Consider the following 72,089-nt stretch of genomic DNA (forward strand, 5'->3'; position numbering starts at 1 on the left):
GCCATATGCTAGATCAACTACCATTGGTGTAACATTGGGATCTCCATTATGATGAGCTTCTTTAACCAATGATGCAACACCATCCCATGTTAACAAGTAATCATTTTCTTAAGATTGTTGAATCCATACTATCATCCAATCAAGATTGTTTGCAATATACAAATGTAGATCATCCCAATCATGACTAACTATAAAGAAAAAAACTAGACCAATTAGAAACAACTTATATGTTAGGAATAAGGTGTCTCAACCTTGGATAATTCCTATTCTTATTATTTATTTTATAAATGTATTTTTTGAAAATAATTTAATTAAGTGTGAGTGTACATCTCTAGTTGGCATGTTGAAGTGTCACTCCACTTGCATGTGTTAGAATCTTGAATAGTGTGTAAGGTGATCATGACTAAAATGGTTATGACAAATTCCTATGACACATACGAGCTATCTTTGAAAGATATGATGATGGGTGAAGATGTGAAGACATGTGGAAATTGATCATTGAGTACTATACAGTCGAGTCTTCATCTAGTGCATGGGGTTTAGGGCATTGGCCAATTTTTTTTATGGGTTCCTACTTTTCTTGAGAATGATAAAACCCTAATATGGTTCTTCTTTGAAAGTTACCCTAAAATAGAAAGTACATGATATAAGAAACTTTAGAGTTGCAAATAGGAGAGGGTGAAAGTGTATTGTTGGTAGTGTTTTGTTACAACTAGATTTGTCTTCTATGTCCTAAAAGAACTTGCATTGCAAGTGTGTTGTAATATTTGTTTGTGTTTTCTTTCTATATTTTTTTTTTTTTTTTTTGTATTCATGGTTGACTATAATATTGTTGTTTACATAATATCAAATCTGAAATTGTAAGGATTTAAATAGAATTTGCACAATACTTTTTTTAAGGGATTAGAGTAGGAAGTTTTTTTCGCACCTAAGTTTCCTTACAAGTAGTATCAGATCTTGATCAACTTTTGATCCAAGTTTTTGGGTAGGGTTTTTTGAGCTAATCTCAAGTTGAGTGGGAGTTTTTTGTACAGAGTATTCTAAATCTTATTTGCAAATTGAGATGGCTAGTTCATCATAGGGAAAAATGGAGATAGAGAAATTTAATGGTAGTAATTTTGAGTTGTGGAAACTCAAGATGGAAGACTTGCTTGAAGATCATGATCTATGGGAGGTGGCTTCGCTTGATGTGAGACTCACAACAATATCTCAAGTGGATTGGGATCTTAAGGATAAAAAAGCTAAGGGTCTCATTAGACTCTATCTAGCCAATTTAGTTCTCCTGAATGTTCTTGATGAGAAGACTACAAATAGTTTATGGACATGGTTTGGGTTTTTGTATCAGGCAAAACCTCTGGTGAACAAGTTGTTGTTGAGGAAGAATTTGAATTCTCTAAGAATGGAGGAAGGAGGATCTATTATAGTTCATCTAAATGCTTTTAATTTAGTGATTGCATAGTTGACATCATCTAGTGTCAAGATAGAGGAGGAGGATCGATGTATGACCTTGTTATAATCCTTTTCAGATTCATGGGATCATATTTTGATGGCTCTTGGAAGTAATTTAGTCACTTTCAAAATGGATGATGTGGTGTCTTTATTGTTACCCAAGGAGACAAGAAGAAAGTCTTTAGAATTGGCTAAGGAAGCTCTTGCTGTTTGTAGTAGATCCAACGATAGAGGGAAGAAAAATGACAAGTCTGGAAAGGGTAGATCCAAATCCCATGGAAAATCAAAGACTCCTGGAAAGTCCAAGGCAAAATGCTGAAACTGTGATAAGACTAGGCACTTTCATAAAGACTATAAAGAGCCAAAGAAGAAGAAGAAGGCCTCAGATTTAGGTTTAGAAAAATCTCAAGAAGATGGCAATGCTTTCATTGTAGCTTTGGCAGTGCATGCATCTGATGATGTGTGGTTGATAGAATTAGGTGCTTCTTTCCACATGACCTCTCATCGAAGCTAGTTCTCAAAGTATGAAGTTTTTTATGGTGGAAAGGTGTACTTGGGTGATGATTATCACCTAAAGATAGTTGGAGAAGGACAAGTCACTATTCAATTCCCTGATGGATGAGTAAAGGGGATCAATAGGGTAATGCACATCCCTAGTTTGGCATGAAACCTATTATCTATAAGTATGCTAAATGATGTAGGTGTGCTAGTTGTTTTTTTTAAAGATGGATGTAAGATGATGAGAGGAGCTATGGTGCTTACTAAGGGTGCTAGGAGAGGTACTTTGTTTCAACTTGATGCATGCATTTCTAAGTGCAATAGTTCATCTATTTCAAAGAACAGAGTAGCTATCACTTCATACCACCATCTGAATGAGTAGTAAAAAAAACTATAGTTATTGGTTCTGATGGTAGTGCAACATGTCTACCTAAGGGTGCAAACACATTGGAAGGAAAGCTTCCTGCAAAAAAGACAATGTTGTGGCATATGAGATTTGGTCACATTGGTGAGGAGGGTCTCAAAACCCTGAAAAGAAAGAACCATGTTGAGGGGTTAAATGATTGTAATCTTGAGTTTGACTTCTATGAACATTGTGTCAATGGCAAACAAAATCATGTTCAGTTTTACTCCAATTCTCACAAATATTTTGATGTTTTGGATCTTATCCATTTTGATATATTTGGTCCTATAAAATTTCCTTCAATCTCCAAGTCTTTATTTTTTGTATCTTTCATAGATGATTACAATAGAAGGACATGGATTTATTTCCTAAAAAGTAAGACACAAGTCTTTAGTTTGTTCAAGGAATTTAAAGCTTTTGTAGAGAATCAGACTAGTAAGAAGATTAAGTGTGTGAGAAGTAACAATGGTGGTGAGTTTTTCTTAGAAAAGTCTAAACAATTCTATAAAGAATGATGTATCAAGAGGCAGAAGACAACTCCTTATAGCCCACAACAAAATGGAGTTGTAGAAAGAATGAATAGGACACTGATGGAGAAGGCTAGGAGTATGCTTAGTGGAGCTGGTCTTGAACAAAGGTTTTGGGCTAAAGCTATGGCCACTACTTGCTATTTGGTTAACAGATCTCCTACATCAGTCCTTGTTGATAAGACACACATGGAGGTATGGTCTGGTAAGAAGCCTTCAATTAGACATCTTCATATTTTTGGTTGTGAAGCCTATGCACATGTTCCAAAGGAGAAAAGATCTAAGTTGGAAACAAAGCTATCAAATGTATTTTCATCAGATACAGTGTTGGTGTGAAAGGATACAAGCTTCTCCTATTGTACTAGAACTAGGTGAAAAAGAAAATAAAGAAGACATTGTTTAGTTTCCTCCTACCCCTGAGAAGACTGAACAAAAAGACCATGTTGGGTCTAATGATGAGGAGAGCTCTAGTAGCTTTGATAATTCAAAAGAAGAGGAAGAAAAACCTCACCCTCAACCCTTGAGGAGATCTATGAGAGTAAGAAAGCAACTAGAAAGGCTCATTTATTCTATGTTAGATTCTAGTTGTGCCTTCACTTTGATTACTAACACTAATGAGCCTAGATCTGTGAAAGAGGCTTTGGGTATGGAAGATGTAGGTTCTTGGATTGAGGCCATGGATGATGAGATGGTTTCATTGGATTAAGAAAAAAACTTGGGACCTTGTACCTTTTCCTAAAGGATGGAAACCTATTGGTAGCAAATGGGTGTTCAAGAAGAAAATTTATGTAGATGGTAGTGTTGAAAGGTACAAAGCTAGATTGGTTGTGAAGGGGTACTCATAGGTAGAGGGAATAGATTATGGTGAAATATTTTCTCCTGTTGCAAAGTTGACATACATTAGATTTTTTCTATCTCTTGCTGCATCATATGATTTAGAGATAGAACAGATGGATGTGAAGACAACTTTCCTTCATGGTGATTTGGAGGAAGAGATTTATATGGCACAACCTGAGCACTACATTGTTAAAGGTAAAGAATCTTTGGTTTGCAAATTAAAGAAGTCTCTATATGGTTTTAAATAATCTCCTAGCATGTGGTACCCCAAGTTTGATGCCCTTTTATTTTCAATTGGATTTGTAAGATTGAAATTAGATCATTGTGTTTATTTTAGAGTTGAAAATGATCACCTTCTTATTGTTGCATTATATGTTGATGATATGCTGCTATTTGAGAAGGGTAAGGGTATGATTTCTAATTTTAAATCTTAGTTGTCAGCATAGTTTGAGATGAAAGATCTTGGGGCAATAAGGTACATCTTGGGTATGGAAATTAGTAGAGATAGGTCTAACAGAAAAATTTAGTTCAGTTAGAGTAAGTATGTTAATTCTGTGTTGGATAGGTTCAACATGAAAGATTGTAGACCATTGTGTGTTTCTGTTTCTATGGGAACAAAGTTATCTGTAGATGATTGCCCAAAATCTCCTATTGAGGTGGAGGACATGAGTAGAGTACCTTATGCTACTGTAGTTGGTAGTCTTATGTATGCTATGGTCTATACTAGAAGAGACATTGCCCAAGTAGTGGGAGTTATCAGCCAATTTATGGCTAATCTTGGATGGGTACATTGGGATGCAATTAAGTGAGTATTTAGATATTTGAGGGGCACATCAGATTACTCCATTTGTTATCATGGTAACTCTTTTAGAGCTCCACATTTAGTTTGTATTCATGGGTTTGTGGATTCAGACTAGGCAAGTGATATTGATAGTAGATGATCCACCAATGCTTATGTGTTCACTATGTTTGGTGGTGCCATTAGTTGGATGAGTAAGCAACAACATGTGGTTGCTTTGTCCACTATAGAAGCTATGTACATGGCTTCTACTCATGCTTGTAAGGAATCTATTTGGCTTAGGAGATTGTGTTCTAATATTGGTATTGATGCAGGACATATTACTATTTGGTGTGATAGTTAGAGTGTTATTTTCCTTACAAAGAATCAAACTTTCCATGCCAAAATGAAGCACATTGATGTGTAGTTTCACTTTGTGAGAGATATGGTGGAAGATGGAAAGGTAAATTTGGAGCAGATAGATGTTATAAAGAATGTTGTAGATGCATTGACAAAATCAGTGGGCACAGAGAAGTTCAGATGGTGTTCGGAGTCTATGGGCCTTTTAGCCTATAGCGGTTAGTTCCTGTTGTATTCCTATTGCTCTTACAAGGTGTTCAACAAGTGGGTGAATGTTAGGAATAAGGTGTCTCAACCTTGGATAATTCCTTTTTTGTAAATGTACTTTTTACAAATAATGTAATTAAGTTTGAGTGTACATGTCTAGTTGGCATGTTGATGTATCACTCCACTTGCATGTGTCGGCATCTTGAATAGTGTGTAAGGAGATCATGAATGAAATGGTTATGAAAAATTCCTATGATGTGTAAGAGCTATCTTTAGAAGATATAATGATGGGTGAAGATGTGAAGACATGTAGAAATTGATCATTGAGTATTGTACAGTTGAGTCTTCATCTAGCATGTAGGGTTTGGGGCATCAGCCAATTTTTTTTGGGTTCCTACTTTTCTAGAGAATGATAAAACCTTAATATAGTTCTTCTTTGGAAGTTACCCTAAAATGGAAAGCACGTGATATAAGAGAATTTAGGGTTACAGATAGGAGAGGGTGAAATTTTATTGTTGGTAGTGTTTTGTTGCAACTGGATTTGTCTTCTATGTCTTGAAAGAGCTTGCATGGCAAGTGTGTTGTAACCTTTGTGTTGAAGATAATACATTGTGCAGGTTTTGGAGGGGTAGGGTTGTTTTACTGAAAGATTTTTCCCCACTAGCATATCTTTGTGTTTGTGTTTTCTTTCTCTATCTATTTTTTTGTATTCATGGTTGACTGCAATATTGTTGTTTCCATAATATTGAATATGAAATTGTAAGGATTTAAATAGAATTTGCACAACACTTTCCTTAAGGGATTAGTGTATGAAGTTGTTTCTGGACCTAAGTTTCCTTACATTATATTGATGATGGATAAGAATTAATTAACTACAAAAAAATAACTTATAATTACATCTCATGACTCTTCTCAATCTACCTTTTCCTATCAGCTACTCCCCTTCAAATTTGTAAATAAATTTGGGATCCCAAATGCAATCTACATGAATATTTGCTACAAAATTTGGAAGATATTCACTATTGTACACCATGGTCTGGTATACCATATATCCCTCTAACATAGAACCCTTAGGATGTACTCTTTTCTTAACCAAGCTCTTCATAAATTTCAAGTGCCTCTCAACCATCCACATTGACCTAGTTTGTATAGATCCACATAATTCAATCTCTCAACTTGATGTATGAGGTAGTGTTCTTGAGCATTGAAAAAGGTTGAAGGTAGACACTTTTTCATTTCACACATAAGCTATGGAATTTTTCTCTTCCATCATTTTATATCTTTTTTATCAATTTCTTTAGATGATAACCACCTAAAAGAGATTCAACATGGAAGAACATATAAACAATATTTTAGATAAAATTATACAATAGCTTACATAAAAAGTAAAGCAATTCATAAATATAATATATGTGCAACAAATCTAAGAAAAAACACTTCTAACCTCATTTATTTTTCAAGATCATATATAACTTGTTTAATACTATTGTCAAACTGGCATGAGAGGGATAGAGGTAGGATGTTCTGTAATCATTAAAAAATAATCATTTCAATGTATTATTAAATAATGCAATAGGTAGTACATTCAATTTTTGAAGGTTCTATATAATGAGTTACCTTGAGAAGGTAATCTAATCATGTGTTTTTAACCTTGGCCCAAAATCACCTTTCTTTGATACAAGAGTGCTTATATTTGTAGCAAATCCTCTAAGAAAATTTGTTTTTTGTATGACTTCTTTTAATGCATCACTTTTTTGCTTCATTAATAACCAAGGAAGGCCACTCACATTTATGTGGTCTCCATTGCTATTTGATTCAATGAAATCTTTTAGTACATGATTGGATTCATGAATGTCAGTACAAATTTTGACAATTTTTTTCTCTATCATGCCTTCCATCAAATATTTTCCATAGTATCTCTATTACATTTTTTTCACTATGCATAACATCAAACAAATGCATGATTGGGAGATCCTTGTAGTATGGTAACCTACTAAATTGAGTAGAATAACTTTTAATTCCTCTAGGAAGTTGGCCATTGATGCCTTGATGACCTTCATGAGAATTAATTACATCATTACTAAATATAAGACAATATCAAAATATAGATTTCAAACTTTGGACCACAAACTAGATATTACCTTGATGATTTAGTCAATTGTATTCCAATTTCCATAGATGATGTGTCATTCTTCATGGCCTTCATGTTGTTTCTTTTCTCTCATTAATTTTTTTTTCCAGTAATTTGATACTTATGATAATGGTGGAGAAAGTGCCTAAACTCATTGAACACCTACTTTCCTAAACTTCTTGAATGATAAGATTTCATCTTTGGACCGCAAACTAGACATACAATTTTTTTCTTTGTCTAAAGACCTAAAAGATCATGTACAATTATCATGTGCAACTTAAGCATACAACAATTAATATGTAAGCACTAAACATAATGCAAAAATGAGTTAACTAGGGGCATCATGCATTGTCCCTACAAGCATTGCATGGAATTGATATTATCTTTGTCCTATTGGTCTAGAGATGTCATACATAGTGACATCATTCTATAACTTCAACAACTCATCAATTAGGGGCTCAATATACAGTTTCATATCTTTAACTTGATACTTACTTAGTAATTAAATGAATAGAAACATTACATAATTATTATGACCATTTTCATGCATTTTGTATAAATTAATTTAGATAACTATTAAATGAAAAAAATACTTGGCACAATCATTAACAACATTATGTGCTCCCTCTTTATGGACATCTGAGGAATGTTATTATTAATAACAAAAATAGCCCACACTAAGTAAATAAATCTCGTCTACGAATGGATTGACATTTTCTACTGCCAATGGAAGCCTGGGATTACGAGGTTCTTCTTTAAAGTGTGGTCATGTTTCTTCTATCTCTTTAAATGCAAAACCATCTGTAGGCATTCGCATGTAATGTCATCTTGACTTCTATTCTATGCATGGTAATCCATAAATTGTGCCAAGCTAGTGCACTTGAATAATCATTGAAGATGTGGAATAATGTAAATGTACTGAAGAACCTTGTGAGATACCATTTTTGTTATTTTATTTTACCAATATCTACTAATATGAAAATCAGAGAATTCTGTTGCAAATTTATGTTGTTTATGATATAGAATGTGATCATTGAGACATGCATGTATTGTCTAATACTTCATTCCAATTTGATTCATAATGGTAGATAATTCTCAATATGAACAAGGTAGAATGTTTGATGGTGGTAGAAAAAACTCACCTATCAACCTACAACAAAAAATATGCATTGTTAATATAATGAATAATAATGGTATGCTAATATTGAAGATGATAACAATGGCATACCTTAGCATACATGATATTGCTACATTGGATAAACCATTCATAACCTTCAAGTTCACCAACAATACTATAGTAGAGGGAAGAGTTGTTTGGTAGCCTTTATATAGGGGCTCGTGTGCCTTCTCAAGTATAGGTATATCAAGACCATCTTCATCATCATTATCAAGTGTGCTAGTACCATCATCATGAGCATCTTGATCACCTGCACCAATACCATCTTCTTCAATCATGTCCTCTGGAAAATTATCATCTTTTTCCATGGGAGTGTTATCCTCAGCTTAGATATTCACACCTCCATGTTCCTCTAGTTGGAAATCCACATTCAGTAATGGATCAAAATTGTGGCCCCCTTCAACATGACCATGTTGCCTACAATGACTCTAGGTTGTTGTGATTAGAATTCTTTGATTCTTTAAGCCCTTACACTTTTACAAGGACAATTACATTTATCAACTTTTCTTTGGAACTGAGACCACGATGTAACCATTGTCTCATTATTTTTGTTGGGTTCATATTGTCAGGCATGGTCTTTCTTCATAGAAAAATATATCTGCAAAAATATTGGACATGTTGTACTTAATGTTTATATTTGCACATATGGTTTTAAAAGAAAAATTTGGAATAACTAATGTGTATATCTGCAAAAATATTGGACATATTGTACTTAATTTTTATATCTGAACATATGGTTTTGAAAGAAAAATTTGGTATAACTAATGTGTATATCTACAAAAATATTGGGCATGTTGTACTTAATGTTTATATCTGCACATATGGTTTTGAAAGAAAAATTTGCTATAACTAATGTGTATATTTGCAAAAATATTGGACATGTTGTACTTAATTTTTATATCTACATATATAGTTTTGAAAGAAAAATTTGGTGTAACTAATGTGTATATCTACAAAAATATTGGACAGGTTGTACTTAATGTTTATATCTACACATATAGTTTTGAAATAAAAAATTGGTGTAACTAATGTGTATATCTAGAAAAATATTGGACATGTACTTAAATGTTTATATCTACACATATAGTTTTGAAAGAAAAATTTGATCACCTAGCTCAAATTCACCCATATTATAATATCAACAACTTTCATTGAGCTTTTCCATTACTCCTTGTTTGTCATTAGTTGGGGTCATATAATAGGGAAAGTTTGTATTCAATGTAGAGTATGCACATATCAGAGTTGTGACTATTTATTTTAGTAGCTTAGTATGATTAATTCATTCTAGCACTTGTTTGGCATCCCCTTCGCCATTTTTATTGATTTAAAAAACATTAAGGATTTGATTGAAGAGAAGATTGAGAAGAAGCTCAAAAAGTGGAATAAGTGTTACCTTTCCTTGGCTAGAAGAAATGACGTCTGCCAAAAGATATTTTCCTCTTACAATATCTATTCTACTTCTTCCTTGATGCTCAAGCATTACTAGTTTAATGTTATACAAAAGAAGATTAGAGATTTATGATCTGATACATGGTGTGAAATGGGATTGGTGTACCACAAGAAGAAGGAAAGGGGAATTGGGCTTGAAGGATCTTAGAACATGGGTTGGCACTTGCTGCTAAATAGATTTTCAAGGCACTACAAGTAATGGAACCTTGAAAAGTCTTGGTTAGATACAAAATTAGTAGGGCAGTCCCAAGTAGAGGTTCCTCATGGAAGGATTTGCACTTTTGTGACCTCATTAGTGGATCCTTTTCCATGATTTTTTTCTGGATCTAATGTTATAAATCTAGGATGGGAGGATGTTAGACAAGATATTACAGAGAATGGGAATATATATGAAAGTAATAAAATATGTGGGGGAAGTTCTAGATGATGAAACTTGGTGCATAGAAACATATCACTAGCTTTACTACAAGGGTGCTTAGCAAGAGCATTGTCTAGAAAGGGAATTCAAATCTTGCTATGAAAAACTATTAATCTGGGAAGAAGAATGTCAAAAATCTAATGTTCCACAAGGACAATGGATAATGTACTCAGTGATTAGGGAGGCATACAATTCTTTCTAGCCCTTCCCAAGTAATGTGAGATTGATAATAATAGGTATACATCCTTCAAGTGGCCTAATGGGTTACTGCTCCCCAATGTGAAGGATGAAAAAGTTTCCTTCCTGATTGATATAGATGACATTTTCAATCATGAGAATTCTTGCTAGAATGTGAACTATGATTCTTCATCTTAGCAAAAAACCTCTAATAAGATTTGGGCTAACTTGGTGGAACCCAAAAAAAAATGCTTCATTTGGTGTCCATGAATCATTTTCTCTTTGACTACCTATTTGCCAAGGAAGTTTGAGGCATTTTTGGTATCTATGTTAACAAAAATATTAGTGTTATTGAGATTTTCCTTTGATTTGTCGTGCCTTAGGAAGGACTACACTTTCTCTTGGTCTTTCTTTGTTGTTGAAATTTTATGGCTCATTTGGAAGTTTAGAAATGACTATGTTTTCAGTGGTAGGGATAGAGCTCTTACTAAGTCACTAAGGAGACTCATTTTCACAACGTTGATGTGTAGGTCATAGTTACTTTGAGTTTAGTCAAGAAAAAGTTTGAAAGGTTGTTACAGGATATAACATAGAAAATCATTATGTGGGAAATCTCCCATGGCTTCACATGGGCTAGAAGATTTGTGGGGAAGTCCCTATTTAAGATTGCACTAGAGAACACTATAGAAGAATTGAATGAGTAGCATGGGAGGGAGAAACAAGATGCTACTACAGCAATACCTATGGCTATAGTTTCCATTGTAACAATGCCAAACTAGTAGTTGAAGTGTTGATGCATCCATATAGAGACTACATACAATAAGACAGAGAACTATGCTAGAAGGAGGGTCCTCTTACCTGGATAGTGTCAGTGCAAAGGGTGTGACACATATGAGCTGTAGTCTTGGTCTTTTTTTGTGTGGCATATTGGAGGCATTTTATTGATATCAATGTACTACTATTGAAAAAAGTTAGATGTAAATGTTTATGTTGATGTTGTATATGATCATATAGTTGATGTATATGTTGATATAGTTGAGAAATACTTGATAACAATCTTGGCATTTTGTAATGGTTTACATATGATAAGTTAGAAAAAAATTGGAATTATGAACTATTAATTGACATTTAATATTTATCTTTATCACTAATATTTTGGCATTTAGCATTGATCAATGGTGAAAAATCATATAATCAAATGTATTTAGTTTTACAATTCTATATATTCCTTTAATTTTTTTAATTTTTTGTGTGTATCTACATAGACACACATTGAAACATACCATACCTAAGGGGAAAATAATTGACGTACAAGTGTACCTATACTCATATCTAGGACTAGAATGCAAAAGACCAAAATTACGCATTCATTCTTTTGTTACACAAATAGAGCTTCCATTAATCATTAAAGGTTCTAAAGCAGTTGGATTACTATTCCTACATGTTCAAGAGCCCATTCACTGCAGTTGTAATGTCCCTTATTGGTACATTACTCAATTTTCCCTAGAATTCCCAAATAAGGTATAGATGGTATTGGAAAATGTGATTGTCAACTTAATTCCCTCATTTAAAGCCTGCAACAATCTTAGTTTTGAAAGATAAATAAATACATAATTTAACAATGTTACAAATAGAATTTATCTAGTATTCACTATTTAGAGTTTATATAAGGGATTCCTTTAAAAATTTACCCAAACAACCCATCATCACTATGGAGCGCTAGTTGGGAGATCATATAAGGTCTCTTGAGTTGCTCTGCCTAGCCCAGGAGCATGGAAAGAGATTTGTCATCTAGCCTCCCAAATCCACTTGGGTTGTCTCTACTAGAATAGCTTCCTAGTTACTTGTATTTTGTGTATGCACCATATCTCCCCTCCATAATGGGATGGCATTTTGGTTGCAGATTTTGAAGGAATCATCACCATTATTGTACAAGCTTAATTCACCAGTAGTGATGCATATATTAGAAGTAACAAACAATCTGCATTTATCAAATGAATACTGTTAAAAAGTTAATGGATTATCCTTCATCTTAAAATATCAATTTATTATTATTATTACACACACACACACATATACATATATATACACATATACATATACATATATATACATACACACACATATATATATGTATATATATGTATGTATGTATGTATGTATGTATATATGTGTATATATATATATGTATGTATATATATATATATGTATATATATATATAAATATATGTATGTATATATATATATATGTATGTATATATATATATATATATGTATGTATATATATATATATATATATATATATATGTATGTATATATATATATATATATGTATGTATATATATATATGTATGTATATATATATATATATATATATATATATATATACATATATGTATGTATATATATATATATATATGTATGTATATATATATATATATATATGTATGTATATATATATATATATGTATGTATATATATATATATATATATATATATATATATATATATATATATATATATATATATATATATGCAAGTGTGTGTGTGTGTATGTATCAGTGATTGCTCTTTTTATTCACTGAACTTGTAAATTGTCTTTGATGTTGTAAGTATTTGAAGTTGATGATTCTTACCCTCACTTTAGACTTGACCTTACACATTTTATACATTCCTTGGAATGGGAGAGTCATATCTCTTCCCACAAGTATCCCTTAATAAACACACTCCTTGTACATTATTAATATTTTCTTAATTTCCTTTGATTCAATTGCACCTTTAGGAAATAATTACTAACACGTTATTGGCTATAGTGAAAAATAATCATTGTTTTCTTTACAAAGCATCAACTTTATTCTTATCATTTAATGATCCATTGGTTATCAATTGCCTCACCTTCTGAATGAAGACCATGCTACAAGATTACAAATTTCGTAGTTTTCTTATGTATGTTCACTACCAAAAAGGGAAATTTTCACTATCATATGGGAACAATATAGTTTACATTGTGGTTTATATGAGGATTCATTGATGTAGGCTAGACAATTTATTTTAGATTTTTGTTTATTGTGGCAATCTTTCTATGATCTTTGGAATGCCCTTACTTTGATTTCTTTTCTAGGAAAATCGTGATGTCTTTTTTCTTTTAGATTGTAGAACTTAGGAATAGCACCTCTATAGATTGTTGTGCACTAACAATTTTTTTAACATGGTTAGTGATGCTGGTGCGTCATGTTGAGAAGAGAAATTTCTTAGTCTTGAGAGTCCTATTTTTCTCAATAGATATTTATTTTTCCTCCAGAGTGCAATCCATTTTTTTCATTTCCAGAAATTACTCTTTTTGTAATGCTATGGGATGATTTCCTTTGTATACATGATTTTTCTATTTTACATATTGTCTCTATAGAAGACTATCATTTCTTCCTTAGCTAAAGGTGCACACTTGCAGAACTTGCTAGAAAATGCCAAAAGAGTTACTCTTCCACAAAGGTTGACTTTCATGTTTTTGTCTCTATTTTAATAATTTATATTTTTCTTCATGTAGGTCTTGAGGGGAAGTTTTCATGACCTATGATGAAATATAGAATAGGACAATGAAATTAATATTTTTAACCTTTCGAAAATGAATTACATACATTTTATTAGTTCCTTCCATAGGCAAGATACTATAGCATCCAAGTGGATGCAAATTTTCAAATAAGTTTAGAACAATCAGAATGTTTTATTAATGCATTCCAACCTATTTTCATAATGTTTTTCAATTCAGGTTATTATTTTAATTTATGAAAACGTGTTAAATTCAAATTTTCTATTGGCTATTGTTGTGAACAGTAGGGTTTCCAATTTTTTTCCAATTTGTGGCAGTGGTGGCTTATCGATCGAAATAGTGACTTCATTAATATTATTGTCCTATATTTGAAAAATATCTAACCAATTTTGACAACATTTGATCTAACATTATTTTTTAGTATTATCAATGACATTTTTTTCTTTGTATTCTTTATTGCTTGTCATTTTTTTCCATCAAATGTCTTATCAAAACCACTATTCTTAGCAAATTTCCAAACCTAAATGTTTAGCAAATCTACCATATTTTGATTTGGATTTATAGCGTGCACTATATACTTGTCAAATTGTCAGAGAGCATGTCAATTTTGGTAGAAAATGTGGTCATAATTCTTTAGTCTGTCTTTTACTTATTGTGTTAGGGAATGTTTTTTAGCTGTCTGTCGACTGCATTCAATTGGGTTGTTGAATTGTGGTCATCTAAAGTTCCTATTTATTAGTAATTTTTTATTTCGGAGACATTGGGAAAATTGGACAATCTTTTATATGTGCTTTTGAGAAGTAGTTTTGTTGCAGAGAACATGTATTTTTCTCCTTCTGTAATGTGTTTTGCCTAGGATTTTTTAAAGCATTTTGCATTCTCTTCAGAGATCTCAATATGTAATTTGAAAGATTTAGTATAATTTATTTGTTCTAAAAATGTTAATATACACATTCCTATAGTAGTAATCTCATATCTCCATATGGTTAGATCCTTTGGACTATTTGGTTTAAAAAACAATTAAACATGCTTTTTGGTTTCGTCTTGCTTAGCATTTGTGGAGATTTTCCTTTTCCAAGCTTCTACCCTTTTTCCAATAGTCTTGGTCATGCCAATTACTTCCTCTTGGCATCTCTCTACCTCACAGCAACTTTCCTAGATGTAGTGCCTGCCCTCGTTCACATCTTTTCTGGACATTGTTGTTGTTATTATTAGACTATGTTAGACTAGCTTATGTTGATGTATTAGTGGTATTGTTTTGAGACTATCAGACATTATGTTATGGATTCAGTTGGTATATGATGAGATCATTTAAACTTTACATTTCATGTATGCATGATGATCATTACATTGCTTTTAGTTATTGTTGATGATTAGTTAGATGGTTTATTATCTCATGTGTTTTATTATGGATACTTACCCCATACTTGCATGTGTATGGTGTGCGTGTTTGTTCATATTGTATGGAATTTCTGATATGGTTAAGGAAGGGAGTCATAGTCACTTGCTTAGTCGAGATCTACATGATGCACCACTTCCTGCCATTGTCTGTTTAGCTTAGCATTATATATTGCATGCACATGCATGGTTTTTTTGCAGGTTGCAGGTACCAGGTATCGACTTCCCTGACTTGCTAGGATGAGCGTACCCTGTTATACTATCTCAATGATAAGAGAAGGGAGATAAATTCTCAAGTCCAAATCCCAAACCCTTAAACCAATTGTCCTAGTGAGGTAAACCAATTGTCCTAGTGAGGTAGGACAAGTATCTGGATATTTTACCCACCAAATGTGTCAAATGACATATTTCGTGATTTTTAACCCTTTAGACTGATTTTGTGTGAATTGCTCTATGATGGATTTTCATATTTTATCTTGGAGGTCTATGGTGAATTTTCTATTAATTAAGTCTTAATAAATAGATTTAATTAATAAATTAATTATTTGAGAAAATTAATATAAAATATCATGATATTTGATGTTTTGATTATAATTAATTAAATGAGAATTAATTGAGGAAAAAGAATTAAATAAAAGAAAATTAGAAATTAAAAATTAATAATAATAATAAAATAATAATAAATAAATAATAATAATAAAAGTTATAAAAATTAAAATGAAAGTTATAAAGATTTAAATAGAAATTATATAAAAAAGTAAATTGGAGTTATAAGCTTGCCTAGGAGTAATGCACCTTTTCATTTCTCATATGTCAACAACACGGGGGTTAGTGCATCAATCAAGCACATGGTGTCTACAACCCTATGACTCATCTAGAAGGTTGGAAAAGACACATGCTTAGTTGGTGACACCTTCTAGCTGTTTCTAGAGACATTCTAGGTGTTTCCTGAGAGCTCTTTATATTCAGGCATTCCTAGAAGCTTAGATATAGCATTTGGAGCATTGGAGGATTCAAGAACTCTGAAGAAGGGAGGAGCTTGCTCTGCAGGTTTTCTAAGGAAGAGCGAATTAGCATCAGAATCTGGGTAGATTCTTGTGATTTTACTTATGCTATTTTCGCATCTTGCATTCCCTGTCTTCTTCGTCTTCCATATGTCTTCTGAGGATTTTCCTATTTTAATTGTATGCATTCTCAATATGGGTAGTTAAATTTATTTGAGAATCTTATATGCATAAATCAGAAAAGAACATGGGGCTAGGGTTTAAATTCATAGCCAAACCCATTAGATTAATCATTGGATAAATTTGAGATCAAAGGTTTATAGGAAAATTCTAAAAATTAGAATTTCTAAATAAACTATTTATATTTTCAAATCTGCACACACACACACACACACACACACACACATATATAATTATATACATATATATGTATACATGTTCATGTGTTGTGATATTGATAAACTCTGCGTGTATACATATATATATATATATATATATATACACACACACACCTTTATATATATATATACATACATATGTATATATACATACATACATATATATACATATGTATGTATATATATATATAAAGGTGTGTGTGTATATATATATATATATATATATATATTTAATAATCGAATATACTATCGCAATAGAGTTTTGTGTTAATAAAATGCCATATTGCATGAAAACATTTTTATGAAAAAATGTTATTAAAAAATTGTATTTATTAGTGCATAATGGGGATAGATTTCCGTGCACCCGCGCTTGTTCACAGTGAGGTACCTGCAGTCGCAGGAACTGCGATGTCAGTAGGTACCACATACCTGTTGCCGCTGCAAGCCCTACAACCGCAGGGTACCTGCATGCGTGTCGTGACTTATATATTTGTGTGTTGCAACATTTGTATAAAGAAACATTGCATCTGATTTTATAATATTATTTTTAAACATTTGTAAATAATGATATTTGTTGTTAGTTATATATATATATATATATATATGTATATATATATATATATATATATGTATATATATATGTATATATATATATATGTATATGTATATATATATATATGTATATGTATATATATATATATGTATATATATGTATATATATATATGTATATATATATATGTATATATATATATATAATTGTTATATATTTAATTATTAGTATATATATATGGATTAATGAAATTTTAAATATTTAAGATTTCAAATAAATAATATTTCTTAATTGGAATTTGATCTAATTAAGGTTAGACAAAAGTTATGATATTTAAGTCATTTAACATTTTAGTTCCATTCAAATAGTAAATGGAGAATAGCATGTGATTTCTAGAACACTTACAAAGATTGAGTTGTTAGAGTTAGAGGGAGAAACTTTTATCTATCAATACAATACATGGGTTAGGTAAAACGTGAAATTTCTCCACTTGATATTTAGATGGGAAAATGTAAACTGAGACCTCTACATTTAAATTCAAGTATGTAAATTTAGCAAAACCAAAACATGTGTTTGCATTGTGTAGTCTTTATGCTATTGTTTTGGGTTTTGGGTTGACTAGTGTTGACCAGTTATAGGACATCTACCAGAGGCTTGGGGGTTATGTGATTGTGATGTCATGATGATGTTTTAATCTCGATCTTTATAAACCCAACCATGGTTATGTGAAGGAATGTTCTATGTAATGTTTGTAATTGCTGATTGTTATAGTTGAGATTCTTATGTATATGAGACACTTGACTTAACCATATTTTTGGTTCATCGATCAGTTATCCTTGGTTATTTTTCTAGTCACCATGATGGGACAAAAATGTGGATTTATTCTTGATGATGTCATGTTGTGACATGTTTTGACTCAACCATTTTGGAGTCTTCAATCAGTATGATTGAGATATATTTTGGTTATTGAAAACCAATGGATACTTTTGATTATCAGTGATACTTCAATTGCCAATAGAGAGCTGTTGTGATCATGATTTTCTATGGATGCTTGCTCATGGAGATTTGATGCTTTTATACATATTTGATGATTTTATTATGGATTATCTTTTGTGATTTTGAGATTTATGATTCTATGAGCTTAGGGTAGGATATTTGCATGTAGTGTCGGGAAGTGGCTTGCAATGGGGGTCGGGGCCCTAAGAGGCTACTAGGGTAACTCATTGTAAGTTGGTTAATAAGTGAAAAGATTCACACCTAATACTAACTAAATGAACCTAAAAAGATAATTGTTTTGTTCTCGCCCATGCCTTGAGTTCTTGTATAGACTAGGATGGGAGTAGAGAGAATGCATGGTTGCGACCTTGCATTCCATAGTATGCCTTGTTAGTATGAGAGGACACTAGTGGTTGCATGAGGATCAGTATGGACCCAAGGAGTTTAGCTAACTACTAGGGTAACTTGTACATGATATATGCGATGACACTTTCCTGCTTGCATGGTAGGTTCCTACATGTCGTTGTGTGCCTCTGGGATTAGATGTCAATTTTGAGATGGAACCTTTGAGTTAGTATACTTTTAGGATTTCTGGACTTATGGAGATTTGTGCTATGTGTTTTGGATAGCCTATTTGGGACTTGAGATTATCTCCTTAGCACGGTGGGAGTGGACCACTTAGGTACCACGCGGTCGGGTGGTAGTGTTTTTTCCACTCTTATCATTTGAGATTTATTTAGACATCGTGGCTGATGCATCCTTCATGATGGTGGATATGTATCCTTTCATTGATGATTAGCATATGTTAGATGATGTTATCTTATGCTTATATTTGCATGTTAGATTACTTTCTGCATAGGATATAGTATATGAGTGACATTCCTACTATGTTATTACTGATGATCTCTTCAGTGATTTTGGAATGTTTCGCATGGAGGGATGGCAAGGATCCATGATGGTCTAATGATGCTATTAACGGTTGGGAGGAACCGTGCACTTAGTTTATTATGTTTGATGTTTATGATGGATGTTTATATCTTCTATGATGATGTATCATGTATACCATGTGATTATCTTTACTTTGATGTATCATGGATTAGAAGAGGATGATGCACCTTATTCTACATATGTATATTCTTTTAAGCTTTTCATACCCTATGACATGTGCAGTGGATGATTGAGCATTTGGAAATGTAATGTATAAACATTGGACTTATCATTATTATTTCATGTGGTTGTTATATTAGATGGATTAATATTGTTAGTTGACTTAGATGTAATTCAACGTTAAGGGATCTTAAAGAATGTAATCTATTATGTATGTTATGTTTACTTTTAGATGGACATTGCTATTGCTTCCGTTATTGTGTATAAGTTATATGTGGTATTTATTTTCATGTTTAAAAAAAAAAAATGCTACCAAACTTAATGAAATTCTAGGTTAATTCTTTGGATCCCTTAGCGGGGCATTACACTAGAGATCATCTGTCAACACCTACACACCATGTTAGAAATCTATAGAAATTTTAGTCTCTTGCAATATTTTCACATACCTATTATGTTCTACAAATGGAATGGAAGCAAGCTATTGAGTTTTTTCAGGAAAAACTTAATAGTGCTGGAGGTAGGACAGATAAAAGATGTGTTTTCCCTTGAGAGATTGTGATCTTTGATTTTGGTTGTAAACTTGTTAGCTTAGAGGTATTTGTGCTATTATTTCATTCTCTTGCCTGTACAAATTCTCTTTTACAAGCTAAAACATTAATGGGCTATCCAGCTTTGTTTTACAATTCAATCTCTACCTATTTCACTAATGGGTGATTAAGATTTGTTCGAATACAGTCAAAGGCAACAGGAAAAAGTAGCCCACCTACTTTTTTTTTTAATATTCAAATGAAAAAATATACATAATTGTTATTATGCAAAATTATGGTTGACTAAATTAGATTGAGAGCTAATTCAAATTATAATCTATGATCGAATCTTTCTTTAAAATTAGTTTATGATAATAGCCACATTCGACCTATTTGTCTTTTGACTCGACTATAGATAAGCATCATATCTTAAATAAAGTTGATATACAACAATGAATAATCATGATACTCAATAATACTATTCCACAACTTTAAATTGGAAAGATACATACAATAAATGACTATAGTATAAGCTATGATACATGCAATAAATGACTACAGTATAAGCTATGACCTTTACAGAGAATATTTCAATTGCAAGACCATTTCAATCAAGTAATACTTCATTCTACATCATAGAATTCATGAATAAGAGCTTTTCGAAACTCTAGTTGGGCTACAGTTATACAACTTTGATTTGCACAAGACTCTAGAATTTTTAGTAAGAATAAACCTTTTATTAAGGAAGGCATTCTAACACAACTTTTACCATTTTTCTCACTATTTCATCTTTCATTCAAAGGATTCATAAGGTTTATCCTAATAACCTAAGGAGTAATAGACTCATACAATACGTATAAGAAAACCCACTAATAGGTGTACATTTAGAGAGAACTTTCAATCTATATGGTCATATAAAATCTATGGGAAAACCTAATAATAGATATACATTTAGATAGAACTTTCAATCTATATGTTCATATAATGTCAAGAAAATCTAATAACAGACATACATTTAGAGAGAACTTTCAATCTATAAGATTATAAGAAAATTATTGGAAAAAAAATTCCAAATTTTTTTTTGGAAGAATCTGGATGAATCCAGATCCGGCCTCTAGGGCATGATTCTAGCAACTAAGTTAATATCTAGATTTGGTATGTGAGTATAGGGTGGAGGAGCATAGTTTTAAGGGCCATTAGCCAGTATGCATAAAGATGTAGAAGTTATTATGGATGATAGATGATAATGGGTAGATAGATGAAGCAGAAAATACTTTTTAATCTGATACTTAATCATCCAATATGAAAATGTAAAACTTTTTTGAGGTATAATATATGGATGCTACCCCTTAGCAACTATGTAACATTTTTTGTTTTATGTTGAAGCCCTAGTTTTTGTAACCATATGAAACAAGTAGTTGCATAAATGGCATTGCCCGAAGTGCCTTCTATTATATGAGGGTCAATTTTTTGAGTGTTGTGCTAGTTGTTATTTTTTAAGCTAGGGTTTTTGACGAGTTCTTCTATAGGATTTTTTGGTTAGATAAAAAATACGACGGAGAACCATGTGTGTACAACAATATGATATATTCATATATGCTGAGGAGGAACTGCAAAAGAAAAATTGTGACGAATGGGCAGTCGGGACTCAAATAATAGTTGATTCTCTGACAATCATTTTCCCAATATTTTAGCAAAGTGTAAGAGATCTTTAGTCTCAACCAATCAGATGGTATCAGATGTTCCAATTATTTTTTAGTGCAAAATGTCTTCACTTGTTTCTTGTTTGATTTTGAATGAACCCTCATGCATTTTTTGACATCCTAGTATAGTTGAGAAGATTATGTAAGTGGTAGAATCCAATCTGCTAGATAAGCATCAAACCACTGATTGAAAGACTATCAAGCTATAAAACCCATGAAACATGGCAAGTAGACATGGCGCTCTCACTGGATCGTTAGATTGCAAGTTTTTAGTTTTTTTTTTATCTTTTGAAAGAGACGGAGGATTCTTACCTATAGATGCAATTTATTATATTTACAATTTTTCCATATAGATTATATACCTACTACTAAGCAATCCTTCAGTGTAAAATTTGCTAATTAATCATTCGAGATATCTTTAGTTTAAGATGTATTTTTTTGGCAGTTTGATTACGTAACAATTAATATAGTTTTCTCAACTACCCGAATTGTTTTTAGGTTGTATATATTCTCTTGTTATTTTAATAAATTTGTAGTGTGCGTGTGCATTCCCAGTTTAACATTCTTTGGGCCTGTTATAGTGGTCTTAGAGCCAAGTTGTTGGAGAAAAGGAATTTAGATTGAATTGTGATTCTAATGCATTCTTTAATTTCAATCGTTGGAATAGTTCTTTCTGGAAAAGAGAATTATCATGAATGGTTTAAAAAAGTAAAAAATTCTCTTATTTTTAATGATTTGTGGGATGAGGTTTGTGAAAGCAAAGATGAAGATGAAGAGCCAAAGTAGCCTATAGATGAAAAGGAACTCGTTATCAGGAAGGGTAAAGACAAAAAGGCTTATGCTCTCATTACTACCTCCATTACTGAAGAGGTAAGTAGACATATAATCTCTTGTAAGAGTGCATTTGCAGCATTAAAGAAACTCAAAGATCTATATGATTCTCATTCAAAACTTGAAATCATTCAATTATTAATGAAGTTATTCAACTTAGAAATGAAAGATAATGATCCAATGAAGTTAGCCTCTGAAATTAGGGCTTTATTTCATGATACTGAAGCCATGGGTGTAAAAGTAGATCTACAACTCATTTCTTTTATTAAAGCTCTTTATCCTACCTATTCACACTATCTTGAATCTCTTCAAGCTAGTGAAAAGATGAAAGATATAACATTTGACAAACTTGTGGGGAAGATTGTAGAGAGGGAAAAAGCATTTGGAAAAAAAGAATCACTTTCAAATGCTGAGACTTTGTGTCTTGCACAAAAACAACTGGGGAAAACATCCAAAAATGAGCCTTCCAGACATGACAGTAGCAATAGAGGTCATGGAAGAAGACAGTCTAGAGGTAGGGGGAATAAAAATTATCAAGGTGATAGACAATATTCTCAGCCACAACACCAACATAGGTATTATCAAAAAAAAGAGAGGCAATCTATACAATACTATAGATGTGGAAAAATGGGTCATAGTGCCAATCTTTGTCAAACTCCATGGGAGAAGATTTGTGACAAGAAGGAGAAGCCATTAGAAAGAGGTAACCCTCCTGAATCTTCACATTATGCTATAGCACATTGCAATGTTGGGATTGAAAAAGTTTTTAGTACTTCAAATTCTAGTTTGAATGGTACTTTGTTGTTAGATATTGGAGCCACATGTCATATGACTTTTAGAAGAGATTTTTTTGAGACATTCAATGATAATGTGGATGGAGTTGTATATCTTGCTGGCAAATCTAAGTTAAAACCTTCAGGCATTGAGTCTATTAGACTTAAATTACCAAGTCTTGCTGATTACATACTTTCTAATGTTCTATATCTTCAACAGTTGAAGAGAAATTTAATATCACTTGTGCATATTAGACACAAAGGTCATTCAATACATATGTTTGATGGTATTATTGAGATTAGAAGAGATGATGATCATGTGATTGTAATGACTAGAGTTGAAGATGAAAAACTTTTATATTTGAAAGGTACTTCATCAAGTTCTCAGAATTATGCAAATTTCTCACAGTATGGTGGTAATATTTCTTCCAGCTTGTTATGGCATGCAATATTTGGTCACATTAACTATGATAGTCTTAGAATTATGAAAAAAAATGGATTTCAAGGACTTCCCACTTTCCCAAAAAAATATTCTCAATGTGATGCTTGTATTTTAGGCAAACACTATAAACAAACTTTTCATGATTCTATGTTTAGAGCTTTTAGAAAGCTAGGTCTCATTCATATAGATTTGTGTGGGCCTATGCCTTTTCCATCAGCAAATGGAAACAAATATATAATGACTTTTATTCATGACTATACCAAGATGTGTTGGGTTTATTTATTAAAAGAGAAATCTCAAGCTTTTGATACCTTCAAAAATTTACATTTGTGGATTAAAAATGAGACTCAACTCAATATTGGAACCCTTAGAAGTGATAATGGTGGTGAGTACACTTCTAAAGATTTTGAAAAATATTTACAAGAAAATGGTATTAAGCATCAGAAAACTATTCAATATAACCCACAGTATAATGGTGTAGCAGAACTATGAATCACACGCTCTTGAATATGGTAAGATCTATGATGTTTTTAAAAAATGTTAAATTAATGTTTTGGGGAGAAACAGTTCTCTGTGCTGTCTACATAAAGAATAGAAGTCCCTCTGCTATACTACAAAGTAAAACTCCCTATGAAATGTGGCATGGCCATCTTCCAAGTGTCAAGAATTTTAGAGTTTTTGGTTGCACATGTTATGCTTTAATTCCTGCTCAGTTGAGAAATAAATTTGAAGCTAGGAGTAGAAAGTGCATTTTTTTGGGATATTCTACTACTTCCAAAGCTTACCATCTATATGATGAGGAGAATAAAAAATTCGTTATTTCTAGAGATGTTATATTTCTTGAATTTGATAAAGATGCACATGGTATTGACAAATAACTTTCTCATCTTGATAGATTTCAATCAAAAAAATTATATCATGAATGGGATAATAAACTTCCAACTCTTGAAGGGGAGATTCCCTTTCTAGGTCAATCTTTGGAAGTTACAAAGAATGAAGAACCTATTGAAAGAGAAGACAACAGTTCAAAAAAAATCCTAGAATCTGAAATAGTTTGCGAAGAACCTGCTGAAAAAGAAGGCAACAATTCCAAAAAATTAGAAATCATTTGTGAAGAACCTGTTGCACAAGAATGTGAACCAGCTTGTGAAGAATCTAATTCAAAGTCTCTAGAGGTTGATAAAACATCAAAGCAATCAATCTGTAGATCAATACGGACCAAGAAAATTCCTTAGAGGTATGAAGATTTTGAATTAAATTTTTCTATTGTTGATGAACCTTCTTCATTTCAAGAAGCAACAACAAGTGATGCATGGAGAAGTGCAATGCAAAGGGAGTATGATGCTCTCACAAAAAATGGAACTTGGAGGTTAGTGGATCCTCCAATTGGAGCCAAACCTATTGGCTGCAAGTGGGTATATAAGAACAAATATAAAGTTGATGGTTCATCTAATAAACACAAAGCAAGACTTGTAGCAAAAGGATATGCTCAAAGACAAGGTGTTGACTACATTGAAACTTTTGCTCCTACAACCAAGTGGGGAACTATTCGAGCATTTTTTTCTTTGGTAGCACAAAAAGGATGGCATATACATCATATGGATGTAAAAATAGCCTATTTAAATGGAGATTTGAAGGAAGATGTCTATATGTTGCAACCTCAAGGTTTTGTTATCAAAGGCCAGGAACCAAAGGTATGTAAATTGGTGAAATCTTTGTATGGTTTGAAGCGAGCACCATGTGCTTGGTATGAAAAATTAACTGAGCACCTCCTCAAATTAGACTACAAGAATTTTAGTCTAGATGATGCAACTCTCTTTGTCAACAAAATTGGTAGATCAATTATGTATCTACTTGTATATGTTGATGATCTTCTCATCCCAAGCAACAATGATGATTATATAGAATCCATTAAGAGAGAGTTGAAAAAATGTTTTGATATGACTGACTTGGGATTACTTCATTATTAACTAGGCATTGAAGTCATTCAAAATCCTAAGTTCATTTTTATTTGTCAAAAAAAAAACATTGGAGAGTTATCATACAGATTTGGCATGAAAGATTGTAATTTTGTTTCCACTCCAATGGAGCAAAATATGAAGATTTCATCCAATGAAGGAAATAATTTTGAAGATCCAACCAAGTACAGATAGCTTGTTGGAAGTTTGATTTATCTCACCACTACTTTCCCTGACATTACCTTTGCAGTTGGAATTTTGTCCAGAATTATGCATAAACCATGTGAGGAGCATTGGATTGTAGCACAACAAGTTTTAAAATATCTAAAAGGAACTCACACTCTTGGCATAAAATATTCAAGAGTTTCAGACTTCCATCTTACAGGCTATTCTGACTTAGATTTTGATGGCGATAAAGAGAATGGGTTATCTACTTCTAGTTATTTGATGACCCTAGGATTAGCTAATATTACTTGGAGATCAAAGAAACAAACAATTCCTACTGACTCTACAACTAAAGCAGAATATGTAGTTGAGGAAAATTCTTGATGACTTGTAGGAGAAATAGATAACTTCAACAACTTTATTTTTTGATAATAATTATGTAATAAAAATGGTGAAGAATCCTAAATTTCATGATTGAACCAAGCATATCAATACCAAATATCACTTGATTTGATATCATGTTGAAGCAAAAACTATATAGCTGAAACATTGTTCCACTGAAGAACAAATTGCTGATATTTTTACTAAAGCACTGGGATGTGTTAAATTTGAACAATTTCAAATGCTACTTGGCATGACAAATATCCCTTCAAATTAAGGGGGGAATGCTAACTAATCATTTAGGATATCTTTGTTGGATACAATTGTTAATTGTGTATTATATTTGATGTTACACAAATGTCCTATCAGTCATCAGACAAAGTCTGTCGAGCTCAAATGATCAGCAAAGCAATTTACAGTGTCTACCGAACATTCCTAAATACTACTCAGTAAAGTCAACTCTTACCGAGCTCACTAGGTTATCAAAGGAAATGTGGCAAAGAGTTAGCTTCTACCAAGATCCCAAAGTTAATGTTTACCGGGCTCGCTTGAAAATCAAAGGATTTTGTAGCAAAAAGTTAGTGTTAACTGAGCTCCCAAGGTTAACAAAGAAAAGTTAATGTCTACCGAGCTCACTCAGTTATCAAAGGAAATATGGTAGAGAGTTAGCTTCTACTGAGCTCATAAGGTCAGCAAAGGAAGGTTAGTGCTAACCGAGTTCACTCGATCTCCAAAGGATTTTTGCAGGGTTTGCAATGTTTACCGAGCCTCACTTGGTTAACACTAGAAAACCATTCTAGAGCAATGGTTACCGAGCTGGGTTGGCCAACAAAGGATTTTATTGTTTTGATATTAAGTTTAATTGTTTTGTGTAGCCAACTTGATAATCTAAAAGGTATATATTTAGATGTTCAAGTTGTGAATTAAAGTGTGTGTGAGTATATGGATGAGGATAGAATAAGCAAATATTGAGCGAATTTTGATGAAGGATTAGATATCCTACTAGAGCTGCAAAGTTGTATTCGATCAGTAAGGATCCAGTGAAGCCAAATAGAGATTTGTAATTAGAAAAAGATAAGTTGATATCATCTAGGTCACCTCATTATTGTTTTCTAATCATTGTAATAGTAAATCTAGAATCTCTTTATAGAGTTGGTTTAATAGCCATTTTATAAATCCTCTAACAAGGTGACAATTCAGTTGAATTGTTCTAAAGACCTCTAACCAGGCCGCTCCTAACAAGGTGATTAAATCCTCTAACAAGGTCACACCTAACAGTGTGCATTGTAACCTTTGATAGGGTTGGCTCCTAACAAGGCTCACTTTAGAAGAGTGAAAATTGTTGACTAGTTACTTGGTGGTTTTTCCCATATTGGGTTTCCATGTTAAATCTGGTGTCTCTTGTGTTCATTTATTTAATCTTTGCAGCATATTAATAACTATGGATGCTAGATGATCAGTAATTAGTTAACCTACCGAGTTACAGTATTCATGCACTATTTACTAAGTATCAGCAGTAAGTAAATATTATAGACATCTAAGGGATTTTTGGAATTATTTTTGTGGTAACTGATTCACCCCTCTCCTCTCAGTTACCTCATCAATATTTCCAACAATCTTTAGTTTAAGATGTAGTTTTTTGACATTTTGATTATGCAACAATTAATATAGTTTTCTCAACTACCCGAACAATTTTTAGGTTGTATATATTCTCTTGTTATTTTAATAAATTTGCAGTGTGTGTGTGCATTCCTAGTTTAACATTCTTTGGGCTTGTTACAAAATTACCGCAATTTTTGCAATATTTCCCTAAAAAAACATGTGGTAGGCAACTTTTCTTTGAGAAATTTCTTGTTTCCCATAATTTTTAGGGTAGTGGCCAATCCTGAGAATCGGACACTAGGGGAAACATTGGGAGATAGAAATAATCCTCACACCCAAATAAATATTTCATTTGAATAGTGAAAAACAATTGCAAATAGTCCAAACATTATTGTCCATCCTCAACTGTCAATGGCTTAGGCACAAATAATTTGGCTCATAGTTGTATTTGTGAATATGATGTTTGAGGCAATACTAAAAATTTCAAGATATCTTCATAGTATGATACAAATATAGCCAGAATCCAGATGGATAAATAATAATATACATATATTTAACTAATTATAGATCTAAATACATAGAACATAACATGAAAATTATTTATCTCAATATATTTTAATTCTTATATATTATTATTATATTTATTTTGTTACCACATTAGTCTTTAGCAATTTAAATATTTATGTTGTTGTATTATATTTTATTGAGATCTCAAAGTCAGACCATACCATACAAAGATGATTTAATTTGTATTGATATAGAATGTAAAATGTATTAGGCATAAACATTAGTAGTCCTCAAATCTAAATCCCAAAAACTTATTTTGCATCTTTGTAATTAATTATGTATATAAGGGGGAGCAAAGAGAGAGCTATTATATAGTAAAGATATCATCAAAATATATTTCTTAGTAGCATTTTAAATATTTTCATTCAATGCACTTTTTGTGCTTTTTTAGTAAATAACTTACCCTAGAGTGAATATCCTCCTAGCATGAAGGACATTATGCCCAACTTCACTGTTGCCCATGTCATCTTTTGTAGGGAGTCCAACTACAGGTTCGTGTGCTTTGATCATGATGATCCATTTCTTTGGAGGTCCCTACAAATGGAGAACTTATAAGCTTTCAATATATGTAAGCAATTCAAAAATCTAGTGCACAAAATGAAAAATTTAATTAGTAATTACACTGAATGCCATAAATTGTCCAAAAACCATCATTACAAACTAAAATTGATTGAGGAAAATGGCAAGCTAGGACTACAATTGCTATCAAAGCCTCTAATAGTAGATAATTGTAATTAGATTGGTTGAATCAGTACTATAAAGTTGTAGCATCAATTGAAGCTATGTGATCAATTTTCTTTTTCTAATCAGATGGATGAAGAGTTTTGTGGGGACATGCATGAGTTAATAACTGGCTATGGACATCTATTTTTGTTCCAATGGAGGAGAGATTGGTGGCTAGTGTCATGTTAGCATGTCCACTTTTATTTAACACTTTGACACTCACAAGACCTGGCATGAAGTAGTCTTAGGAAGGAAATGGTTGTTTAAAGTGCTGGTCGTATCATTGTAAGCAAACCTATGTGACTTGTCCAATGTATGTTGCGGATTATTATATTTAAGTCTGCTAAAAAATGTGAATTTTTATATGTTTAGTTCTTGGAATATCTTCTAATAGCTACAATTATAATTTATTATTTTTTTTTATCTTGATAGATGTCTGAGGAATATCCATTTTCTGACAATTGTTTCATTTTGAACTCTAGTGCCTTTTTATGATTACTAGGTTTTGATTCTATGTAGCTCAATGGTATTATCCTCAAAATCCATCTTACTTTGCTAAAGTGTTTTATTTGTCACCTGCCAAGTCTTGTATTGCTAATGTTTAAATACAATTTCATAATAGTTCTCCCCTTTCTTTAATCGTATGTGTAACTTTTGTACTGTTAAAGTCTCTAACGATGTCAATCTCTATTCAAACTAAAAATGCGAATTATTACAAAGATATTAAAAATTGTCAAAAATCTAAATTTAGATAGTTTTTTACATTCTTGGTGCTCATTGAATGTTGATAAGATACCTAATATTTCAATGTGGCCCAAACACAGATGTCCTTTGCTATATGAGGAACTAATACTTATTAGATATTTAACCCTGGATACATACAAGTGAAATATTTTTATCTAGATAGGTTCTATATGCATATGAAGTAGAAAACATGTTTCTCAATATGTGTTGCTTGCTTATGCTTCTGGGATTGTTTCTCCAAGAAGTTCCATACATATCCTTGTCTAAGAGTAGAGATGTCTAATGGTTTCCGCATTTGGGGGTGGATACCTAATGCAAACTCTTGGAGCTTTACCAAACATCCTCGGCTGTTTACACTGCAACAATTTTTTGAAAGAAACTAAAATAATGTTTATTTGACTTGCATTATATTTTTCATCATAGAATGATTAGTTGAGATCTCTATCTGAATACTATGGTCTTCTAGCATTGAAATGATATGGGACATTTTAAGCTGCCCGAATGAGCAAATCCTGCTTGTGGATTAGGTGAGCTTGAAAATATTTAAGGTTTTCTTTTTCTATCTTTAATTTTTTTTGGGTGGCTTTTCTTAGTACAAGCACAAAAGCCTTGGCTACATGATTGATGCTACTATTGAAAAAAATAAGAATTAATTTGAGGAGCAGATGAAAATTGCTTTTATGTGGGAACTACATTTGGCCATTTGGAATGGTGGTTTACTGTTGGAGATAACTACTCCTTATTGGGACATATTTTGATAGCATGTATTTTTGGATGGGTAGAGATTGATACCATATGCTTGTTGATTATTCCCTATTATTCTTGCCATGTCATAATAGAATTGGTTATTAGCTTTAAATAGCCAGTTTTCTGATCTTTCAAATTTTAGTTGTGTTATCTGTTGATATAGGGTTATTCATGGTTGCCTAGGGTTATTCTACAAGATATGGACTTTATAGTTGAATTGGTTGGTTACATGACATTTTTTTTTGGAAAGTGGTGTTCCAGCTTTGTTTTGTTCTATGAATTATTGATCAACATAAATTAATAGTTCTTTATGCTTTGGCCTAGCTTCTTTTAAACTGTACCCATCTATTTGGCCTTTTTTATGCTGAGGAATATTTTTTGCTAAGGCTATTCATTTGAACCTTAAGAATTCCATGATGTAGAATGTGTAATACTCTACTTTTGAAGATTATTTATCTAAACTTCAGTGGCTTCATCCTCAAGGGTTAAGGTGGAGCACTGAAGAGTTGTGTGAATATATATTTCAATCTACTAAGAGTCATAAACTATATTGATATTAATGAAATACTTAAAGTAATTGAAATAGCTCAATTTGGTATAAAAATAGGTAGCCTAGACAAATAGACGTGGGAGGTAAAACTTTGCAAATCAAGGAGATTGGCTTTGGTTTTAAACTGTGCTTTGTTGTAGCTAATTTAATTTTATCATAAACATTTTTTCAAATAATTTTGGACAAAAGAAATTTGATTTCTCATTGATATATTCAAGCATTAAAACATAATCTTGTTATCTCAATAGATTCACATTGATAAATGATTTTTCTTTTATATAATTTTAAAATTTTATACAAAAAGTTAATATATACCTAAAATTGTAATAAGTAACCAATGCTTATGCTTATTCCAAATTTATTCTATATCAATAGGTGTTGTAGTAATTGTCATATGTTACATATCTACCATGCCAAAAATGGCGTTGAGAGTAGCTTAACCAAAGTGAAAAGGTTATTTCATTGCAAGATATATGTGATTTTATTTTGTGATTTTAATTTAAATTTGGAGAAATATTTCTTATTATGTATAGAAATATTAAGCTATTTTTAATTATAGTGTGTTGTGTTTAATGTAACTAGAAGGACATGTATATTAGCATTAGGAAAATAGATTGGAAAATATTTGTTGTAAAATAGAAAGTGAAATGTTTTTTCATTATTAATGAGTTTTGTTTGATTTTACAAATTATCCTCAGAATAAAGAACGCGGATAGGAGATGGGTTCTTGTCATGATGTATCAAAAATAAATATTTTAATTTAAATAGAAATTTAACAACATATATTTAAGTTTAAATATTATTGATATTTATTTTTAGAAAAAAAATATAATTTGCTTTAGTTGGGACAAAAACAATAGCAAAAGAGATAAAAAGTTGACATTTCATTCAAGTTGAACAACAACATATATAATTAATCACTAGCATCTTTGTCTACCAATAATAACCAATTCTTTGGTACATTGTATAATTATGTTTGAATTTTAAAATTTAAGGTCAACCATGTGGCTTCTCGTAAAACTATTTATTCATTTTGAATATGTGACAAATATTGTGTTATCAAAATGTGTGCACGAATTTATATTCCAAGTTTGGGTCCTCAGTGGGATTGTCCAATCATTGGTGCAATTCAATCTACAACTTTGGAGCATGTATTTGTCATAGAATGCATAAATGTTGAGAAACCATTGCGCAATGTACTTGGTGAAGAATTCCTAGAAAATAAATCTGGGTCAATAGTTTATGTAGATATTGTTTCTAAATACCTCACCAATTGCATGGATTTTTAAAAAAAATCTGAAATTGTAAAGAAAATGGAAAATGCATATGTGAAGCCATGTTTCAAACCTCTTGAATACTATGATGCATACATTAATGCACACGTTATAGAGATGAGTACTAGCCTCATAGGTGGCTTGTTCTCTCTTGAATCTTTGAGCTCGTGTAATGTTACCACTTGTGTCTATTATTCCCTAAAAATTGCAATAAGTAGTAAGTACAAACCTCTAGTGGACCATGCATTAATTGCTCACCAAACTCGTTTTTGTGAGCTTAGTGCATCAAGAATCTTAGATGTTTGCAATGCAATGATACTTCTACAACTACATATTTCTGTTCCTGTAATTTCACCTTATGTAAGCACCATTTGCTCCACAAAAGTTCCACCTACTGGGGATGTTATATAACCTATTAGACATTTAGCTATAGGGAATTGTAGCAAATGAGCATATTATACATATATGTACATAGTAAAGAACATATGTAATGGATAAATGAAAATGTTTCATAACTTTTGGAACAAAAATACATATAATTATTTTGTTTTGAATGCATTCTATTTATTTTCATTTAGATTATCACAATGTATAAGTCATAAACTAAATTAATTGAAAATTAAACCACAACTTGATCAATACAATGTAGTTTAATATGAAGAGAGCCATGGTTAGAAAAAAAAGGAAAACAAACTAGGCATGTGAGTATTACCATAACATTTCAAAATGAATATCGAAAAAGTGATATGAGCCATATTTGTACCTTTTTTTTACAAGTTAATATTATTTACTACATATTCCTCTTCATTTTCACATATTGTATAATGCATTTCATGATTGAAAAATTTATATAAAATTTATTATTGTTTAGCTTTTGTACGATTTTTAGTTTAGTAATCTTTATCAAAAATATAATAGATTTGTAGGGAAGCATTTTGTGAAGTATGTAATTAATTGTTGTCCTCTATTTGTTTTTCAAGTGCAGAGGTTGTGAAAGAGACAATGAAGGTTGTGAAACTGAAACAACGTCTCAAAAATAATTGATAATTGACTGGTATGTTTTCATCCTTTTCTACTCACAAAATAACACGTGTTACTGAAAACTTATAATTTAAATTTAGTTTTAAAAATGAGAACTTAATTAGTGAATAAATAAAAGGCAATTAGGAGTTTTTTTTTTAACAAGTTGAAAACTGTACTATCACATGTCATTGAATTAAAATGCATTTATTGTTTGTGATTTCTCAAATATTTGCAATGCATTGATATTCCTCAAAATGCATATTTGTGCCATTATAGTTTCATAATATTTACCCATGACATTCTTGATTGCAATGCACTCTACTACTAAACATATGTAAATAGTAATAATGTATACGGTCCTCCTACATCATCTTAGTCTTTATTGTACATATCTTAAATTTTTGTGCTATCTATGTATAGAAACCTACACATTAATTAGATGCATATTACTTTCCCACAAAGAATATCTGTAGAAAAATGAATAACATTGAAGGTTTTTTTTTTTTTTTTTTTTAATGCAAAAAGAGGGGTAAAAATTTATTAAGATAGAAAGGAATACAACAAGGAGAGCTCAACAAGGAGCTCGATCCTAAGCAACAAGATCATCAAATTCTTGCACCATCTCAAAGGATAGTTTCCCCTTATCCCTAATATTCCAACCCGGATCATGACTAGAAGCCCATTTGGCTAAACAATCAGCAGGTCTATTCCATTCTCGCGGAATATACTTGAACGTAATGAACTGAAAAGAGGAAGAGAAGAAAAGAATTTGCTTAACAACAGTGGCCAGCTGCCAACTAACATCCTCAAGCTCTTGCGAAGAAAGCATGTTCACCATCACCCGGGAATCAGACTCACAAATAATCTTACTCCATCCCCACAAGCAACACTGTTCCACAGCATATAAAATAGCCTGAGCTTCCATGAGATTGTTAGTATAATTACCCTTATGAATTGAGAAGAAAAATTGAACATTCCCAGAACTACAACGAGCCACTCTACCAATACCAGCCGGACTAGGATTCCCATGAGAAGAACCATCAGTGTTAATTTCAGAACTCCACAGGGAGGAGGAGTCCAGTGCCCATCCCGATTAACCCAACCCTTCCTCTGATGGTGAAGCTGCCTGGACATAGAAGGAAACCTATGAGCCGCAAACCCATCCTGTAGATGAAAATTGAGATGATTACAGATAGCAAGATCAACCGGATCCATACCCCCATCAAGCTCACACTTCACAAGAATAGTTTCCTGGAGAGAATGTGATATTTTCCACCAAAGATGCAAAACACCAAGCTGAACATCTTAGAATATGCGACGATTCCTCTCCAACCAAATATGCCAAAGCATGAAAGATGGGCCAGCAATCCAAGCAGCATGGAGAGGAGAAGACTTGGAGGGAGCACTACCCAAGCGAGCCCAGAACTCAGGCAAAGAGGAAGCATGCCGACAAGAGCAACCCCAAGCACTCCACCAAAGGTGCCATATCTGAGTAGAATAGGAGCAATGGAAGAATAGATGGGAGACAGACTCCTCTCCATTACCACACAAAACACAATAAGAGGGGCCTTGAAATCCACATTTACAAAGATTATCCCAGGTAAGACAACGGTTGTGAGCCACTAGCCACATGAAAAAATTGCACTTGGACCAAGAAACTTTATTCCAGACTTGCTTCCACCAAGGGACCTCAGCATCCCCAAATAATTGTCTAGTTATCTCTTGATACCCAGTAGAGACATGATATTTACCAGACAAGGTATCGCCCCAAGCCAATACATCTGGACCAAGCAAAGAGGAACACTCTCTAGAGGCTAGAATTTGAGAAAGCTCTTGACAATCCATGTCTATACCTCTAGGAGGCCAATCAGAGGAATGCTTCCATCTATAACCAACAACAGGTCCCAATTGATAAGGAGTCTTGTAATGAGCGACTTTATCCCATCCAGCAGCAAGAAAAGAGTCACAAAGAGGCTGAAGATGAGGGTATATGGATAAAATGGAAGGGAATCCATCCCAAGCATCAGACCAAAACAAAGCCTGAGAACCTCCTTTACATATCCAGAACAGACCCCTCTTCATGAACATCACACCTGTCTTCAAAGTATGCCAAACTATTGAGCCACGACCTTCAAGAGGAAGTGCAGAAACAGAACAAGGATCAGCACCATGAAAATATTTATGAGTGATAATACGAGCCCAAAGTTGATGCTATCCAGAGCACCATCGCCAATAAAGTTTAGCAGCCAAAGCTTGTCTACTCAATAGAGCAGAACGAAGACCAAGACCACCCTCCTTTTTAGGCCTACAAATAGTTGCCCAATTAACCAAGCTCCATTTAGTACTTTGCAAATTACCACTCCAAAGGAATTGTCGAGAAAGAGCATCAAACTCCTTGAGAAAGTAAATAGGTGCAGCATGAACCATGCTTCTATAAGTAGGAAGAGCTTGGATAATAGCTTGAAGAAGAGTAACCCGGGCAGTAGTAGAAAGCCATCTATGAGTCCAATGATTTACCTTATCCTGAAGCTTGGTAATCAAATTTTTCCAGAAGAGACGTGGCTACCTAGAAACAGCAATAGGAATGCCAAGAAAGTCAAAGGAAGTGAACCTATCTGAAACCGTAGGATACCAACAATCCTGTGCTGAATAGAATCAGGAGTGTTAAAAAAGTAAATGAAAGATTTGTGCTCATTAACTTTCTGGCCTGAAGCTGCCAAATAAACATCCAAAGCATGTCAAAAGGTTTCAGCTTCCTTGATCCTAGCAAGACCGGCAAGAGCAGAATCATCAACAAATTGAAGATGGGAAAGAGAAGGTAAGCCATTACCCCACCGCCAGCCTTGAATAGAATTCTGGGACACCTGATGCTTAATGAATCTGCCCAAGCCTTCAGCCATGATGATGAATAGATATGGGGAGAGAGGATCACCCTGGTGGAGGCCTCTAGAAGCACCAAATAGTTGTGAAGGTTGACCATTAATAAGAATAGAAAAAGAGGCAAAAGTAACGCAACTCATAATCCAACTCACCCAGTCAGAGCTAAATACAAAAGAAAAAAGAATACTCCTTAGGAAGCTCCATTTAACTCTATCGTAGGCCTTAGCCATATCCAGCTTAACAAACATGGCTCTCTCCCTTGAAGTAGCCATAGAGTGAATAGCCTCAGTAGCAATAACCACCCCATCCAAAATTTGTCTTCCAACAACAAAACCACCTTGTTCTTCTGAGATAATAATGGGAAGCCACCTTTTCAGTCTCTCAACAATCAGCTTAGTAATAACTTTGTAGACCACATTACATAAGGCAATTGGTCTAAAAAACTCCAATTGATTAGCACCCTCTCTCTTAGGAATAAGAGTCAAGAATGTAGAGTTCAAAGCTCAAAGCATCTGCTTGCTAGCATAGGATTCTTTAACCACCTCCAACAAATCATGATTAATGATGTCCCAAAATTCCTGAAAGAATTCAACTGAAAAACCATCAGGACCAGGAGCCTTCCCCTTAGGCATGCCAAAGACCACCGCCTCCAACTCTTCCAAAGAGATAGGACGCATGAGATAATCATTCATTTCCTGAGTGATAAGGGAAGGAATACAGGACAAAATAATATTTTCTTCATTATCAGCAGGAGGAGAGTCCTCAGAGAAGAGGGTAGAGAAGTACGAAATAGCCTCTTGGAACAAAGCTGGCAAGGAATTCAAACATTGAAGTTAAGTTATATATTAGAGTTCAATTATTCATAGAAAAAACTAAGAAATGTTGCTCATTGTCGACAAGTTTTCCTCTCTCCATATTGCATGACTATGGATACTATAAATGCATCTACTATAACATACCCTCCAATAGATGAATTCTCTAAAATTCCACAATCTAGTATCCTTGAAAAAATCCTACAACTTCCAAGTGAATGCCAAAGAAAAATATTGGAAAGCTATTTTTATGACAACCATGCTCCAATTTTTTGATATGATGGATGGGGAAACATTGAGCCGATACAAGATACCAATGAAATTCATGTTTTGTCTCCATTCATGACAAATGGAGAATTAATTTACCTAAAATATCTAGTGTGGATATATAGGGAAGCTCATATAATAATTTGTTGTCAAGATATTTTAGTTCATTTCCCTTATGGAAATCATATTGTTGAAGAATTGACTGGCATTTTCAATCTAGCATGCAAACTATTATTTTTTCAGCTATCACCATTTAGGGCAACTAATGAAAGTGACACACTTATATGTATAATAAACCTTCTCATATCATATCAAACTCTTTCACTTGAATGGATTATAAGATATGATAATATAGAGCTTGTAGGACAATGGTATGATGATGATACAAGACACCTAGCAACTAAAACCATAAAGCACCATTACTCATACCATTATTTGTTTGAATTTGCAAATAGTGATATATCACCTAACATTCATCTTGTAGCAGATATTGGAAGATGAAACATCCTAAATGGATGAATTAACTATTAAATCATGAAAATTTCTAGAATCAAATGCTTATGATGTATAAGATTAGCCTCCATTTCTGAAAAGTTGAAAAAATCTAGAACAATATTTATCTGCTCATTTGCATCTCAACAATGTGTGCATATCTAAGTTTACCTAACTATGTCTTTTAGTACTACAAACTTTTAACAATTTCATGAATTGCATTTGACATGGAAGCCTATTAATCTCCTCAGTTTGGAAGGTTATGATCTTTTTTCAAAACATAAATTTGTTCATTAGAAATCTCACAATTAATGAATAATGCACTATTAGTTCTATTACGTAGTTGTGAGGAGGACCACTTCAAAATAATAAATGCAATGAAAAGATGAATGTTAATAGTTAAACTTTTGATGGATTTGATTGTAATTTTCTAATTTAAGATAGTTGCAACAATGTCTTGTTATAGTTAAAGCATAAACATGCAAAGTTCCCTTGTAGACATAGTCATTATATTGTGCATGCATACTCATGCATACTACTAAAAATAAATTTTTCATTTATTTCTTTCAATTTTTGTGAATTGAGAATTTTATTTTGAACAAATTTTTCAAATTCCTCCCTTATTGAACCACATGGAGAATTTGAAGAGCAAGATGAAGAATTGAATATATAAAATAAATCTATTCATCCATTTCACATTGAGCCATAATCTACTTTTTAGTAGCAAGCTGAAGTGAATATATTCATGTGGCAGGGTTGACACATTTTAGGGACATGTCTATTCTCTATAAATTTTAGTTTCACATTGACAGCCATTCAAGTTGTTCACAAGTCACTTTGTGAAACACATAGACGACAATGGAACTTCTTGAAATAGTATTGGGAGTTGAATTTTGCTCACTCTTGTTTCTATTTTTCACTATGAATGAAACACCTAATTTCATTTATTTGTTGGCTTTGAATGTAGTACTCTTCTATGTAATTCTCTATTTATTTGAGAAATATATGTAATGTTCATAGCCAAGAACAAATTCACGGTCAATAAAATAAATATTATAACATTCAAATGTAGGAAATGTTGATGATATCATGACGTGACTACATCGCCAAATCAAATGACTAAGTGCAACTTGTAGTTAAAGTAATTTAAAATTATAAAATATAAAAATATATATACATTGTGATTATTTGTTTATAATGTGTCTTTACTATTAAAGTATAATTGTATATTCATTCATGTTTTGTATATGATATTGATAAAAAATCCTCTTTGCAGTAACAAACTAATCTTGTAGTTGTTATAACATAGGGTACTGACAATGTTTGAAAATAATGACTTCTCCCTATTTCATCTGTTGAAATAATCATGTTTATGTAAATTGTTTATTCTCTTTAGAGAAGCAATGAAAACCATGACTAATTTGACACAAATACGAATTGTTGATTTAGACAATGAAGAAACATCAACTTTTGAAAAAAACAAGCAGACCTCTTGTGAAAGAAGAAAATCTTCCAAGCATAAAAAGTACAAGGGTGTGAGGAGACGGCCTTGGGGTCGCTATGTTGTAGAGATAATAGATCTAGAGACTAAACATCAAAAATGGCTTGGAACATTTAAAACTCCTAAGGAAGCTGCAAATGCATACAAAGAAGTAACTCTCTCCATGAAAGGTGTAACAAATTGTATAGAATGTCATATAAATTTGTTGGGAGCAAACAATGAAGCAATTTGTAGTGGTGACATACTGACAATGACAGAATCTCTTAGTCAAAGGAAGCAGATTTCAAAAAACATGGAAAGCCATGTTCTTGGAGAGCTGACTAATATCCCTCAAGGAAATTTTTTCCACTCACCATGCCTTGATGATATCACATTTGACAATATACTAGGGCTTGATGCACAATGTTTACTGACATCTACAGATATGAATCACTATCAATCTTGGAATATTCAACATTTACAATGTCCAACAAAATTATCTGACTCATATGAACCCAATTGTTTGACACAATATAGTTATCCTCAACAAGAACCATTATACACCATAGATACCCAAAATCCACAACAAAATGAACAACAAGAACCCATATCTCAGCCATATAGTACTTCAACCATTCATAAAGTTCTCACCAAAAAGCTAACATTAACATACAATTCCATTGTTGGAGATTCAATTTTTCACCAAGCAGCTATCAGAATTGATTCAAAATCGATGAAAATACATGGTAGCATTGGTATGTCCTCAAACCTATTGCTACATTTTATATTAATAAATTAATTGATTAGCATTTGTAAATGTAAACAAATAGTTAGTATAATGAGAACATTGGCTCAGTAAATATCCTCATTTATGTCTTCTACTTTATCTAATTCTATCATTCCACAATCTAATGTAGGAAATGATATAATGACAAGGCCTACAAGATAAGAAATAGTACCATGGAACCCAACTAGCCCACTCATCTAGAAAAATGCATTCAATTATGACTTGAGTTCAATGAACATTGAACATAGTATGCACCATAGAAGCAGTTCTACCTATGCAACAAACAAAAAAAGAATAAGCTCATCATCTGGTGATTTGCATGCCTCAAACAATCTTGACGATAAACAACTTGCATTGTGCGAAAAAATTATTTTCGAAATGAATGTTATAAAGTGCAAGGTATCAAAAATTGAGAACATTGTAACTAATATTGAAAACTGTCTATTTAATGGTCTCAATGGAAGTATCCAACTGCTATGAAATGTTTTCAGACATTTATATCATAGGTCTTGTTATTTAACAAATTAAATACATATGATGTAGGAGGACAATGCTTTACAAACATAAAAATGAATTTGCAAATTGAAGTTGACAACAAAATAGAGTTCTCATTGTTACATGTGGCTTTCTTATTTAGTGACAATATAATGGATTTACTTGAATGAATCTTTTCAAAGAGAATTGAATAATATTTAAAGCTTCAACAGTGATTATTTGGAGAGTTTATAAAACAATTGAAATAAAAAGTATTTGTTTATGTAGAAGTGTGCAAAAAAATACCATTCCAATGTCTTTGACATATAATTTATTTAGAAATGTTATTACTTTGTTACTTAGATTATCAAATTTATTCAATTATTAGCCAATCTTATAACTAGTCATTATTTTCCAACATTAAAAGAAATATTTCTTAAAAAATAATTTTAAAATAGTGCATTATATTCTTAGATTATCAAAATTTGTAGAATATTACAATTACTCTATTTTGCAATACAGTAACAATAAAATATCTTTGTTCGGCATGTAATAAATATATTATAAAATATTTTTTGTGATATAATATTATTGTGGAAGCTTATGAAAATAAACTCTTGCTAACTCTGATTGTTTTCAATAGTGTAATAGGTAATGTGTAAATGAGTGAATTTGTAAAATATTGTTGTCTATAATTGACATCATCCTATATATCTAGTACTATTGGTTGAAATAGTATAATAGAAACGTTTAAATGATAGGATTTTTTGAGTAAAGTAACAAAATTTTCTATGAAAATTATTTTATTTATAAAGAGAGACAATATAAATGAAATATTAATGTAAACATTGATTTCTAATCAATGCAGGATGCCAACCTATAGTATATGGTGTACAATTAGAATTTAGAACATAAGTATCAACATATTGCATTTGAAACAAACAAATAAGTAGAAGTTGCAATTTAACAATCAAGCAAACATAAAAATCAAACTCATTAGTAGAAGACTCCATTATATCAACAAATTAAAAAATCTAACATCTGAAAATAATGCAAGTAGACCAAAAGAAATGCAACTGTAGTTTATGTTCAACTGACATTGACAAAACTCTTCTAAAGCATGGCTTATATAGGCCTTACAATTTCAAATACAATGTCGGTGATTGTTTATTTGATACATTTGAATATTTGCTAAAATTTTGATATACATCAAATGAAATTTGTAATGGAACAATAGATTTCTTCATTACTTGCCTCGAAAATGGTGATGAGGAAGCTATCAATTCCTATAACCATGAACTCCACCATCAAAGCTTGAAAGAGCTTCACAATGTAGAAGACATTACCACTTATTTGCAAAGAATGCAACTATTCACAAAACCATCAAATAAAACACAACAAAATGGTTTGTGGGGGGATATATTTTGCATACATTGGATATCAAAATGGCTCAATATTCATATATGCGTTTGCTCTGCATCTTATGGAAAATGATATCTAGATTTCAAAAATCAACTTGATTCTACTCCATTCAATATCCTATTTCATGATGCAAATTCTTTGTCTAGGCACTTTGAACCATTGCTAACCAATGCAATCTTAAAACAAAACCAACATAATATTAAGTTGCACAAATTTTTTTAAAATGATAAGAAACAATGACAAGACAAAACTTAGAGAAGGGAAATTTTTTTTTTAAAAACATCAAATAACTACAATATGTCTACCAATGATAACCATAATATTGGAAAAAATCAAGACAATATAACCTTGCATGTAGTGAAAAGATTAATTAGGAATAAAGCTTGCAACATTAATCAACAAACAATTACAAACGAAAATAATAATATTTTCTTAACCAATAACCAAAATAATATAAAAGCACAAACACAATCCACAAGAATAATAAAATAGTAAAAGGAAATCAACTAAGACAACTTTGACACCAATTGATAGATTTTTCTCCATGATAGAAGACATGCCAAAATATCCTTGCATGATTTGTCAAATGCTCTATTTCAAGAAAGAGATAAAATAATACAAAGAGGAACATAGAGTTGCATACCACAATTTGACAAAATCTTACATGCCACTACTTATTGAGTAAATATGTAAAATATGCAACGAATCTCTTAATTAAAAAAATACCTAAATATGCAGTTCCTCACAACATACACAAAAATAAGCCATTACCAACTACACAAAAAATGACACAACTAGAGGAACATTTAGTTTCACTAAGAATTGCATTTTCACAAATTTGGAAATTAGGATATAAAAAGTCTCAACTTGGACTAACTAGTTCCATCATAAATGTACCTGTAAACATATAGAATATTCAAAATGCTCTACCACTATCACTATCAAACACGACAACAATTACAGTGGCTCTTAAAAGACAATTGCAATATAAAAATGCATTTCAAAAAGGCATGGTACGACCATATTTAATAATGCAATCTCTATTTGATTTAAGCAAAACAACCCTTTACTAAATGCAAAATGTAAAAATAAATGAAAAGTGGATAGAAGCATTAGGCATTTGAATGGGATGGATGGTAATGAGTGTCTATCCTTTTTGTGCACTCTATCAAAATTTGAATTAGCTGGTTTGCAGGCAGGCAGGAAACTGGTCAAAGAGAATCTGGCAAGAGGTACAAACCCTGGAGGATCTGTATTTGGTTCTGAGAAGAATCTTTGGTCAGAATCTTTGGCTGGTGTGGGAAATGGAATGGCTTCATGTAAATCTGATCCTTTTTGTGGGGTTTGTGTCCCCCACAAAATATTTAGGGCCAAATATGAGGGTATGGGTGCTCTATTAGTTTTTGACTTAGTTGGTTCACAGGTAGGTGGAAAACTGATCGGAGTGAATCTGGCAGGAGGTATATACCCTGGAGGAACTATAGGGGGTTTTGAGAAGAATGTTGGGCCTGAATCTTTGGTCAATGTGGATAAAGGAAAGGCTTCGTGTGAACCTAATCCTTTTTGTGGGGTTTGTGTCCCCCCATTGGATTCCCCTTCTATTTTTCATGTGTTAGGGTAGGACCTCAAGAAGGAGAAAGATAATGTTGATTCTAACAAGGAAAAGTCCTCGGAAGGGTTGAAGTCTTGGTCTTCTCTATTTGGCAAGAAACCTATTGGAAAATTTCTTTTCCCGTCAGTGATTGCTAAGTCTTGCTAGGAGAAAGGTGAGTTTCAAGTTTTTATTCTTGGTCCTTTAGTTGATTTTTCTATGTCTTCCATGGATTTCACCCCAATGGGAAAATTTTTTAGGGGCAAGACCAGATCTTGAATCTCTTAGAAAAATGGTTAAAAGGAAATGGACTATTCGAGGAGAAGTAGATATTGCACCAATGTCAAATGGTTTCTTCTCTTTTATCTTCAACTGTAATGAAGACATGAATATGGTTCTTTGTGGAGGACCATTGTCTTTTGGAAAACGCTCTCTCACTATTAAAAAATGGGAGCCTAACTTGGATCTTTCATATTCTTTTTTCTTAACCACCCCCATTTGGGTTAGACTTCTTGGTCTTCCTTTAGAATTTTGGCATGAGGACATTTTTATGGGTATTGCCAGTTCTTTTGGTGAACTTGTGGCATTGGATAATGCTACGGCTTCTAGAACCAAACTTCAAAGTGCCAGACTTTATGTTAAAGTGGCAGACCTGAATCATCTCCCAAAAAAGGTGGAACTAATATCTAAGCTTGGTTAAAAAACTCAAGAAATTATTTTTGAAGATCTTCCTAACTCTTGCTATGCTTGTAAGAAATAGGGGCATCTAGTTAAAAACTCTCCCTCCAAAAGTAAAAATCATCCTAGCAATGTTTTAGATGGGAAAAAGACCAAGATCCAGCAAAAGAAAGTATGGAAACCCAAAGAAGATCATCGCCAAGAAAAAAAGAAAAATGAAGATTCTAAAGCTCCACATGCTGAGGTGGTTTTAGAACCTTCTTTTGAGAAAGGAAACTCTAATAAAGAAGGACATAATTTACAATCAAATACCATAATGCCTAAAAAAAGAATTGATGATTTGACAGATCTATCAAAACAAATTGTTATTTATCAAAGGATAGAAGATCAATGGAGGGATTTAGAAGACAAAATCATGCTAGAGGAAGGTGAAATATTGGTTGAAGCTAGAAATAAATTTGAGAAGGGAGATCTTCCTTTTTCTCAATCTAGGGAGATCCAGGTGTTATCTCAGGTTGATAATGAATTTCATGTGGATGAACCTCCTCCCGTTGATATTGTGAAAGAAAAAGGAGAAAAATCAAAGCATAAACTAAACCAAAGAAAAAGGGCTGAAATAAAGAGCATAACTAAGGGGGTAGAGACTAAAAGCAACAAAATAAATCAAAAAACCAAGGTGAAACCTCCTGCTTCTTCTCTAGATAAATCTAGAAAAAGAGCAGTACAACAATCCACGGTGAAATTGGATGTTGGTTCCCCGAAAAAAGATGGAAGAAGATCCACTAAGAAAACCAGAGAGTTAGAAAGTATGCAGAATATTGCTGATGGTAGGCAGGCAACTATTCTAGATTTTACCCCTAAAAAATAGATATGAAAATCATTACTGGGTATATTAGGGGGTTGAATAGTATTCATAAACTGGATATTGTTAGGAATTATGTTAGAGAACAAAAGCCTGATTTTCTTCTACTTCAACAAAAAGGGCTGGAAAAAAAAGAACATTAATAAGGAGGTAGTGACTAGAAGCAAAAAAATAGATCAACAAACCAAGGTGAAACCTCTTGCTTCTACTCTAAATAAATCTAGAAATTGATCAGGTCAGCATTCCAAGGTGAAACTAGGTCCTTGTATTACTTGGGTACTTTTTTGGACTCTAGTTGTGGTTTCAAGTCCCTAGAAAACTAATTTTGATGCTGCTTTTTAGTAGGTTTCAGGACTACTTTTCCTGGTGGTTGTTAATGCTTTATCTTTTTTGATTTGTTAAAGGGTTTCAAGGTCCTTCAAAACCTATTTTTACCATAATCTAAAACATTAGACATCAACAATGAACACAATGGTCGTGAAAACAAAATTCGTTCTGAAAGTGAAAGTGAAAGCGATCTTGAATATGACAATCCAACTAATTCTCTAATACATGGATACATAGACTCTACATGCATCCATAATATGGATGAAAAAATCATTCAAATATCTCAGGTTGAGAATTGTTATCCTATTGGTATTTTTAAAGATAAGTATGTAGAAGAAATGAATTTTCCAAACCTTTTCTTTGGTGAGCCATGCAAGATTGACATAATGGAAAAATTTAGCCATCAAAAAATCTCACAATGGGAATTACTTCATTACAACCAAGATTTTTCACTTCATACAACAAATCTTTTCTTCAAGGCCATAAAAATAATTATACATCAGGTCTTATTGACACTATGGATACGAATTAGAAAAGGACAATTAAAAGGATGCAAGTTACTTGCAAAAGATGTAAAGCAAAAACCAAATTTGGAAAAAATCTTAAAATCAAACATTGGATATGTAGATTTCAAAAGAATTTGAATATCCCCAAGCTATATGCATCAAATGAAAAAAAACATATTTGCTATGATTCGACAACTCGAGCCACCTACATTTTTCCTCACTTTTACAAGTGTGAAAGAGAATTGGGAGCCCCTAATGTCAACTCTCCAATATTTGCATTAATTACATCAAGAAAAAATAAAAATGAATGATACATTTCAATGTAATTACATCAAAAAAATAATACTTTTCAAGAAAGACCCAATAACATGTGCAAGGTACTATCGACATAGGATCAATGCTTTGAGAAAACTACTATTTCTAGAAAATTCACTATTTGAAAAAGTTGTAGATTTTTTTAGGTGACTAAATTTCAAAATAGGGGAAATGAACATGACCACATGTTGACTTGGGTTGAAAATGCACCTATCTATGGAAAACAAATAAACGATGAAATAGTACACTTTGTCAACATGCACATCACATGCAGTACTGATAACTTAGAATCACAATATGCCAATTTGGACAAACATCATCATACTAGACAATGCAAAAGAACTTTGTACAAAAAATGCAGATATAATTTCCCAATCCCCCCTTTGCCAAATACAATGATTTTGGACCCATTGCCTAAAAAAGATTCCACTGTCAACAAAGCTACCAATCAAATATTTCAAACTTTTGAAAAAAGAGACTTCAATAGCTCCTTCACATTTCAAATGTTAATTGATGAATTGCAAATAATAAAGAGTGAGTACATCATTCTACTATGATCAACAATATACAAGCCAACTATATTCCTTCAAAGAAATCCTTCCCAAATATGGAACAACAGTTTCTACAAACAAATGCCAAAATTATGGAGAGCTAACACAGATGCTCAATTTGTGTTCAATGCATATGTTTTTGCCATGTATTGTAGTTCATACATGGTAAAGGTTGACAAGTATATGATGCACACATTCAAAATAATAAGAGATGATCACCAAAGTGAAAATATAGATGCGGTTAAAATGATAACAAAATTAGGAAATGCTTTACGAAATTTGCAACAAATGTCAGCACAACAAGTTGCACATTTAGCTCTATCACTTCCCCTAAATAAGAGTTCACAAAAATGTGTTTTCATTGATACAAGATCACACAATGATCAAATATTTTTACTGAAGTCTACCTCAAAATTAAACCAAGAAGTAGATGACTCAAAAAATGCAATAGCAAAATCATTAATAGACTACTATAAAAATTTCCATGATAGTATACAAAATATATGCCTAGCTAAGTACGTCTCAAACTATAACATTAGAGGAAAAAATAAAAAAGTAAAATAGAAAGAAAGTATTATACACTTTATTAGTTACAATAAACACAATGACTTAGAAAACTATTACAGAGAACAACAACTTCTTTTCGTACCATTTACAAGTAACAAATCTCAACTAATTTTTTTCAAAACTTGGGAAAGTGCATATACTTTTCATGAAGATACAATAAGACAAAATAGTTCAAAATTCTACTACAAATTAAATGAAGCATGGGGTGACACTAATAAAGAAGCTACATAAATTGATAGTCGAATGTTAGAAAACAATAATGATAATAAAATAAATAAAACAATTTTCGTAGATGATGTATATGACATTCATGACGATATTCAAATTGAAAAATATAACAAAATCAAAAATACAAAATATGAAGGTTTCAAAATAGGAAAACACCTTGAAATAATTGATAATGATGAATACTATAAAATTAGACAAATTCTAAATATAGAACAACAGGAAATAGTGAAAGACATTGTGTGCAAAAAGGTCAAAAATAAAACACCGCTTAACTTATTCCTTACTGGCGGAGCAAGCATTGGTAAGACCTTTACAACAAAGATGATCTATCAAACACTCTTGCATATATATAACAACACTATTAACAACAACCAAGATAAACCAAAGGGAATAGTTGTAGCTTATACAGGAAAAGCAGCATACAACATCGGTGGAATGACTACACTCTGCATTTCATATTCCTTTCAATAAATCAGAATTTCTTCCACTAAATAGTGACACACTAAAGAAAATGTCCAAACATTATGAACAACTTAGAGTTATATTTATTGACGAAATATCTATAGTGGGTTCAACTTTCCTATGCTATATAGACAAATGACTAAGAGAAATAATGCGCACACCAACCTCTTATTTTGGCAATTTGGACACAATTTTTTGTGGTGACCTATATCAAGCCCAACCAGTTCTTGACTCTTCAGTATTTGAAAATAGAACTATAGACAAAGACTTGATGCCTTACAACTTTTGGAATGATAACATCAAATGTTACACATTGCATACCACAATGCATCAAAAGGATCAAAATTTTATACATATACTTAATAGAATTTGATTGGCAAAATAGACAATGGATGATATAACTTATCTTAACTAGCAATGCCTATGGCTGATACCAAATGACCCGACACTTCCTCTCCTTTTCTATAAAAAAAATGACGTACATGTACACAACCAAAAAATGTTAGCAAATATGTATGGAGAAGTTATTGTTTTGAGGGCCATATATGAATATGAGGACAACACAAATGGCATAAGACTCTACAACCATACGACAACTCTCCCAATTGAAATACAACTAAAATGAAACATGTTGATAGAGTTATACTTAGGAAACTACAATACAAGTGATGGATTAGTAAATGGTTTAGACTGAATATTAAAAGATTACACAAACTACAACAATTTAGAAATTATTTGGATCAAATTTAATGATTCTAACATTGGAAATCTCCAAAAAATCAAATATGCATAACACTACAACCAAAGCATTCAGAAAGCATGGATCCCTATTGTACAAATTGTGAGACCAACCCAAAAAATCTCAACAAGAAAAAAAATTACTATTAGAAAACAATTTCCAATACAATTAGCATGTGCATGCACAATTCATAGATCTCAAGGACTGACAATGGAAAGATTAGCTTTTGATCCAACAAGTACAAGACAACATGGAATAACATATACTGCATTATCATGTATGAAAATAATACAAAACCTATATCTTGTGAAACCACTCACTCCAAAACATTTTCATATAAAACTAAAAATAAACATGGAAATGGAACGCCTGCAAACAACTACCTATTGGAAACTTGAAAATGATGCTTCATGCAAAAATAATACTGAACATTTACTATTGTGCACATTAAACACATGAAGTCCACATGCTCATGAGAATGATTTATTCAATGACATTGAAATTATGTCATCAGATATTATATGTTTACAAGAAACTCACATGAATTCGATAAAACAAAATTTCATTCTAGAACACTTCACTATTCACGTCAACCATAGAATCCATGGCATTATGACATTAGTAAGAAACATCATCAAGTTAACAACATCATCAAGTCACACATCAAAACATGTAGAAGGAATAACATTGGCCATAACAAAATCTAGCTATATATTAAATATTTGCAATATCTATTCAAGGCCAAATACTCCCTTCACAGATATAAAAAATGTGTTAAACACTCTAACTTGCAAAATGCATCCAACTACACTCACCTATTTTTTAGGAGATTTTAGCATTGTCATGCTAGCTAATACAAAAAATACAAAAGAGATAAATAATCATATGCAACAAATGAAATACAAATTTCTACTTAAACAGAGTGTCATGCCCAAACTACTAGGCAAAAACACACAATTTTTTTTTTGAAATTAATGATTAGGATGCTCTAAGTTCGACAAGTTTGCATCCAAAGTTAAAGTATAGGTTCTCTACACTGCTAAATTAATACTCTCGTTATTAAGTTGACACAGACAAGGTTATGTTATGGCATCATCTTAGAAGAATAAATGAAAATTAATTAAATAACAATATAAATGAGTTCGTTTTAAATTAATTTGAGTATATCAAGTCAAGAACTAATTAAAAAAATTTACATATCTACCCATACATAAATATATATACTTTATTTAGTTTTACTCAAATTTCAATTTTTATTTTAACCCATAATGCTATTTAGAATAAAACATTTATGAAGATATTAACAATGTAAATTACAATTAAATCTAACTAGTTGATAAAGAAATCAGTTTAACATTTCCTATTAGTCTAACATATACTCACATAATCAAATAGGATAATAGCTCACACTAAATTTACTAAAACTTTTAAATGTATAAAATTTACAACTAAATATATAATAAAATTTAAAAACAAATACTTGAAACAATTAACAATAAATCAAACATATTTAATAATTAACTAAAATTATTAATAATTAACAAATAAAAAAATTATAACTAACTTAAAACTTTAATAAATTAAACTAACTTAAATTAACTTAATTTAAACTAACTTAATTTAAACTGACTTATAACTAACATACTAAATTAATACTAATCTAATCTATACTGACAACTAAATCTATCCTAACAAACTCATAATAATTTTAACATTTAAACTACCCTCCCCCCCACCTTCCCTAAAACCTAAACATACTCTAAGGGTCTAAGCCAAGGGGGAGGTGGGCATGTCCACAAGGACAGTGCGCTACCCCACACCCCTGGGCGCGCCTTTCCTGCCCATGCATGATGCGTGGGTGGGAACTGCATTTGCTAAGTTCAACAACAACAAAAAAAACCAACTTTCCTTCCTCCCTCCCAAATTTGATGGGACATGCATACTTGCCAAGGGGAAGATAGGATCAGACAAATTTAATACTTGCTTGAAGTATAAAACAATAAAACTTCCATTCAACCAAGAGGTGAGCGCCCAAAAGTTAAGAAGAAGATGGGGGATGGGACATGGGGGCAGGGTGATGTCACCCCCCCCCCAGCCCCCCCATAATTATTTTTTTGACTTATTTTATATGTTACAACATAATTTCTTTTCAACCCTTATAAAAGAGTTGCGACCAACAAGGAAAAGAGGGAAAGCATTAAAGCCATAAAGAAATATAGGTAAGAAAAGATAAGAAGATATTTAGTTTTAAATTATATTATACACATTTTTCTAATATCATTATCAATTTAGTTTTAATTTTCAAGATTTTACGATTGATTTAAAATAGAATTTTGAAGAGAATATTCTCTATTTCAAAGGACATTTAATTTGTTTCCCCCATATAAAAGACAGAGAGTTTTTACTCTCTTGAAACTCATTTTTTTAACAAAAATTTTCTAAGTAAGGTTTACAAGGCAATGCATTTTTTTTAAGGTCTATATTTTTTAATAGATTTAAAACATTGAGACAATAGTTTGTGTCACATTAACACCATATTTATTTGATCTCCTATACAACTTGAATTGAAACATAACAACCCTAGCCATTATTTTCTTTCCTTAACATAATTTTCATTTTGAACATATAGGGAAACTTGAAAATTTTGCTTAATTAAACCATCATATTATCTTATTTCTGATGTGCAACCATCTAACTAAAAATTACGATTAAATCACATGATAAGCAATTATACTCAAACACCATTTTTATTGGCAAACCTGATTCAAAGGCTCAGCCGGGAAAGAACCAGGAAGAAAATCCGGCATCGTTGCCATTACAAAAAAGTTTTGAAATACATTTACATAGGATTTCAATCCCAAATTTCAAAAATTTAATTGAATTTTCTTCATGACCCTAATCAAGGGATTCATAACAATTTCTGCAACACATTTTCAAAACCGTGGAGAGAATAGAATCTGATTGGGTGACAACAAGCATGACCAAGAAACCAATCAAACATGCATATTCATACAAGGTTTTCACAATATAATTCACAATGAATCAACACTAGGAAAAGGTGGATTCTTCCAACAGGAGAAGTCAGGCACAACACCAAAATAGATGCCTAATCGCGGCTATAAACCAAGAACTTCTGTTCTTCCATTTTAACATACCAAACTCATACGAGGTTTGTGCTAACAGGTAGGGTCCCATAACACCCTACCCTCTCTCCCTCTTCTCATCCTAAGAAGAGACTCTACACTAGTTGGATTCCAACTAAAAAGACCTTTCCCAAAAATTGGTCACTTCTGCCCTATCCAAGGGTGAGTAATACCAAAACACCCATACAAGAAAATTTCAAAATTCAAAAATAAACATGAAAGGAAATCATTCAAAATAACATGGTTTTCAAAAGATCCCAACATACCCACAACCATACAAGCATTCAAACAACAACAAGGTAGCATAAGCATGAAACAAACATGAAAATCTGTACAAGGGAGATGAGAATTCCTACCTTCACAAAGAGGTAATGGAAAATGAACAAGTTTGAGTAGAGCTTTTCCCTTCCTTTCTTTAATCTTCCAAGACTCCTCTCTAAATGTAGAGATTGGGTAACAACCTCCACTACTCCAAGAAGGGCCTCTAAATAAGCCTCAAACTCAACCACCAAAAGGATCAATAACTTCTCCCACCCACCTACAAATCTAGAAGCTCCTAACTCAACCCATACTATGGTTAACCACTAAGTGGAGGTGAGGTGAGACAACTCATGGTAGCCATAGTCAATTTTCGCACAAAGGCAAGAAGAGACTTTTTGAGTGACCTCAAAAGTCAATAAAAGGGCCTTAGGGGTTGGAAAAGACCCCCAACCCATACCCATACCCCTTGGGTATAAATATTTCATGTTTTAAAGCCTTAGGAATAGGTTTGGAACCAAACAAAAGCTAGGAAATGATTAGGACCATCTAACAACTCTAGAAATGTAGATTAAGAACTAATTTGGATTAGGGTGACTAAACTTGATTAAGAACCAAATTAGCAAAAATACACTAACTTAATCTAACATAGGTCCAAAGGTTACATAGCTAACCCTAACTAGCACGTTGAAGAACATAAACAATTCACGAGTGTCAAGCGACATAAAAGAACACAATTACGAACATTAACATTTACTGATCATAGAAAGATACATGCATACATCTCACAATTAAAATACTTGAATTACGAACAACAAGGTTTCCAAAATTAGCACATAGAGATCAGTTATGTTCCTCCTTCGATTTTCTTGGCTAAAATATCTGCACACTCATTGCACACATCAGTAGTCTCATAAAATCACATGTATATATACATACATACATACATACATACGTACGTACATACATACATACATACATACATACATACATACATACATACATACATACATACATATATATATATTTACACATATCAAAAATTCACATAAATTGAAATATACATAAATTCACATAAATTAAAATATATAATATGTTCTAAGCATCAGATAATGTCTCAACATCTCGAGTCGTGAGTATCAAAATAATAGTGTAAAAACTAAGGCTATGAAGGGTCAGGGCGAGGCCTCACACAGAGACATATCATGAATAAGCCACTCATAGATCACATCTAGTCAAATGCAACATCAAATGTATGCTTTATCCATAAAACAAAGGCATATTGGTCAGATCATTTCTCTACATTTCTTAAAATACATTTACCTGACACAATGACTCGATAAAAGAATGATATTTTCTTCATTATATCATAAAACTTTAAATATTACATTGACATTTTCCTATGTAATCAAAATTTAGTCACAGGATTCATTTTTTGCACTCCAAACAATTCCACATAACAAATTTTATTCACTACTATATCAACATTAAACTTTAACTCTTAATAATTGCATTCTATAAATTATGAAAAATGTTTGTGGTAAGAAGAAATTTGATGTACTAAACCAATTTATTGTATCCACAATTTATGCACAGGAATCAATGGATGCAAACAAAAGAGCAAGAAAGGCTACACAAATGAGGCAAGAACAATCTACAAAAAGGTAACATCTATTTTCTTTCATGAATTTTAGAATTCTATATGCACATGGAAAATGCACTAACATACATGCCAATGCAGGACAAAGTGAAAACTATTGGCTACATTATTATAGAAGAGTTGAATGTAAGAAAATGAGGTAACATATTTGAAGGAGATGTTTTAGTTGTCTACAAAGTCAACAAAACACAAGAAGTGCTACAAGAAAATTTGACAGATCATAAAGCAGAAATGACAATAACAGTCAGTGTCAATCCAAACTTAGTACACCAATATGAAGACAAAATAATTCTAGGCATGAGTGTTTCTATTAGTGGATTTGACATTGAACCAAAATCAGACTTTGATAGAGGTGATTGTGACTGCATTATTGTACTAAAGGAAACAAGCATAGTGGAAACAATCAATTGCATACGCAATGACTACAATTTCATCCCCAACAGTACAATAAGGATAGCACAAGCAACTACCTTATTGAAACAATAGGTGCATTGGTGGTTGCAACAAAAAATAAGGCAATCTCAACATTCTAGAAATAAAGGATGGTCATTTTGAGGAAGACAAAGCACAGGTAAGAATTAATGGCAATTATTTCTCAAATTATACTTATTCTACTTAGTAAAGCATTTAATATGTAAATAATCTATGCAATGATTTCAACTTTGTATTTGTATATTTTATGAAGCTAGAAATCCATCCAAATTTTATTGAGCACTACATCTCAGCAAAAGAACATCTTGCCTGAAATGAAACACCAAAATTTCTTTTTAGAAACATTTTAACAAGGATAGACAAAAAATAGACACTTCGTACAGGTCTCTCCACATTTATTTGCAAGTTAAATGACAAAATGGCATTGCAAATGTTACATGAGATAGTGCAAAAAAATAGAGAGGTAATATATAAGCAATGTGAAAATCTAACAATTGTCTCTATTAAATGTAACCAACACTTACAACCTACAATTTGCAACATGTACATGGAAAAATGAAGATTGCAAATCCATTCTCTAATCTATTTTCTCTATTTTGTCCACACTGCCAACACAAATTTGAAGGATATGGAATCCTTGACAAAGAAATTGCACATTGTATTGGATGCAAGAATGATGTCAACTATGTGCACAAGTTACACCTAAAGACATTGCTTCTTTCTAAAAATAAACAGCTAATCCAATGCTTTATTGACAACACGTTGATTGAATAGTTAATCCCATAACTCCACAGCATCATGTATGAGGAATATATGCAACATAAATCCAATGTTGTATTCATGCTTAGAGAGCATTGCATTGAAGGCACTTTCACCCTGACCCAAGCCAATGCTATTATGCATGTCAACCTATTGCAGAACACTTAGGCAAGTCAAAAAGTAAGCTAACAAAAACATTTTAAAAAGCATTACAAATAGGAATTATTGGAGATATGTTTCATATGTCAACAATAACTATGTAACATTTTTTTTGGGTGATATTGCAGGCTAAAGAAGAATGAATAAACTACAGCGTACCACATCAAAAGAACCTCTACTACAAAATGCTTGCAGGCCTCATAAACTAGAATGTTATATTAGTGATATGGTTAGAAAAAATAGACTACTAATAACTTATGTAAAATAATATAACAGGCATTACTATAACTATTGATCTTATTGTGAAACATGTTTTTTAATGGTTACTCAAGGTTAACTTCTTTGTAATTCTGTACAACATTACACCTATAAAATTATTAATTTTATAAGGTATAAAGTAGATTAAAAAATTAGACAACTATTTTATCAATTTGATGTGATATGTATGCATAAATTTCATGGTTATTATGCAAATGCATGAATATAATGGCAATAGTTACACATCAATTATCCCATTCAAGAACTTGCAAAAGAATTTGTATTCAATGCTACTGACAATAACTAGACTAGCTAACACATCTCTAGCATAAGGTCAAAAATGTAAATAAGAAATGACAAGCTTGAGATAGGAAAGAATAAAGACTAGAGCCAAAATAGATAACATTTTTGTCAATGATGAAAACAATAAAAATAACACAAATGTCATTCCACCTCCCTATAATGATTTCCACTATGTTGGCATCAATCTAAAAGTAATAGTAGTTCTAGAATGTAGCACAATGAAAACGTTAGCAAAAAAAGTTTTATATTGATGATAACAATATTTTTACCATTAAAAAATATAAATACACATTTTTTAACAAAGATCAAGTGTTCTATGACAAAGAAAAAATCAGAAATATGAAAATAAATAGTGGTACATACAAATACAATAGTACTTTTTGCAATAATCAACCAATCAGCAACAAAGAAAGCTACAAAATAATAAGCTACAAGTACATGTGTCATTGGGTATTACTACATTTTATTAGCTATTAGAACAAGTGTTATTATTTACAACTTCTTACAATGCAATAATTTAAGCAATTATGAAGCATTGTAAGCTTAAATTTCCAATTAAAAGTCAATTTCCTCTAAATATAATCTATGTTAAAAAAAAGTTTAAAAACATACATTATATATGAAACTAACATAATGCACAATTTACTACAAAATAAAGTCATGCTTATTTAATAATTGAACTAAACAAATACAAACAAATCAAATATGTGGCCAATTGAACAAGATATTTTATTTGGACACTATAAAATTCAAATGACAAGACAAGAAGGCAAGAACTAGATGCTTTGTGTCCTTGTTTTAATTAAGCCATTTTCAAGACTAGCAACAAAAATGTTGTGCAAAGTCCATACAATACTTTCTTCAATTTTTCCAACCCATTGAAAAGGTTTTCCTCATGCTTTTAAAGGTTCCCCTATTGGTTTCATAACTATTCCAAACAATTAGAGCATTGCAAACATGAATTTGTAAAATCTTGCAAAAAAGTTGCTCTCAGGAAGAAAATGTTGTCATGACAACATGGCAACATTTTATCAATGTAATACCCCACTCGGGAACCCAAGAGAAATAAGCCTAATATGGTACAAAGTTTACTAGACTATTTTTTTTCTTTCTAGGGTTTATACAACATCAAAGTAATAATGCAAAGCAATATACACAAATGCAACATTTACACATGCAATTACAATATAGATTTCATTCCTTAAGGGTTCCTTCATGTTGAGTCACGTTTAAGATTTTTTATTAATTAGTTGTCTCAAATACAATGTCCATTATCATAAAAATATAACATATTAATCTCATAAGAAAAATCATGAATACAACTAATACAATGAAATACATGTAATGGATAGCATCCACTGCACATGTCACAGGGTATGCAAGAATAGATACAAGTATATCAAAATACAAGATACATGATAACATATAATTATATCAACTGAATAGAAGTCTCCAAGATAGGGATAAGAATCGTAAAAGTATAATTGCATCATTGAACTTCTAACATCTGTAAATATGAGGGGGACCCAAATGGTAAGAATTCATTACCTCCCAACCATGTGGTTACCTAGTTAGGCTTCCACTCCCACCATGTAGGGAAGATAATATTGAACAATCTACATACAACTAATCAAATCATAAAATCTTCCTAGGTAATGAATCCTAATAGCCAAATCTACTTCAAGGGTAACACAAACTACTCAAGAAGAAAAGATAACCAAAGTTGAAAGAACATTCATCCAATACCAACAGCACATACCAAGTCAACATACATATAGAAAGTATATGTTGAGTACCAAAATCATGAGATAATTACACAAAAGATATGCACCTCAAATCAAAAGAAACATATCAAAAGCAGAATCGCCATGAATCACCAATCATCATCAATGAAAGTAAACACCAACAATAAATTCATCCAACAATAAGAACACCAATAATGGCACCACTAGAGGCAAATACAAAATATATGGAGGAGACTTAGGCTACATACTAGGGAGTGTCATCACATGGTCAAACTACTTGAGTTACCCTAGGCTAGTCTCTCACTAGACCCTAGATCCTCAAGCATTGAGTCACCTTGGATTGGTTACTCTGGACCCTAAACCCTCAATGTGACACATGTGGAACCAGAATACCATCTCATAAAGATGAGGAAAACCAGTCATACCTCTCACTAGTTATCATTTTGTTCCCATCCTTAGCCTATACAACCACTCAAGGCATGGGCGAGGCACGTCTCTAACTTATCTTTTTAGTGTATTTCAAGGAAAGGACTAGGCAAGATATTTTAATTACTATGTCATCACTTTTTACACAACTTATAATAGGTTACCCTAGTACTGACCACTTTGGGTCCTGGACCCCTATTGCGAGCCACTCCCAAAGACATGTACCTAGAAAACCACCCCTAAGCACATAAATCCCAATTGTCTCCCAAACCACAACACCCATAATGAAAGAACCCAGTTCCTTAATAGGCAATAATAAAATAATTTGGTTCTCAAAACCCAATTCAAATGTTCAACAAAATAAAACTCATAAAACATAAATATTAATTTTGAATCATAATGTACATCATGACCTCTAGTCAAATAACCATCATAAAAGAAATCTTAAAATACGCCTCTGGTGCACATCCTAGTTTGGCCAGCTAAATAGTTCACATAAAAGCCATCACAGAATAAAACATCACATTAAAATTTCCAAAACCCATCACAAAACAAATACCACAAAACCTCAATTAGACACACACCAAATAATACAAGGTTCTATCAAATGATTTAGATTAGACTTTTTTTAGGAGTTTTATTTGATTATATAAAGGTTATAAAAGTTTAGATAAATTTAGTTTGCTAATTACATAATTAGTTTATACTTAAATATTTTATATGTTAAATCAACAATATTTAAAATAAAGATAAAACATTTTCAAAGTTCATAACATTAAGTTTTTATGCATTTTCTCTATGTAAATCAAATGGTATTTTAAATATTATAATCTCATATGGAATGGTAAAGATTTGCAACCTATATTGATAGAAATATAATTTATTTTCACATATTCTTTGTTATTACTAGTCCTAAATAAAAATTCATTTGAATGGTCTAAAATATGAATCTTCCTAGCAGCACTATTCAGATTTGAAGGTTATCAGTTTAGAAGAAAGAACATAACTTTTGTTTGAACTGTTGGATCTTCATGAAAATCAAGAAAAGTGTTCATAATATACTTATTTACAATCACAAAGAAGGAATTTTCTTAAATATGTATTTTGTAAAATTTATAAGTAATTGTTTGTGTGTCTCTAATTAAAAAATCAAGCTCAAATAGGCCTTGTTTTAGCATGATAGTCAATCTTTGACTATGTCCGTACAAAACAATCATATATGATTTTTATATATGTTAATAAAATCCAAATGAGAGACTAAAAGTATCTTTATATTTTTGATAAAATATATTAAATAAAATTTATAGCAAAATCACATGTTTCAAACCCTCGAACTGACACACAAGTAACCACAAACAAATGTATTCATAATCTAGAAAACATGGAGAAAGATAATCTTTCCAACATAAATTTCAAAGATATTTTAAAACCCCTACCTTCAAACACTAAGTTGATTTGTTAAGAAGAAGTAGAAAAAAACCCAATTGCAGACTTTACTCCCAAGCTTTGAAAAAAATCTTTTACATCAAAATCTTAATGCATAACCTGTAACTTGTCTCCTAAAATCTCTATTCTAAATTATCTTATTGTTCTTCAAAAATCATCTCCCCCCAAAAAACTAGAATGACCTCTTAATAAATAATAAATAAGTAAATAAAACTAATAAAACTAAGGTTTCTAAAACAAGTAAACTTACAAAAGAAAGTAACTTGACTAAAATAAAATAATAGTTTCCTTTATTTTCTTATATTTTTAAAAAATAAATAAAATCACTTTAGTTATTTTTTCACAAAAGAAATACATAATTTCTACTTTTTCCCCTTTCTTTTAATATTAGATAAATAGAAATTGTTTAGATTTATCTTTTTATAATAAATGAAATAAATATCATTTCTTTTAAATTAAATAATTTATTTCCCACTCAAAAATCTTATTTTAATTTTATTAATTAATGCGCAATTAAATTGCATATAATTAGTTTAATCATTAATAATAGTTAAAGCCCATTAATTGCGTGCAACTCTACTTTTATTATAATTGATTATATATTCATGATAAATCAATATTTAGTCTTTAATATTCTTATTTATTTATTAATCCAACTTTCATATTTAGACTATTTAAATCAAGTCTTTTAAATAAATAAATAAAATATCTAATTAATTTAATTTTCCAATTAATTAAATATCCTAATATTATAATTCTTCTTTTTATCTAAATAACATTTAATGGTTCTAATATTATGTGATTGATCTAAATACCACAATTAGACCTTTTACCAAATAAATAACATAGTCAAATCAACATAAGCAAAACTATTCAAAATCTAAACTCAAACAACACACACAAAGATAAACTTGGGGTTTAAAAAGGGGTAGAGAGTCAAATATGAGTCCTCCTTGTAGGAAAAGTGTTTAGGCTATGGCTGCGATTGGACCTGATCGTTATCTTCCCATTCTTACCATTGAATTATTGTGATAGGGCACACTCATCTTGGCAATTCAGAGAAGTTGATGCTCGATTCTTACAACCTACACAAAAGACAAGCATGTACATATGCATATATATAACTAAAATAAATGAAAAATGGTAGGGAGTGGTACATCATGTAGATCTCAACTAGTGGGTGACTACAATTCCCTCCCTTAACCACATCAGACATGTCAAACATAAAAGTAAAATAGACACGCACACCATACGCATGCAAGTATGGGGTAAGTACCATAATAAATCATGAATCAACTCATCTAATGCTCAGATATAACAATGCATTACTATAAATCTAAAATAATCATCATTAAAGGAATATCATCTGACATCGTTATGAAAATAATCCATTTACTAAGAATCACTAGAGCAACATTAACACAAAAGTAATCATAATCATTATACAACACATCACATATAATCAACTATGTAATCATAAATAATATTTTGAAGTAATAAAATAAAATCATACCATATATCTCTAAAACTAGCACATGTATGAAATAGGTCTAAAAGAGTTCAACATATATAAAATAAAGCAAACTATGGGTGGGCATCAGAAGCAACTTTTTCCCAAATTAGAGTTAGACCTCCAAACTTTTTCCAAAGACCAAGTAGGCATATAATATGCATTAAAGGACCTCAAACAACATATCCAAGGCTATGGAAACCTTAGTAGACCATTTTACCGTTTCTAGAACCTAAGTCATCTATTGGACAACATTTTGCACTTTCTAGCAACTTGGCCTTTTTGGGTCTTGCCAACTCTCCTAAACACACCTAAGGACCAAATAGGACCTCTTATTAGACTAGTGATGTGACTAATCATCACTACAAGAAAAGAAAAAAAAAAGGAAGACCTAGGCTTCATACTAGCCTACCCAGGTGCTCCTGCACCACTAACTAGCTCCATAAAAATATTCTCATACTCTATATAAGTAATTACTTCAAGTGATCTTCCTGAAAGGCCCCTTGTGACAAATACATACAAACTATTATCAAGAAGTTCTTGTTCAAAATGTAAGGGCTTTTCCATAGAATTTGAAACTTTTGATGCTATCTTCTTCATAACTCCCCACAACATTATTATATCTTCATTCTTTCTCATTATAATGTACTATAGATTTAAGTATGAAATTGATATAAATAAACAAATCACAATAGTTCAAGCATGCATTGGATTTTGATATATGTATGCAATCCAAAGAACTATATAGAAATTTGAATTGATATCACAAAAGTAAATCACTACCATTTGGTAGGGATGGCTAGACTCTTTCAAAACTAAAATCTAGAATTTTATTTATAGATAGAAATTAAGAAGATCAAATTCAACTAATTGGATTTTTCATAGTAGGCTCCATAAAAGGGGCTTGCACCCTTTTTTTAACCATAAGAATGGTACTACAAAAATAGAAAGTACAAATTACTAAAGTAAAATAGACCTATATCTATTCAATGGGAGCTCCTCATATATAGATATAAGCTTCAAGTTGGTCTTTGGGTATTGAATGTTTCTCCACCAATTTAGGGAATTTTGTGTTGTGTGGCAATTTACAAAAATATTGTTTTTAAAATTTATAATCTTAGAAGAGAAAAAGATAATATCTATTTTGATATAATTTCCATAATTTTTGACATATGATTAAGTGGCTTCTACTTAATTTATTTCCACATTATTGGTTTGCCCTGTCTATGGGTGATAGTGTTGGAAGATATAACCTATGAATTCCTAGAAGAATAGATATGCAAAGAAAAACAAGAATATAAATTGAATAACTTCATGCATGAAGAGGATGAATATTATGAACAAACCATTTTAAATATGCTACAAGAAATCTATAGAAATTTTTGAGCTTATAGTGCAAAGAAGAAAGGATAAAATAATGCAACGCTTAAAAGAAAATCCATAGAATAGCTTGGAAAATAAGATTCAAAAATAATAAAGGGGTCTATTATCTTGCATAACCTAAATAATAAAATAGAGTAAAGGATAAAGGATTATAAAAAATTGTACTTACCCAACAAAGATCCAATGCAACACCAACCAGTAGAGATCCAATGCAACACCAACTAGTAGAGATCCAATGCAACATGAACTAGGACAAATAGGCCCTAAAGACCAAAGAGGGATTCTATGGAAAGAGAAAAATATAGAAGTGGTGAGAGTGGAAATTAAAGTAAGGGGTTTTTCAAAAAGCTTGTATAACCTAGAATAGAGCAAAGGATAAAGTATTGTTGAAAATTTGTACTTACCCACATTGGTGTGACAGTGACGACATTTTTTTTTGTTTCATGGAAGTAGAGAAGATGGTGGAAGGTTTTTGTGTTTTTAAGATGGTACTAGCAGGAGTCTACACCATAACTCAATCCCCCATAAAGTTATGAACCCAAAATTAGCAAGTAAATATTGTTGTAAATAAAAGTAGTGAATCAACATTCTAAAAAAACCGTGACAAACATTTTATGAGAGTTGCATAGTATTGGAAGATTGGTTGACATCTATGAGATGTTAAGAAACATTTTTTTAAAGTATGGAATAGTTGAGATATTGAAGTTTGGAGTCAACAATTACACTTAACAATGAAACCCTCACCAAGGATGAGTTTGAAAGTTTAATCATCTACTCAAAGACAAGGAGCACGAGAATCAATAGTTTGAAGATTATTAATAAGGTAATGAAAACCTAGTTAAGGGGACATTAGATATTACATAATATAAGCTATTTTCCTACTATTGTTGTTAGGGTAATACTAGTCAATGCACTTTATTAGGCTAATACCTAAGATTCTAAACAAAGTTTCTATTGACCAATTTTTCTCTCCCACCAAAATCACCACATTTGAATTTTAAAAGGATAAATGACCACTTCCTATTTTAATATCTAATGCCATAGAGAAATAATATCTTGACATCGGAGCACCGTAGCATTGGGATGGAGAAAAAGAAGTGTTGCAATGTTATGAAGTAAAGGATGTTGTAGGATTGTGGAAGGGAAGAGACCAAGCTCTGATGCTACAAAAATCAAATGATATCACAAAATCATAAGGCCAAAAAATGAAGACATAAGATATTATAAAGTTGCCAGATTCTATGAGATTGTAAAGGGATATTTTCTTGGTCCTAATCATACGCTTGAGCAACGCATGACATGTGGGTCTAGCTTCTTCAGTAGGATACCATATATAGGGTGGATGAACTATCAAAGCACACTAACATATGGTGGTATTTTCATTGGTTGAGCCTCTAACATGTTAAGGTTGTTGGCCACATGTTCCATGTTCTACCTTCTACCGTCTTATGCAAATAGATCAAGGGTGGTTGCTTTGTTGCTTTGAGAAATTGTTCGATCATTAGTTATAGTGAAAAAGTGATGAGTTGTCATGTGGCAGGTGGGTCCATTCCTTTTTTGGGTTGTGGTATGGTGGGTCAATGTCTGGCAGGTTGGCAAAGGATCATGTTTCTATTGGTTGATGTACTGACAGGTTGGGTGTACCTTTGGGGCTATCAGATGGAGGATGATCGAAGTCTCTCACTTTGTCACTGTAGGAAGTTGTTTGACCTTTATCTATAATGACATAGCTATGCCTTACCATGTGTCTCAGTGGGCCCAGAAAGGTAGTCACAGTTAAGGCTAACCATTATGTGACATTATGGTTAAGTTGGAAAATTGGTGTGGCTAGTAATTGATATGGTCACCCACATGGAGAAATTCTTGGGGTGGCAAAAGGAAATAAGATTATTGGCCCACATGCCCCATCTTGGTTGTAGAATCCAGTTGACTTTTTAACTTTTCTGATTTTTTAAGCCAAAAGCAAGAAGGATAGAGTTTCTTGAATGATTTAATCTTCATGATCAATTCCAACCACTTTCCAATGAATGTTACACCTAATGAACAAAGGAAAACACTCCACTACATCTATTATATCTATCTACTTGGTCAGAGTGATTTAATGGCACCATTTTGTCATCTTAAGGCTTAGTTTTGGGAAAATATTGGATTTTATTGTGTTTGAATCTATACCAGGATCAAATTTTCCTAGAGCTATATGATTATTCTTTGAAACATTTAAGACATTGGTTGTGGAGTAACTTCAGTTAGAAATATCTCAGTTATGTCTGAGTTATAAAGGTAATTTTTGTAAATTTTGCTAGAGTTGACTCTTATCTATTTTCTCTTATATTGCTATGTGAGTTCACTATAAATTCCCTTTGCCTCTGAACTTATATGACATTTGACCTTATCTCCTCCAACCATTGATGTATTGTGCAAGAACTATTTGCCTCTCATTAGTGTATTGCGGATATCTACAATCTTGCATGATTGCATCTCTTTTTGGCCTATGAATGATATATAAGTGAATTCTCTTCTTCCTTATGTCATTTATTTGGGTTCTCTAATCTAAATTTTGTTAGATCTTATCTTGTTAAAGGATTTCAACACCTTGTTAGAAGTGTGCTTGATTAAAGGACTTTAACTTACAATGAAGTAAATACCATGTTAAAAGATTTATAATAGCCTATTAGGACTACTTTGTTAAGAGATTTAATTGATTCACCTGCTAGAATGTATTAGAAATAATCTTGTAGTTAGCATTCTATTGCTAGATAACAAATCACCTCTTTCCTGATGTGTACTTGATCCTCACTGATCAAATGTACCACTTATGTCCTCTAACTCCTTTCCTTTGTTCTCCTCTAACTAATTTTACAATTTATCTCAATTCACAACTCTTTAGCCACCATGAATGCTTTGTTTGTGCATGCAAACTTCTCTTTCACTCTTTCCACACACATACATTGTTTAGGGTTTGTCCTCCTTAAGAAGATCTAGGTGACTTAGGTTTAGGTATGAATCAATGATTTTGATTCACTCATTTTTCCACTTAAAACATCCCTTCAACTGATTGGTGGCATGAATGGCATAGGGATTCTCAATAAAGATTCATCCTTATCATCTAGAATCGCAAAACAATTCTTAAGTTAGCTAAAAAATGGTTTACATAATTTGTGCCATTACAAACAACTATGTCCAAAACTATTTTCTCGACACTTGAAGTATTTGATGCTCAACATCCACTATCTCTTCAATGTTGTAACTCAACCTCCAGCATCCCTTGATCACTCAACATCTACTATCTACTTGCCACTTGAGTGACTTGACATTTACTAGTTACTTGGCACATACTGTATATCTCTCACTTGGCATACATTACTTCTTTGGCATGAACTATGAAAATTATGCAGGAGCATCCAAAGGCATAAGGGCAATCCTGTGTCACCCAAAAAAATGTACTTAGACTTAGTTTCTGTTTCATGTCTTTTCATTTTTGGATACCCATTTGGGTCAAATAAAGGTTCCAACTCTCACAGTTCAACTATCAGCGTGCTAGAAAATTTTGAAAAAATAGAAGCATGCAATTTGGCCATCATTTTGGTGACCTAGAAGGTGTGAATTGGCCAGATGAATGTAATTGTGATTTAGAGAATTCCAGAAAAAGAATCAAGTCAAAAGGCCCCACGGTTTGAAAGTTATTGCAGTTTTTTGGGTTTTGGAGACCTCCTAAGAATGCTTCAAAGTCAGGTTATGGGCATTAAATGACCTCAAAAAGGGCCAAAAAATGGGGGAAGAGAAAATATGGTCCATAGGGCTATAGAGCATTTTGAGAGCTTTCTGAAAATGTAAACGGTTCATCAATCGGAGCTACGGTTCAAAAGTTATGCCTCCCGAAAGTTCAGTTACCGTTTCTAGATTCTTCTAGATTTGCACCGACTTCTAACACAGCTTCTGGAACCTTCTATTTGGTTAGTGGATGCCTACTAGTACTTTCTAGAATGTACTCCCAGTCCTTAACCCTCTGGGGTCTATTTAAGGAGATTTTTGGCATTGTAAAAGGTAGTTCGGAGTGGAGTTTGAGAGGAGGTACTGAAAGGAGAAATTATCTCTAGATTTATGCTATTGTAAGCCCTTAGGGCATGTCTTGAAGTTTATTTTCTTTGTACTATTTGTACTAGCTTATTTCCTTAGTTTATACAATTTCCCTTTTCTATTGTGTCCATTCTGTTCTTGGGTTGTGTCCACATCAGAAAATGACTAAGTATATTGGCACTCATATGTCAAAACCAATATGAGATTAACAATCTCCCTCGTTGACATGAGTGGCAAAAATACTTGGTCATGAATGAATACCCTTTGCTCTCAATCATAACTTAGACAATATCCATTTAGTATACCTTGAAATATCTTAGTTATGTCTGAGTTATAAAGGTAATTTTTGAAATATCTGTTGTTTTCTTGTTTATGTTTTGGGTCAGTGGTGACACTTGGAGATCTTTGGTGTTTGATTGTTTGGTTAGTCTTCCATTGCAGTCTTTGTATGTTGGTTGTTGTGTGCACCCATACTTGTAAAAAAAAAGTTGTTTGGCTTTTATCTATCCTTGTTTCAAGGATCTCTGGGTGGGGCATTATAGAGTACATGGTGCATCATTAATTTATCTATAAACAAGGAGTATATAATAGCATGGTATACTTCATTCTTCCTTAGACATAATAAAATATATTCACCTATCCCTTCATTTCTTGTAGAGATACCCTTTACCCTCTTACTTAGCTTTTCATTTGATGATATATATACAAACAGCTTGTACTTTCTTCAAGATTTTACATGACAATATTACATAGATTTTTTTTAATGAAATGCCAAATATGGACTTTAATAACAAATTTTTATTAACTTCCCAACAAGGATCCATTTAAATTTGTCCATGAAAACTCAAATAGTAGCTCAAATATATTTTGCTACCCAACCACGTGGAGCCATAAATGGCCCACTTCCCTAAGCTAGGAGATAATACAATGATCTACATAGGCTCTAGGGTAATCTAAGGCTTATACCCAATATCAAGGTACAAAGGTAACATAAAGCCACATAAAAGATAATGCTCAAATAGAATCATAAATAAAATGAACAGCCAAAGGAAAAAAGTAGAGTGAGTGGTTCAATTGCATCTAGGTAAATGTCACCATACCTTCCTAAGGTGTTGCAATCCATCTCTTAGGATTAAGACTATCCTACAACACAAAACATCTTTTCCCTAACTACTCCAAGGAGGACAAGCCTGACCAAGTAATGTTGGGATCCACCTCTCAAGTTAGGGACCTATTATTTATGTAGAATGTCCCTTCCCTAAGTAATCAAACAATACTTCCATAATTAACTTGTTTCATATTAAGTTCATTTATTATTTTTTTTATCACTTATTAGTTAACTCACAAATGGAACCAACTTGCATAGATCTCTAGCTTCCAAACATAGGATCCCTAACAAACACTTTCAGGCCCCAAACACATATGGTGACCCACTAACCTAGGATTTATACCCTACTCATCAAAAGAATCTAAAAGAAGAAAGATTTATAGGGAAACATTTTCTAGGGTCCCATTCCCTAGTTCACAACTCTAACTCACACATCAAAGCATATTCACATGAACAACACCATAAAATCACAAAGATATAAGAAATTTCCTTTTCCAAGGAACCACAAAATCCATAAGTCTTTGGTGACCCAAAATAAATTTAATTTTGGAATCTAACTCAATCATAAGAGAGAGAAAATACTAGTTTAAGGTATCATCCCTAATGTAATCCACTAAACCCTAATTCATCACATACAAAATAAGATGAAAACAACACTCATCAAACAATTTTCAAGAATTTTTATCACATTTATAGATAGAAAATACCTCAAGATTAAATACTATAGGATTTGAGAAAATATGCAATTCAAATCCACAAGTCCTTGAATCATCTGCACGTAGAAAAATTGTCACGGAGAAGAAAAAGACAAGAAGAGGCAAGGGTTTGGTCTAAAAATAAGAAAATTGTACTCTTAGATAAAATGTAAATTGTTGTACAATATGATATGCAAATACACTATGAGAGCCTGTTTATAAAGGCCTCTAGGAAGATTTTGGAATGAGCTAGAAAGCGCTAGGAGATAAACATGAAAACACAACATACGTCCACAAAAGGTTGATTATCCTCCACATAGATGAGAGGATGAGTATGACAAGGTGGGAACAAACTCCTATGTTGTCAACAAGTCAACACATAAAAGTATGCTTTCTCCTAGGAGATAAACTAATAAATAATGCTTTTATCCTAAGTAAGCTTAAGTAAAGAATAAATAATTATTATTTACTCTAACACCCCCCCCCCCCCCCTTAAGTGAAAATTAGGGGAATGCACTTAAGATCACAAAATCTAAGATGAAATACAAAATGGGTCCTGACAACTAGGCCATGTTAGGTACCCATGTACAAATACCAAGAAATGCAACCTTTGAAAATGGGGAAAGAGGGAAAACTACATGGAAAAAAACCTCCCCAAAAAAGGGGTAAGAACAAACATGTTGAAAAAACATGAAGGAAGGAAGGCCTCAACAAGACCCCCTAAAGACAACTTTCATAATTTTAAGTATAGAGTGGTAATGGCTCAAGAGACTCTCTCAAAACCATAAGTACAACCAACCCCCCAATGAGAAGAGACAACAAAGCCCCCTAGAATAATGGAGCCCTTGTAAAAAAGATAAAACCAATAAAACTCCAATGAAAAAGAAACAAGGGAACAAAAAAAGGAGATCCCTAAATGAGAGGTGAAATGGGAAGGCCTAACTAATGATCAATGGAGAAAAATGAGGATCCTAAAAGGGAATCTTTAAGGTTGGTGTATTGGCACTATCATGAGAGAGGAGATGAATGTCCTCTATAGAATCCATAATAGGTGCACCTAGAGGCTCAATGAATGGAGCTAGAGGGTCAAATAGAGATAAAGAGAAAAGACTTCAACTGGTTGTGGTGTGGGAGGAAAAGCAGTGATCTCGAGAATAATACAAAGGTTCAAGTATCCTATTTGCACCACATGATGCTCTCGTGAAGGAGAAAAAGTGTGCTTCAAAAATGTAGATGGTGGACCAAAGTGCAAGAAGGTGTAGAGATGGGTGGAATGATCAATTGTTCTTGTAGCAATAATCCCTCTTGTGGCATGATTCCGAATGAAGATTGAATCAACAGTGAACTCAATTGTCTTCCCTAATCCACTACATGTAATTTGAGAAATCGAGAGAAGGTTTGTAGATAGAGATGGAACCTATAATACATCATTGAAGGTGCCATCCTAAATGCTAATTAAATCTTTCTAGACTAGTAGGGTAGTGTCATTCCCCATGTGAATATGAGGAACGGGAGAAGCCTCAAGAGTAGAGAAAACACTGTGAGAAGATGTCATATGGTGAGAAGCACCTAAAAATCCAGTATCTAAGGGACCTAGGAAGGGGATACAATGGATGCCGATAATGCATGACCCTGTCCAAAATCTAATGTAGATGGTAAAGACATGGAAGAAGACTGAAAACTAGACCCTTATGAGGTAGAAGAGGATGAAGATGAAACAATGCTCTTCTAAAGAAGAGCTTGCAAATCTGTAATTTATTTCTCATACCTATCAAATCTCTTCTGGAAACATTATGACTCATCATGAGGTCCTTTCTAACAATAGGAATAGGTAGGAATCTTAGTCTTCTTTTTCATCTTATTTGTAGAAGAAGATGGACCAGTAGAGTGTTGAGAAGAGGAATCTGATATTTGCTTTAGCTTCTACTCTTGTGTATCCTTGGCAAGCAAGGCCTATGACCGTAAACTTGTAAGTGAATCCATCTGAGTGAGCATAGACTACTCACGAGTTAACCTATCACAAAATGTCTCAAAAGAGGGCATCTAATGTCTATTACTCAAGGCATCCATAGTGGAGTAGGAAGTAGAAGAGAAGATCTGATACTGTCCTGACAACTTTGAAAGTATCAAAAAAATACACTCATCATCTCTTTTGTTTTTCCCACATCCCCGCAAAACTATATGTAGAGATTTGAACTTCATCAAGAAGTCCTCAATGGTGGGGAAGCTAGCTAGGGACAAAGAAGTCAACTCTAGATCAAGCTATAATGTCTGGAACTCATTCATTGTGCTAAACAAGTTGTAGAACTTGGTCCAAATAGCTTGAGGAGTGGTCATACCATACAAGTGAAATAATAGACTATCAGAGATGTTTAGTGCAATCAATCCCATGGCTTCATCCATTTTGTTTTTATGCTAGAGAACCTCAAAAGGTAGCTACAAAATATGTTGGTTCTCATCCAGACATGACCATAGGCCTTGTGACATCAGAAGCCTAGTCATTTGTGCTTTCCAGGTGTGATAGTTGTGTGGTGTGAGCTGGGTCACAGAAGGATCCAACATTGAGAGAAGAAGATGGAAGCAGAAGGGTCTAGTCTAAAGTAAATTATAGAAAATAAAATGTTTCCCCTCACAATGTAAAAGAAATCAATTAAACCCCCCACTGTATGATTTGGGCACTCTATACTTAGTGCGATTATAATAGCCAATTTAGGGCCTATTTCTAAAAGTAGTATTTCTATCTATAGAACCTATAATCTGATTGTAGATCTGGAAAGTAGACAAAAAAATGCACTTTTAAAAAAAATGAAACCTGATTATGTGTCTAGATGAGCTCATACTAAACATTTAAAGTGGTAAAAAATAGGATTTGTGAGTTGTAGAAAAATTCAAGAATAGAGATCTCAAACCACCTAAACCAATGTGCAAATCATGAAATTCTACCCCAAAACAAACAAAAAAAATCTCGCAAAAAGGAGTCTATATGAGGGAGATATTGTAGCTGTAATTATTTTTCCTGAATCATCATCGTCACACCTCCAAAAAATAAAGGAAAAGCCCAAAAAATGTTAGATTTATTATGTCAAACCCTCTTTCTCCTTTTTATTCAAATATTGAACAAGATACAATAGATCTAGCTCTAATAGCATTTAGGATTTAAGTAAGTATGCAAATCAAATCCACAAGCCCTTTAATCACCTGCACATAGAAAGCCTATCATAGAGAAGAAAAAGACAAGAAGAGGCAAGGGTTTGGTCTGAAAATAAGAAAATTGTATTTTGAGATAAAATGTAAATTGTTGTACAATATGATATGAAAATACACTATGAGAGCCTGTTTATAAAGGCCTCTAGGAAGCTTCTAGAATGAGCGAGAAAGCACTAGGAGATAAGCATGACAACTCAGCATACATCCACAAAAGGTGGATTATTCTCCATGTAGATGAGAGGATAAGTATGACCAGGTGGGAAAAAACTCTTATGTTGCCAACAAGTCAACACATAAAAGTACGCTTACTTCTAGGAGACAAACTAATAAATAATGCATTTATCCTAAGTAAGCTTAAGTAAAGTGTAAATAATAATTATTTACCCTAACAAATACAAGGTCCCAAGACACAAAAAGGAAAAGCTAAGTGTTCACTTGTCTTTTATCTCCTTTTAATAATTATTATTTTTTGTCCATTTTATTTTACTTTATCCATTCAAAAAGATATGTATGTATACACACACACACATATAGTAAATTAAACTAAGACTCACACTATATCTAATTTAAGGTCACACATGAAACTAAAGTAAATGTATATTTATTCAAGCATATACATGTGCACCCATATATACTTGACTAACCAATGGAAACATCA

This window comes from Cupressus sempervirens, chromosome 2 (assembly GCF_028749045.1).
Source record: "Cupressus sempervirens isolate cs-2001-9-10 chromosome 2, ASM2874904v1, whole genome shotgun sequence".
In the NCBI taxonomy this organism is placed as follows: domain Eukaryota; kingdom Viridiplantae; phylum Streptophyta; class Pinopsida; order Cupressales; family Cupressaceae; genus Cupressus; species Cupressus sempervirens.